General features: G+C 39.1%; 1 protein-coding gene and 1 non-coding gene across 2 annotated transcripts; one reads left to right on the top strand and one right to left on the bottom strand.

Annotated features, from left to right (window-relative positions):
• Window positions 1-3078: 3078 nt before the first annotated feature.
• On the bottom strand, window positions 3079-28097 carry lrrc3b (leucine rich repeat containing 3B). Its single transcript, XM_038725805.1, has 2 exons — window positions 27926-28097; window positions 3079-6494 (listed from the first exon to the last, which is right to left on the bottom strand). The coding sequence occupies exon 2, from the start codon at window positions 6351-6353 to the stop codon at window positions 5571-5573; it is 783 nt and encodes a 260-aa protein (XP_038581733.1). The 5' UTR covers window positions 6354-6494; window positions 27926-28097; the 3' UTR covers window positions 3079-5570.
• A 2787-nt stretch (window positions 28098-30884) lies between these two features.
• Window positions 30885-30957, top strand: trnar-ccu. Its single transcript has one exon. It is a non-coding gene; the product is annotated as a tRNA-Arg (tRNA).
• The last annotated feature ends 32613 nt before the right edge of the window (window positions 30958-63570 follow it).

The raw sequence follows: 63570 nt of genomic DNA, 5'->3' as shown, positions 1-63570 counted from the left end.
CAAATTCTGTGAAACAATTGAAAGGAAAGTTCTCAATATATCAGCAACACCCAGTATCCAACATGTCCCCAGGCATGTGCAGGATTTCCTCAAGTATTAATGCTTTCTCTGGTCCTATGTTTTAGCGGGCTCCAACGGCTGTGGTGGCAGGGAAGCCATTTCAGAAAATGACAACATCATTTTTCTCTTCACCCGCTGCGGGGAACATTACTGTACACAGTGTTATTAATGGTAAATGATGCATGCATTGGCAGTTTGGCTTGAATAGGGATGCTTCCGTTGATTTGTAGTGACTGAGATGATCGTATAGTCTACCATCCCCATCTGTCATCCCCTTGGAATGGAGTGAAGGCAAACGGTAACAATTACCAGTAACAGCATTGACTCTGAAGGACTGGAGTAATCACAGAACACCAACAAGTCCACTGAAACTGACATTTAGTTTTGTGCTTACTTCTGCTTAGTACAGATATATAGTACAAAGGCTGACTCTGTTTGACAACAGCTAACTAAAGACAACAGGGACAAATGTAGACTTCACAAACCTAACGGCAGAATTAGTAGGCTTTTCCTAAGAAACAATGTATAGACTCAAATAATCCCCCTAAATCATTACTTATGACCCATTAGCAGTGTGTGGCCCTGTCCTCTGCTTCTATTTTCTTTTTTTGCAACCTCTGCCCTTCTGCCCTGGCTGATACTGTAATCGAAAATCACTCATTTTCCCACAGGTAGTCCGGTACTTTGCTCTTGAGTCGCTGCTTAATGTAGGTATGTGTTGCAGTACACTGGGATGTATTGTGGCAAACGTGGTCAGGGGGTATGAACCTGTGGTTTGTTGAACCGGGGCAGTAGGGGCCAACTTTGAATGTTGTGCTTACAAACCGCAACGGACAAATCCTAATCATTCTGGCTTTAAAGAAGGTACAATAACTGCAACAGCCTGTCCACGGATATCAAACCATTACCAGAAACCTTAGATTGCAAAACCTCAAATATGAACCACTCTTTCTCACACTTTCTTTGACAAAATAACCTGCTTACTATCTTTTTTCCAGAGCATTCAGCCACAACTCAATCCTCATCTGCATAGGGGGGATTAAATTCTGAGATAGTTCAGTTTTTCATGTGACCTAAAGAACCATACGTGTCATACATACATGGGGGCAATTCTGACAAACCTCGGAATATATTCAGACATTTTTTAACACCCAGTGTTCTTGCTTTCTACAATATCTGTGCATGGCAACTATGGTATGTTTAAGGTTTGGAAAGTGTGTTTACAGCAAATAAACTATGGTGAAGGTATGGTTAGGGTGAGGCAACTAAAACACTTAACAGGTTCAGGAAAAATTGGGATTCCGTTTAATAATAAAGTAAACGTTAATTGCAAGTCTGTAACAGGACACAAACTCCCCTTTGCTGCATTAAAGTCAAACATGATACACACCTCCATCACCCTGACCTCCACACCTTTACTTTTGATTCACTACCTACATACCACTCTACTTCCTGCATTTGTACTGAACGTAGGTGAGGAGGTGCGGAATTGTCCCATGTGGGTATAATTTCTGCCGTTGGATATCCTCCTTGATCTTTCTCCGAACCATCTACTGACTTCTGGTCAAATAGTTTGGTCTTCCTAATCAAAGCTTTAACCAATTCTGGATGTTGTCCATTTCCTGCAGGGTCCTTTCTGTTCTTTGGGATGTCATACACTAAGGGGGTGGGGGTCCCGTATTTAAGATGTACCAGTAGAGATCTTGCGGTGTTGAATGGTTTGTGGTAATATCTCCATGTGTCTTGAAGACTCTAGCAACCCAGGAATCACTGGAAAGCTTCTAGCGGTCCTCATTGATTTAGCAGTGTCCATCCTGGTCTTCCACTCCTGGGAAGTACCATTCCGATCACCTATTGTCACATGATCGGAGTTCCCTACTTTGGTCATGTTATGACAACTCCATGACAACTGAGCAAACTCAAATGGAGCTGATGATGACTAGAGATTAGTCAAAAGCTCTGGAAAAAGCTAGTAATTGGACCACGAGTTAAGATGATTTTGTAGAATTACTATTCTCAAGGTCAGAATTAACTGTCTAGCTCAATTTTAGGGCCCTTTTAAAAAATGTAATTGAACATTTACTGTCCCATTTCCCTTAACATACAGGGTCTTCATCAAGTCCTTTACCATACATATACTGTAGTTACCTGCCATAGTAATTTATTCGCAAAACCAATGGAACTCTTGGCCGTATTTGGAGGAACCTTTGGAATGGGCCAAACCATCAAGCCGGTTTCATCTCTGACCACACTCATTACTGTTGGGTGTGCTTTGTTGCACCTGTAACCACACCCAATAGTGATGTCAGGGTCTGCTGACACGCCCGGGAGTACACTTGTACATCACTGCAGCAAGGTGAGAAGTTCAACCAATGGAGGTCAGCAAAAACAAGATTTTTAGAGGATGTCTTTACTCTTTAAAAGGAACAAACTCAAGTTTGAGCAGTTGAGCTGTGATTTGGAAGGATTTTAGGATTTATTGTGGGACAATAACTGCAGGCTATCAAGTTTTTGGTGTTAGATGTAAGAGAAAAATTGCTATACATAGCACCATAAATTAAAGTCTTTTATACAGATTTTCAAATTCAGGATTTCTGCATTATATGAGCATATTTTGTGGAGTTTAAGTTCTCCAAAATAAGATTAAACACAGACATAGATAAAACATGCAACCCTGTAAGGATGCTTTTGTAGGATTATGTCTATGTGTATTTATATAATATATATTATAAATATATATTATAATTATATATTATATAATTACAATGAAAAATGTAACATTAAGTTTGATAACATTTAACAGGTTAGTTAAAAGGGTTGTCATTGCAAGGCAAATAAATCACTATAAACAAACATTAATCTCTGTATGGTGTAAAATCAAATAATTTTCTTAAATGTAATTTACATATAACCACTAAAACATTTCTGGCTTGCAAATGTCCAACTTTGCTAGATTGTTAGTTGATGGTTTGCATGCCAGGACAACCTTTCAAAAATGTAAGGGCATGTACATCTTTATTGAACTGTTCGCATATAATGACTTTAATGTATTTGTGGATGGTGACAGAGTTGTTAATTGCAATGGCTCACATCTGACGTGTGCTGTCGTTGCCACCATGACAAAAATGATTTGCTCAGTTTCTCATTATAACAAAAGAAATCTCACTACTTCTCTTGTTAGAATTACATATCGCTCTTGTTATTACTACATACCAAATGAGGATTTTTTTGTTGTGACATCACTTTATCAAGAAACTTTCTTGATATTACACAGAAGGGCGTAGGTTTGGTTTCATATTATTATTACTGGTATGTTGTACAAAATTGTTTTTTATTTCCAATGTCAGCAATGAACCTTTAAACTCAATAAATAATGTTTAGTTTATATATCTTTACTACAAAAGCACTGTCTTTATCTTTACTATCAGTTCTAGCGTCTATGTTACCTGTCAAAATTCAATTCAGGGCAAATAAAGTCTATTGCTTTTAGAGCTTGTTGTGAGTGCACAGCAATAACTGAAGGCAACTCAGGAGATCATATTAACATTCTGATCAACTCAGATGTTTTTCCAGCTGGATTTTGGGGGTTGGTCACTAAGTAGACTGGTTTTAGTGGTAGTTCAGTGAATTACTAACCATGACCAAGACATAACGGTTGGTTGTTTAGGTATACATTGTTAATATGCAGCAAGGAACTGATGTCGGCTACTGTCTTCTTCTCAGGCATTGACTGTATCTTTTTCTAGCATAATATGGAAGTTTTAATAAGCTAATTGAATGTTCTTATAACAAAGGTTTCTTGTTTTAATGGAATAAGTTTTATTGTGTAATAACTAAAAGATATGACAAGGTGGTAGGTCTCAACATTGGTACCAGCGTAACAACACAAATAATCCATGCTGTGGGCTATTTGTATCCACATTTGCCTCCACAGAGTGCATTATAGTTCCATAGCTGCATTTTTGAAATTGTGGTGGATTGTCCTGCTTACAACATGGCCACTTGCTACAATTAAAATACATGTTTTTTTACTTAAAAATTTGGGGCAGTACATTAAAAGGAATCTTTGTATTGCACTGTCTTTGTCAACCTTGTAATGAACGTTACTGTTCCTCAAGGAGAAGCTGTAGCCTGGAATAAACTGAAACCAGCAGTGCTCCAGCTATGAGAATGTAAACATAATACCAATGACATCATTGCATTTAAGAAGTGTGGTTATCTGCACACCCTCTAGCCAACCAGGATCCTATGGATACCCATGGAAAAGAAAAAGCCTTGACAATGACAAAAATGGATAAAGTCACAAGTCAAAATTCTAAGATACTAAGTCATTTCTTAGACTATTTAAGGAGTATCTACGCCACAAATTATTATTTTTTTTGTAGTAAATTGATATCAATACTCGTCACACATACAGTAAAGTACTTGTCATTTTGTTTACAGTTAAGCTCATAATGTGCTGTTTCCACCTCAATATCTGTTTTAGTGCACTACACATTGAATTTGAACAGTTTTAACAACTGCTGCTTTCCATTCCTTGTTTATAAGTTTTGGGTGGCTTTTGTGCTATTACCTTGCCAGAACTGCAACTGTTACCCATGGTTAGAAGATGACTCTTAATGGTGACATAGCAGGTCATGTTGACAAGCTAGCTGAAGTTAGCTAGAACAATTTTGACTATATCTTAATTTTGTCTTCAAAAGTAAAGTATCTCGTAACTTTGACACATTTTTATTTAAATCATTCCTAAATTTTTATTCAGTAATTTTCTTGACAGAAATGGGCTTCCATAGTTTCTAGTATTCTATGTATCCGTGATGTGACATGGTTTCCTAAATGTTGAGTGAAATTTTGCCTACTCTTCTCAAATTTGTCTTAACTGTGATCTGTCTCTGGTCACCACAGCTCAACTACTAATTTATACCTCAGATCTCCAATATCCAAGGCTGTAAGATCTAAAATATGACACAATAAATAGATCAAATAGTCTCTATATGCAGGCCATGGAGAAATATTGAAATTTCTGTGCAGAATTTTTATTTAATTTTAAGGGGTATGAAAGATGCACTTGGTTTAGCAAGTGTTTGCAAAGCTCAATGTAAATTTTATCGTGGGAAAATAAGATCAGGGTGTCATGTATTACAAATATATTTCTTTTATCAGATAATCAATTAAAATTTTCATCTAAAAAAAGCCTTTATCATGTCAGTATTTAAACCTGAGATTAAAATTTTCAAAACTCCATATGCAATTTTTTTTTAGAAAAGACAATGTTGGTGTTATACTATTGGATTCTGTGGCCTCCCTTCTCATCTTATCTCAGCTCAGTCATGTACAAACCCTGGTAAGGACGTATGATAAAATTTCCAAAATACAAAGATTTCTCAGCAGATTTGATGCTCACATCACTAAAAGTTTGAAAGAGTAAACACTATACATGTGAGGCCTGTTACATAAACATTTTGGTGTTCATTAGGTTTGTGTGGGACACAGTCACTTTGACACTGCTGTCAGACAACAGTGCTTATATCGTCAGCCTCGTCAGGTTTCTTGGGCTTGCTGGGGAGAGACTTGAGGTACTCCAGGTGGCGTCTGGCGTCCTCCTGGTTCTGACGGACATAATACACCACATATGAAATGACCATGGCAAACCAACCGAACATGGTTACCAGCATAGCGTAGTCTGTGGTCCTTTTGGCCAAGAGACAGAGGTCAATGTCCACCGCCAAGAAAGGTCGTCCCGCCTGGTCACGAAGCTCCGAGCTCCTGCAGAGAACCCTGGCGGCTGCTTCATGGTTGTGGGCCATTCCGCCAATGGCCTGCTGGAGGGCACAGTCACAATGCCAGGGGTTATCATCTACAATGACGCGGGCCTTGAGCCGAGCGAAGGCATCCTTGTGTACGCTAGTGATGCGGTTGTGGGAGAGGTCCAGCACCTGTAATGTCGCCTCTATGCCACTGAAAGCGCTTTCCCCTAAAGTCTCCACCGCGTTGTATGAAAGGTTAAGCTCCCTCAAAAGCCTGAGTCCATGGAAGGCTTGATCAGGCACGACGCCTATCTGATTGTGGTCTAGCCTCAGAAGGACAGTGTCGACCGGGAGGCTGGGGGGGATCTCTTTGAGGCGGGACTGACTGCAGGTGACGTTGAGGCCATGGAGGTGGAGGTCGCGTTGGCAGATGCAGCCCTTTGGACACATGCTGGCCGAAGGGAAGCACAGGGCCATGAGGACAAGGCTCTGAAGGAGCAGGCACATGGGGATGGAACGCGACAGCCACAAGTCCAGCAGAGTCATACTGACCGGCCGTTAGCAGCATCCCGCCTGGGGCCACAACACCGCCACTGGAAAGTTACATGCATCGCATAGTGGCGACTGGTCCTCACTGTCCGCCCAATGGAGATACTGGAGTGTAAACAGATGTTGCTGCTGTGAGGCCTGAAACAAGCAGAAAGACAGGGTGAACAATTAAGGTTCCTGCATTTTACCCAGTGTTCTCAGTTTGTCATTATCACCATCATGGGCCCTTCAAATGTGGATACTTGTGTTACTTTGATGTCATTATTGACAATTTGACGAGAGCCCGTATTTTTCTTGGAATGTCCTGTTCAAGTCTTTTTTGTTCCCGATCCAAGTCGTTTAATATTGGGTGTCTGCTGATACCAAGTCCAATCCATACTTATATTTACTCAAATACTGATTACATATTGGACACATTTGTCATTTATAACTGGCTAAAAGGTGAAAAGGCGTTGGAGAGATGAAAAATCACATCCCTGAACAACCTGTTTTCACTCCCTGTGAAGTCATCACATATCATCAAGAGCTCTTGGCATCACTTTTTAACGCACCGGCTAGCCCTTTAGCGTAAGTTTTCAACGCTACAAGCATTATGTCAGGTGAAGTAATAAAGAGCGTCGAAGTCCACACAGGCTTATAGAGAAGCAACATATTGTACAAATAATAGAACCCTTTTGTTTAATTAAGTTTAAGTTTCCTTAAGTTTAAGAGGCAACAGCACCAGAATGTACTCAAACATTGAGAACTTTGTGTGTGTGCGTGTGTGCTAACAATAGAAAAATGATTTTACTATGTAGTATATATAGTAGTCTGCATGTCAAAGTATCCATGGGCAACATACTGAACCCCAAATTGCTGATGGCATAGCCATCAGTGTATAAATGTCTGCTTCTGATAGCAGAGCCCCTTAGCCTCAGCCATCAGTATGTAATGCTTAAAAGTGCTTTGAGTGGCTGGAAAGACTAATAAGGCGCTATACGAGAACAGACCATTTACCATCTCATCAAAAATTACTAGCAGCTTCCTGCGTTGTTCCTGTGTATAATCTTGCTCTGAGTGCTTGTCATAATAAAAGAATGTGTGCAGCTTTAATGTGAGGAAACGGGGAACAGATAATCACGTTTGCCTTCTCAAACTTTGTGTGTACGCAGTGCCAATTAGAACTTTCATTTTGACTGTTCCCACGAGTTACATACATTTTGTTTGTCACTCATTATAAAAATGGAATTCCTGTCTCAGGCAGACACTGCTAAATTTGCAGTGTGATTTTAATGTAAGATTCCTCTCTCTGTGTGCACAAAAACCTACCCTTTTATTAAATACCTACAACAGGACTTCATTAAAATGAATAAAGCAACTTTGATATGTTTTACAGGTGAATAGCTCTGCATTTGGAAAATATAACTTGACTAATAAAGTATCTTTCACTGAATGGTTTCCTACAATATTAAATAGTGTTTTATCAGCACACAAGTGGGCGTTTTGACAGATGTCACTGCCGGGGCAAACATCTGCCTTCATAGCCGGTACCTAGGCTAAAAATGGCTGGATTTGCCTGGATCACGAGTCTGTAGATCAGCTCATGACATCCTAATTTTCACTTTAATCATAGAGTGTAGATCATTTTTATCATCATTATTTATTTTCTTTAACTTATTAACTACATGATTTGAGATGACTTACTCACTACAAGACAGGAGATGAGGTTGTAATCTGCACACATATGCACAATGGTTGTGATCCTGGTATGTTTCATACAGTATGTGGGATATACTGTTTGCATGGTTATGCAGTTGTAATTAATTAAAATCTCGTTATCCATGTCTCTGATTCGGATGCAGCAGTGTGAGAAATTAATTGAAATCAACTGTGTGGATCACAAAATAAGAGCAGGCAGCAGTTTAAGTTAATAGAATGAATTCTAACGTCACAGTCTGTCTGCAGATTCCTCTCAATGTCAGATGTGTACTGCAGTGTGAACATTTGCTTTATATAACCATGTAATGTACACATAGGCATCGGTGGGATGCACCTTTAAAAATAGATTAGGTGTCTGAAATCAATTACAAAAAATTGGTGGCCACCCCACCCCCACCATAGGTAAGCTAGGTTAAAGTCTAGCTTACCTATGCCTAAAAACCTGTCCATGTAATCGTATATATTGCATCTTAAATAAACAAGATTGTAACCACACATCTATCAAATGTATTGGGGGAAAAAATGAAATAAGGTTCTTATTATAACACCTGCAGATTCAACAACATTCATGCACTTGTAAGGAAGGGCACAATATGATTTATGAGCTGTTAACAAAGGTGACTAATTCCACATCAACCACCACACAGTAATCTCAGACACATTTTATTTTTAGAGTGTGTCACAGTCTTATGGCAGATCACAAGACAGCACAGAGACAGCAGCTCTACAACCTGTGGTGCTCACATTCACCACAAACACTGCTTTGTTTTTCATACCACCATCTACAGAAATTAGCACATACTGTATGTGTTCAACTATTCTTTCTCTATTCATTGCAATGTTTCCATTTCCATATGTGCATTTTGAAAGCTTTAACAATTACTGTTCTGCGAACCTGGTAGCTCTTTACCAGGAAAAATATAATGGTGCACAGATGGTCCATACATTTTACAGTCTGAGTTTGTTTGGAATACATAGGGTCTGAACTGAAAAGTAACCTTTACATTATGATTACATCTTTGTAAACTGGAAGGTATAAACAGATTTATCTTGAAATCTTTCTTTTATTCTTGAAGAGAATGAAATGATATATAACGGCTGCTCTTTCGTTTACCACATCGTAGGAAACAGACACTGACAGACTGTGAAAGGCTGTTTACCACACATACAGGCATCTTCCATTTCTCTGTCCTGGCACAGGACAATAAAATAATGTCTAACAACAGCCTATGAGGAAGTGAAGAGGCGAGGGATCGCCTGTTTTCTGCAGCTCCCAGGCCCACATCAAGCTGTTCATCCAGCAGCTGCTCTGCCACACGAGGCCAAACCTGTTGTTGTATGGAAACAGACTTTGTGCTGGACCTATGAGACCTGCATCGCACTTACGGGAGATCTGATCTTATGACATGTGGTCTCATTATTACTGTTCATTAAAACTGCCTCATAAATTACCTCAATGCTAATGATTTGTTAATCAGGAAGAGTCAAGGCACAATGGGAATAACAAATGCTGTAAATGGAACCACAGGAAGTGGACAAAATTGAAGAATTATATTTAAAAATATCTTACATACAATTCAGATTTAATGATGAAGCTTGGTTTTTGTAAAGACTTATAGGTTTTTATAGGACCAGACTTTCTACTATTACCATTAAGGCCCCATCCATTAAAACACTAGTTTTAAAAAGAAACCCACGACCCTATATGCAGGATAAGCGGTTGACGATGGATGGATGGTTTTAAAATGAAAATGATCTCTGTCCACACCAGCGTTTTAGCTGCGTATCAGAGTTGATCTCCGTCTACATTAAAACGACTAAAAATCGAGTGGCCGTTCACGTACACTGGGCATGTGCATGCCAGTGTGGTCTGTTCCGTAGTTACAGAAGATTTGACGAAAGAATAAAAAAGTTCAGAAGAAGAACCAAATCTGATTTTTTATTTTTTTTTTGCATGGACCAATAACGAGCTGGGGCTGTTACTGAATGTAACACGGGAGTTAAAAGCAGCTGTGGTGGCGGAAAATAGACTGGAAGTCGTTGCAAAGTAAACGGCGACTTACACTGTACAAGTGTAGGCAGGTAAGTGTTATTTGCGCAGTAAACTGTGTTTTTGCTTTGCATGACTTATAAAAACCAATCAGAGAGCCAAACGTGAGAATCTGCGTCATCGTTTCTAAAGTCCTCCGTTTTTGCCCGTCCCCACTAAAACACTATCCCGCACCAGCAGTGCTTTCATACTTCTCCGTTTTAGGTCTTTGTTTTCGCCTTTTTAGTCTGGGCGGGAGGTGCAAAGGTAGCAAAAAAAGGTCTCTTTTTTAAAACGAAAATGATCCTGATGGATCATTATGATCTGATGGTCATAATGATTTTGTGACTTCAGCTGCAGTGTTTTGAAACAGCATGGATTAAGACTCTAGAGCCACTGAGCCAATTTTACTAAACCTGTATTTGTTATGGTTGGAACTGTTTCAGCAATAGATATTCAATGTATTTACTTTATATATTATAGCCTCAATGTACAATAGTCTGCATTGGTAGTGGCAGAGCCTGCCATTCTAGATTCAGATTGCTTTCACACACACGGTTTTAAAGATGAAATAATTTACGGCTAATGCAAATCCAGCATGTCCTACTGCTGCTAGTTCACATTAACAGTGTTCAACTGGTAAAACATTTGGTGGCTTTTATTGTGAAGCAGTTAAAGTAAACACTATGTATTTGTCACACAAGTTAGCAGTGACCACAATCATTCTTCAAAACAATAGTCATTTAGGTCATTTTTTCCACCAGTGTTAATATTGCAGGTAGTAATGGAACTATAATCAGCCACAGTGAACTGTTAGACGAAGAGCTGCAGGTGCCAGACTGCACACCTCCAACCCCTCAGCAAGGTAAACAACTAACAACTTTACTGTGTCCTGCTGTCGTGTGGAAAACAACTGGTACTGTGTGCAGCACAAAATCAGATCACTGTGGCAATTATTGACTGACATTATATATATATATATGTGTGTGTGTGTGTGTGTGTGTGTGTATATATATATGTGTGTGTGTGTACTTTGCTTCCCCCACAGTAATTAGGGGTGTCACCAAATCAACCAGGACTAAAATTGCTAAATGCTAATGCTAGCATACTAGCAAACTCACAATACTGATGCTGATGCAAATACTGATGTTTTAACAAGTAACATAGACCATGTTCACCATCTTAGTTAACTTGCTAGCATGCTAACATTAGCTCATTATACAGCTTACAAACACAGCTAAACTCAGCTGAGGCTGATGGGAATGTCATCAGTTTTGCAGGAATTTGGTCGTAAACCAAAGCATTGGACAAACAGAAATATTGACCCGATGAAGGTGCTTGATAAAACCATAAGGACCAAAAATAATATGATATATCATGACGTGTACATGGATGTCTGTTCCTAATTATTTGACAATTCATCTGATAACTGTCGAGACATTTCTCTCAAAAGCACAGATGTCAACCTTAGCGGTACTGGAGGAAAAATCCCCAGTCATTAGAACTGAATATCTGTACAAGAATTGATCGTGCTAAATCATCTAGTAGATGATGAGATATTTCATAGAATACCGCTGGTGTCGCTAGAGAAAAGGTCAGGAGATGAATGATCAAAGTAATTAGGATTAATCATCAGGGCACAATGTTTTAGATGTTTGTATAAAATGTCAGGGAAATCCATCTGATAGTTGTTGAGGTATTTCAGTCTGGGCCACAGTGACGGATCCATCAAAACATTTTCATCTCTAGAGCCTCACAGCTTGTGTGACTAAAAAAAACTCAACTGTCAAATGGAATTTGGAGACTTAAGCTTGAGGGGCCTTTCAGATGTCATGCATATGCTACTGTGTGAAGTTTTATTTCTGTCTGTTTAACCAACAGCCCTGTTCTAGAATAAGGTCCAAAACAGCTCAAGACTTGTAGATGGACCTTGTGCCAACATCTAGTTTTAAACCCTTTATTATTTTAGTTTTTATTGTGCTCACCTGTAGCATGTTGCCAAAAATATGTGTTTAAAGGAAAAGGAACAAATCTCATGAAAAGACCCAAATCAACAAAGTATTATGTGTATATCCAAAGCCTAAAATATTTTATTCCTTTGTGCCATTAAGCTCCATTGTTGTCCAAATGCTATTAAAAATACATCAGTGAGCCACACTGTTGCATTGGGTGACATGTTCATCACCATGAACACACACAATGTAGTTTATTTTGACTCAATCACATATACATCGTCCTGCTACTCACTGATGGGGATAGAAATAGTACTTGAATATTGAAAAATGTAAAGGTATATACTTGTGGAACAAAATCACGCCACTGAGTCCTTATGTCCAAATAACAATAAATTCCATTTCTATAGACTATGCATATTACAGATGATCAATTACAGCCTTCTGGACTTGCTTAAATTTAACAGAAAAGACGACAAAACTCAGACAATTAAACAACAATGGCCAACAATAAATAAAGCCTATGGACACACACAGCAGGTGCAACAAGCAATATTAAGCCTGATAATGTTAACAGCATGGCACTTTTTATAGAAGCAGCAGTAGACACACTTTTAACAGAGACTGCAGTTTTTTAATCTCTTTCATTTGACGGTTAGTAAATGCAAATTCCGAGGTCTTTGTCAATTTAGTTGTATAAAATAAGAATACCATCTAAATATTTGCCTATTGGGAGACCAATCCTATGTTAATAAAAAAAATCATGGATAGGCTGCGTTATGTTGAAAAATGAAAGAAAAAGGGGTTGATGAATATCCTTTCAGTCTGCCTCCATCAAAGTGGACAAACCTGACATATACAACTACTTTTGAATCTCCGGGGAATGTATTTCTGACATCTGTGACTTTTTATGTCATTAAGACGACTCATTTTACTGTTTTGGTAGTCTGTCGTTACTGTAAACCCATTACATCGGTGTGGCGAAGGGGAACTGCTGTCTCTACTTTAATAGCGGTTAGAAATGTGTTTTTTTGTTCAGGTTTTTCCTGTTTGGGGTTCTGTGTTTCTTCTGCCCTGCCTTGTTTATTCTCATGTTCAGTTTAGTTCACTTTACTTTCACTTTAGTTCTTAGTCCTGCGTTTTAGTCCTGGGCCCTGTTTCAGAAAGCAGGTTCAACAAACTCTGAATGGACCTGTGATTGTAAAGTGACAGTCCGACTCAATAGGTATATTAATGATTTTTTTTGTAATGTAAAATGTGTCTAGGTTCAAACTGACTGTTAAATTTTAGACGTCTGTTACATTAATACAATCTTGCTCATTTTGTATTTTATGAAATGCTGTCAAAACACATTCAGACTATCAGCAGATAATGAAAAACTCACTTTTAAACTTGAATTTGTTTCAGCTGCACCACAGTCATCCTCACTCAGAAATATTCACATCATATCCAGCTGATAACCACAATAGGAATGTTCAATCTGTGCGACTACAATATGAAAGGTTACTGTTCATTGGTCAGTTTTGTACAGATTACTTTAAACAGTGATTACTGCAGCGCTGTAGCGCACAGTAATTTTTTTGCCTCAATGTCCACAGAGTCACTGTGTTATAAAGAAGGACAGTGTAGCTTATAGATTTTATTCTGTATTGAAGAGAAATTTACGATGTCCAACTCTCTGTCCATACGTCAATGACAGATTGATCATAAAAGCGGTCATGTTCAAGATCATGTTTGGGTAAACAAAAAAAACGAAGAGCCTATTTAACCGTGATTTCGATGTTTCTAAAGACGTAATTGCGTTCCAATATGTGCTTTAATATCAACAGTATAATAGAGGAAATGAAACGGTGTGTGAGACAGCCGCTTCAAGCTCCGCAAGATGGGAGGAATCCGAAAGAAACTCAGCGTTAGTTGAAGTAAACCTCCTCTCGAGCAGGTTAGGTTCACAGCGTAAGTTGCCGGGGTTACAGACCTGGAGTTTATCTGATCTTGCTCTCTGAAACCGAAAACCCAGTTTCTCCCTCATCTCGGGCTCAACTTACTCAGAGTTTTCCCTAAACCTGCTTTCTGAAACAGGGCCCTGTCCCTAAGTTTATGTTTTAGTGTTTACTCCTGGTCTGTGTACTCTTTTATTATTTTGGTGTTGTCTGCTTTGTGTTCCGTTTTATCCTAGTCTTAGTCTGTTCCTTGTTAGGTTGTAGTTTATTTGTGTTATTTAGTTTTCTGCTAAATGGTGGTTTGTGTTCTCTGTCTGGTGATTGTTTATTTGACAGTGTTTAGTCTTGCGTGCTTGTTTCCTGTTGTGTTTAGTTTGTAGTTTTCAGTCTGCTTGTTTCATGTCCTGTTAAGTTTTCATTTATTGAGTGTTCAGTTTGTGTTTCTGCATTTTGGTCTGGTCCTGTCTGTTCTCCTTAATTGGTTTCACCTGCTTGCCCGTGTCTGTGTTCTGTCTAATGAATCATCTCCTCCACCTGGTCTTGGTCCCGCCCTGCTCGTTACCTGGTGCTTAAATGTTTGCTTGTTCTGTTCAGTCTCTGTTACATCCTCATCGTATGGTTTTTTGGATTACCCTGCTCGTTTGGATTGTACATTTGTACATTGTCCTGTTTGTGGATTGGAAATGCAATGGATAAAAAAAAAAATCTTCAGGCTGCAGTCTCTGCCTGCTCTCTGTCAGCTCCTACACACACACAGCGGCAGCAGAGCGAGAGGCTGCGCCGTCATGGTGGAACACGGTGAGGGTTAAGTTAGCTCCAAACTACTGTAACGTTAGTTGATGACAGCTATGCTCGTTACTGTAAGTACGTGCAATAAAACCTTCGCAAGTAAAAAGGCAATAGTTTATCAATTCACCTGACTGTAAGGTAACGTTAAACATGTAGAAATGGTTAATTTAATCATCTGTCCTCAATACATCCTGTATGTTTTATACAAACACAGCTACTGCTAGCTTGGCATTAGCCAAATGTTAAAAACAAGCTAGATAGAAAGCTGTCTGTCTGGAGCATAGACTGGTCTGTAGTCTTAAAAACTCAGCTGCTGGCTGAGACAAACCAGCCGCACCTCCTTCTACCTGGTAACGTTACCTGCAGCCAGGAGAGAGGAGGAGGGACTGATACAGACTGATGTTGTTCTTTCTAAACGTCATTCACTACTTGTGATGTCAGATAAAGTTATTGAGTTACTTTGCTTTGATGTTGCTGCTCTAGAAACAACATTTATCAGTATTTAAAATATTAAATTAAAAACAACCAGGCAGTTAAGTACACTTCAATATGTTTATTTATTTATGTTTAAGTGATATGTCCTCAATATATAACGTTATCGCACATTTAATATTTTCCTCATACTGTGCAGGCCTACCTCATGCCTGTTGGGTCTGGTCTTACCAAATAACCATCACTATCAGAAGATTCGGAATCAGAAGGAGCTTTATTGCCAAGTAGTGTTTTACACATGAGGAATTTGTTTTGGTGATAAGGTGCCACACGCAGACAAACATACAGTTGACATAAATAAATGTAGAAATATATAAATATGGAATAGACAATGCAAGTTATATAAGAATATTAGAGAATAGAGGGGAAAAAAAAACACTATTTGCAGAACATGTGCATTATTCTGTGTTTGTGTATTGCAGACGTATTGCAACGAAATATATAAATTGACAATATAAAAATATACAACAAGGATTTAACAGTTAACAACAAATGTGTGCAATATGCCAGGTTAGTGCATGATATGAAATGAAAGTGTTTACATGTGCAGAGACATATGTATTATTCGCAATGGCGGAGTTTCATTGGGGGTCCCGGGCCTTGTTGACGAGGCTAGCTGCAGATGGGAAGAAGCTGTTTTTGTGGCGAGAGGTTTTGGTCCTGATGGACCGCAGCCTCCTGAACTGGTTCAGCTCATTTGCCAGGTGAGTCGTTAATGGAGTGGAGGACTTTGGGTTTATAGTTTGTGATCTGTCTGAACCCCCTCCAGACAGAAGTGGCGTCGTTTGCAGAGAACTGGTTCTTTAGTCTCTCTGAGTGCAGTCGTTTAACTTCTCGCACCTCCCTGCTAAACCTGTACTCACTTTTGTGAGATACTGTAGGTTAATGACCTCAGATCTTGAACACAGCTGCTGCTTCTGTTCCTGTGGTTTAACTTGTAGTTACATGTTTTGAGTGTGTAGGTCAGGTGAAATACAGTCCATATAAGGCTTTATCCAGGCCTATCAATCATGGCATTGACCGATCTTGCTTCAAAAGGTTGGCTGTAAACCGGAGCCCCCTCCTTATTATTGGCATTCTATATTGTTCTTAAATGATCTAAAAGTACTTGTATCATCCATTTTAGCAATACCATATTGGTAAGGTCGTGTGTGCTTTGAAAGTGCAACCTGTATTCAAACACAGTGTTGACTGATCTTGTAGTGAGTGTTGCGTGTATGTAGCTTACAGAGCCCTTGCCCACGGAGTGAATAGATTGTAACAAGCTCTGCTGGCGAGATGATGCCAACCTTTGCTCACAACACACCATCCAACTAAGTAGACACTTAAAGGATAGACCAGACACTTTCAGCTCCTGATTATACAGTTTTATAGCGCCAGTGTTTTAAATGACTTTTTTAATATAAAATATATATAACAGTTCCAGCATGTTAATTCCCTTTGAAACCAGAAATAATTGTTTTACATTGCTGTTTGCTTACAGGTTAAACAAAACAGTCACTGTTGGTTTCTTTTAACCATGATCGTTGTCATAATCTGACCAAAGAATCTTTAGTTGCCTAAACTTTATTATGTAAAATCCTCGTGAATCATATTACCAGTCATACTGGTTGTACAAGAAGGCAAAACGACTTTGTTGATGATGAGATAAGGTCTTTTGTCCTTCAAAATTAATTTCATGGTATGCATGAAAGTACATGAAATATTTAACCAACCTGCTGTGGAACAGGAAGAATGCAGCTGGGGAAACCCAGCCCATTGTGAGACAGTATGACCTCTGTTCTATCACTCTGCATTTAATATTAGACATTAAAAATACTGGGCTGTGCTGGCTGAGAAAGGTCCTTTGAGACAGAACTGTCAAATATTTTCTTTTCCTCTCCGTGAGGCATGATTTCATATAACCTTCTCAACTACAGTGTAATCCCACCTCATCTCATCTACAGAATGCCCGGGCTATAACTTTAGCTGTATTTAAAACTAATTCATATTTCAGTATCTGAAATCCTCCATCTAGCATTTGGTTAAGCCTCAAATTGAATATAGGAGGGGTACCAGTGGAGTCCTTATACATGGGGATTTGTATAATACTCTGATATTTAAAGTTTTTGGAAGGTAGGAAGAAATTGGTGTTCCTATACAGAATTACAAGCAGTGTGTGCAAATGATATATATCCTGTATCAGGTCAGAGGCTCTTGAACGCCTACTCAAGAATTCAATGTTGAAAACTATATATTGTCTGATATGTACTTCAGACCCATACCAATGACTGTTAACCTCTACCAATAGAGGTTAACAGAATTCAATGAATGGGACAAAATGTTATCAAGGTAAACCCCCCAGGGTTTGTCTCAAATATGCAAAACTAATATAAAAGACTATAAGCTAAAGAAAGATACTGACTCAGATTTCATACCGAATAATGTGGATACTAGATTAGACAGCAAATAACAATTCTGTGCAACTTAATAAAGGAGGCAGCACCGCTCAGTTTCAACATGCTTAAAGAAAAATTGTTATTAGAAAACACTATGTGCAGTTATGGCATCATGTTAATATGAAGATGAAAAATGTAACCAAGGCAAAAACGCATATAATTCAGACACTGGTGGTAGAATCATTCCATGCACATATAAAGGGTATGTTAAATCATTCAATTTCATGTATTAAAACAAAATGGGAGAAGGATCGAGGGATAAATATATCTGAAGAAGTATGGAGAACAATATGGAGATATGATATTAATGGAAGTGTACCAGTTCACAGAAATGGAGGGCCTCACAGGGTACTGCAGCTGATATTGAAGATACTGCAGCCAGTATCTTCAACTATCATAGTTTTCGTGCATTTGGTAAATTTACTTTTTTTGGCCCACAACACAAGGAACAGCTTGAGCAGAGGGGGAGGGAGTTGAGATAGATTGGGCCAGCCCAATGTCAGTATAGGCTTATGCTTTATGAGCCGATCGTTGGCCCATTTTTAAAGATTTTGCTAGGGACAATTCAGAAGTCGCGGACAAGCCCTGAAGCGGTGAGCAATGCTCTCTCTCTCTCTCTCTTTAACGCAGGAAGGCTGAGTAACGGTGGGGGGTCACTTTATGCCAACTTCAAACTAAATGTAGCAATATTATAGCGAGTAGCCTCCGTTCTTTGAAGAACTGCGAGACAGGCTGCATCATGAAGATTATTGCATATTAACATGGAAAATATTTTTGTTGCTGTTGTTGAGTTGCATTCGGGGCTACAGTCAAAACATGACCTGGCGACGCCGATGGTAACAGAATTTCCACAGAATGCATCTCTGACACTGCGTACGCACATGACACATTAATGTCCATCACATCTCAAAACGGTACCCTTGAGACAAAAAAAACATACAAAATAAAAATGAGAATAAACCCATGTACAATCTTTACACCTTAGTCATTGACTTGTAAAAATAAAATCCCGCCTATGGGGTTACATAGTTAACCCAGTTTTCCCATGATAAAGCAAATTGTTACTATTAAAGTGTGATTTGATAGTAATAAGTAAGTAATAATTCTGGTTGTAGAAGCTTGATAACTGATATTTTATTACCCCCTACTCCTGAAGGAGTAAAGGAGAGCCGTGGCCACTGCCAGGCAGAGGAGGAGGTGTGTGACAGCGAAACAGAGGGACAAAGTGACAGGGCCGAGGGACAGAGAGCAGGAGGAGAGTGGAGGTGAAGTGGTTGGTAAGCATGGAGTAGCTCAATCTGTAGGGAGTGAGCAGAGAAGGAGGGTCATTTACACTGGGGACATGTACCCACCACTTTTTGAAAGCATTTGTTAAAAATGTTCTGAAAAATAGTTTGCACTAATGTTCATTAACAAATATAAATGCGATGAGAAAGGTTTATTTGCACAATAAGCCTGCAATGCAATGTAAATATAGAATAAATGTCTATGTCTAATATTTAAAAAAGTAACTTAAGTTAAGAAAAATAATAAGCTACTGATAACTGCATTACATTCTATTATTTTTATATACTAAATTGTCACCTGCCACCTAAATTTTGTCCTTCCCTTTATAAAAATAAAGACATTTCCACCATAAATTGGTGCAGAAAATGTCTCCAGAATTTAGGAAAATGACTGTTTAATGCTCAAAATCTTCTGGGTGAGGACGCCCAGTCCCCCCAATCGAACATTTCATCAATAATTATTGTCTAAGTGAATTCAAAATGAATTAAGCTAATTTATCATTAAGGTGAAAAGGTGCCATATGCACTTTAAAAAAGACTTTAGGCTACTTCAGGCATGCCTGCATGTAGACTCAGCTGGGATTAAATTAAATGAGAACAGTTGATCTACAGGAGAAACATATCTGACAGCCTTACTGCAATATATTACACTATATATATATATTTTGAATTGTCACCTCAGGCATTTCCTCAATAGATTGGTGCAAATAAATTGCAGGAATTGCAGGAAATTAAGTGTTTAAAGCCCAAATTTTTCAAGGGAGGGACCCCTACGCTATATATATCATTTACTGTTGCTTTATAGACGTACTTTGGGTAGGCAGCAACGAGGGTGGGTGGTGACAACAGGAAAGATTTCTGGGCTGGGCTAAGCCCCCTATGTTTCAAGAGCCTGGAAACACCCCTGTTAGATACAGACTGTCACTAAAAAAAATTTCTTTCCAGTATTTTAAGGTTTCTTGGCCTGGGTAATGAAACCTCTTACTATTATCCATTGTTTATGTATAGTAGTAGTCCATAAATGTGCTTAATGTCCCGTTCACAGAAACAGAACAACACTGCTGAGAGTAATTAAAAAAGCTACCAAGGGATTTTTAAGATTTTAATAGTTTTTATGAGTGCTTAATGGATCCCTGACTTAAAGATGATACAGGCTGTTAGGGGAGAGTCATCTGCTGGGACTCCTATATGACTCCCAAGAATGAACATCCTTAATTTATTTTGTGATTTGCAGGTCAAAAGTCATCTCAACATTTTAGGTAAATCTGGGCTAAATTTAGTTGACATTTAGGTTTTTTAGATGTCTAGGTTATCTCTTAAGGTCAGTATGCTTCTAACAAAATAGTCCTTGTGAATTATTGTCAAGCCGTGTCTAAAGGCAAAGTGAACAGTAGAGACCGATATGGGACTGTTAAGATCGAAAACGATTTTGATATTTGAGAATTTTTAAACCATATATCAGCTGATATCCCCCCTCCTTCTTTTCAGAAACATAACATAAACTAAATTATACCTAGCATCTGTTATATGTAGTTATAAATGATCACAAAGATAACATGACATAATGCAGTTTAAAAGAGCTGATTATGTCAGCTGATTTGCTGTGTGTTGTGATGGATTTGTTCCAAACAGCGTGTTGCCAACAGGGGAGCTGCAGAGTGCCCTCTGGTGGACAAACTATGCAACAACAACACTCATAACATGATTGAAGGATCCATTTCTTTTTTGTCATTTATTAACTGTTATAAACACAGATACCTATTGATCTGCAATTAGCTCATATTGGCGGATAATATCGCCACTGCTAGTCGGCCTCTTGTGAACAGGACAGAGCAAACTGAGAAGAGTTACATTTTTGGTGTAAGTGAAATTTGAGTAAATGAAGAGTTAATTCTACTCTGATAGAGTCAGATCCATTATATTTGACTCTCAGTCAATCAGAGTGTAAAAGTGTCACTAAATCAAATCTGTAAGTAACTGTATAAATATTAACTCTGAACTACAGGCCTACACGGGCCTCAAATCTAGGCCCGTGTCCGACAGCTTATCAGAATTCTCAGCACACTCATTAAGCACTGCGTGTTGCTTGACGCAGCATCAAACCGACATGGTGGGGCGCAAGCCATAGGATATAAAGGGTTTCATTTTGCAGTGGTGCTGTTGTCACGACCTCTGAAAGGCCCAATACACCTTGACTTAGCAAACTTAATTTTCCATGTATTTTTATTAGGAATATGGAAGAGCTGTGTTCACACCTTTAAAATGTTAAATGGCTAACACTAGTTAAAAAATGATCCTCCGAGAGTTAAAGTAACACTCTGTGGTGTGGAACCATATAGACACTTTAAAAGTGTTAAAATCATCTCTGACAGAAGTGATTTGGGTGTGCTGATTTTACTGTGTACCCTTTCTGAATGGGCACACTCAAATGAAGGGTGAAAAGCCTGCTGCTACTGCTTCCTTCTGACTGCATCACGCTGATTCACCAACTCTCTCCAAGCACTCTGTCTTTTTGCATGTCTTTTTAGTATTGTTGTTTAATCAACCCTTTGTCCTAGATATTACATTTTGTATATTACTTAGTTTGCAGCAAAAATGTTGTAACATATTTCTGCTTCAGGTACCTTGAACAAATTGTTCATACTGAATATATTTTCAAAATGTTAAATGAGAACGTATTTCATTTGTTTTCCTTACAATATCCACTCAGATTAACTATACAGTATGATTAACATTTTATGGTTATGTGCGTGTGAGATATGGAAAAAGTCAGCACAGACTTGAAGCATGACCAGACCCAGTTCTATCAGGAAGCAAAAGTATGCATTGCACAGTCAGTTTAATATTTGTCACCTTCAGTTGCGCTCTGAATAATAAATATAATAAACAACAAAGAATAATTAAAAATAATTACTGAATTAATTTATTAAATAACACACAGTTTGTGCATTAGTTGTATGTGCATCACGGTCATATTAGCCCTATATCATGGCATTCCTCTGGGAACTGGAGTTTGAGGGTACAGGTGCCCTTCTGACTCATAATGCACACTGTACTACTGTTAACAGCTTTTTACAGGTTAGTGGGGATACATAGCCTCTTAAAACCAACATGAAATAGAATGTAGCAATCTTCCCCCAGAGCATAATGTTGCTTTGTTGTCACAGTTGTGTTATTAAATTATGTTAACAATGAGTAAATCAGATCACCTGTTTGATATGTACTGGGTGGCTAAGCATGGTTAGCTAGCAAATAAACTCACTGACTTGATAATATTTTTGCACAATGTTTAGTATATGTGAACTGACCTAGTCATATTTTTTTGTAAATACAGTGAGTGATCAAGTGGCTTGTGAAGCTAAGGTTTTAATGTTATCCTAATCCCCTTCAGAGGCCGAAAAAAGTTAATGCCCCGCCCACCACACATAAACAAACTTAACTGTTATCAGTAATAAACAACACTGGAGGAGCAACAAATAAAAAAGGAGCCCAGTTGAATTTGGTTGACATAAAATAAATGATTCAGGTGAGCACACAGCCTGACGGCCGCCGAGCTCTCCGGCCGGCAAATCGGGCTAAAATCGTGTAGTTTGAACTAGGCTTTACAGCAAAATCATGTTTAGACTAAGGACAGGTGATTCAGTAGAAACAGAAAGAAAGAGGGCACAAAGTTCTGTCAGTCATTTTGTTGTTGAACTGGGCCTGAGCCCGACACAGGATGCTTGTACTTATGTACGTGTCAATATTTAACCAAACTTAAAATTAACTTAGAGCTGGGCAATAAAACAATAATGATAATTATCGCATTATAATTTCCCTCAAGAACAATATAATAAATGTGCAATAAATGTTAATTCACCACAAACAAATTAGCACTTTTGATATTAGAATATTTATTTTGTTGAGGAAAAGGTACAAAAAAAATATTTTACTCATGCATATTTGTTGATTTTATCATGATTGTTTGGTATGTTGTACCTCAGATTTGTGAAGTGATCCACTATTTGGCAAGGGATTGGGATGTTGACTATAAAGAATAGTTTAACACCACAATTAACCATTTGGTTTGTTCAGCTTTCACTCAGGAGCAAAAATCAGCCTTTAAACTTGAAAGAAATAATTGACATTTATCCTGATAATTATCGATAGATATGAAATTTATAATCATGATATCATTTTTGGCTGTTTCGCCCAGCCCTAACTTAACCAATCTTTCCCCCAAGCAGTATTCAACATGAGAACCCTGGTGTCTATAGTCAAAGTCCTTAGCTTTGTACACTCACCATCCATCCTGACCACCTCCCTTCTTCTCCCATGTGATACCAGGACAGACAGCGTCCTTTACTTGAAAAACTGTTGCCAGTAAACATTCCAGGCAGCAAGCACACTGAGGCCTTGGCCATTGTTTCAACAGTATTTTCATGACTATGTTTCAGTGTGAAGCAACCAGTACGTATGTGTTAACTTAACATCTAAAAATCTTTGGCCTGTCTTAACCTAAACATCTAGATAACCAATAAATCAATGCTTACTAAGGGCTGATGCTGAAGTTGTAGTTCAACCCGATTATCTGACTGGATGAAGTTCAAATCGCCGGCATGACCATCAAGGTGGCATTATTTATTTGTACTCTTCTTCGTGTGGAGAAAATTGAGTCAGTGCAAATTTCCAGAGAGAAGTGTGTGGGGGGGGGTCTTATTCACGTCAATGCGGTCAGCTTCTACTTGGAGGGTAGCATCTAGTGGCCATCAGAGGAACTGCAGCCATGACAACCTGAAGAAAGAAGCTCTAAGAATTTTTAGACTAGAAAGTCAATATTTCCCCCTACCAACTACTTTTTCAATATTCCTATTCTACAATACATTATTAGACAACCTAATATTTAATCTGCGCTAATCAACATTTTTATTTTATCAATGGTACATTGATAAATGAAAAGTATTGCTTGTAGTGACAAACAAACAGAGAATTATCACATCATTCTATAGTTACCCGCAGAGCTACGAGTGGTTTCTACCTGCATCAGAATTGCCTGCAATCAGATTGTTTGTGCTTTTCCTGGCAAGGAAGGCGCAATCAAAGAACCATTAGCCTGCTGGGGAGAAGCCTTTACTGTCGCTCTGCTCTGATTTTTTTAGCAGGATGAATTACAAGGCAAGACTGGGAGGGCTGACATCCTACCTCCAAAGCCTCACAGCAAAGCTCCTATTACAGGTTAGACCGTGAAAGGTCAGATCACCTCACCTGTGACAATGAGGGACTACATGCTGTGTTTCAACTAAAAGGCTAAATATCAGGTGACTGTCTGTGACTCCACTGTTTCTGTGTTTACTGGGTGGGGGGTGCATAAAGACACTGGGTTACAGCATTTAAGGAAGACAACTGATACGTTTTGTGTTATATTAAGGTTCAAAAATGTTGGAAAAAAGGGACAAATTAACTACTTTAAAGCTGCACTAATCAATCATTTTAAATTAACAACGGGCCAAATTGCTGTGTAATTTGACTCATTACTCTCTCACGGTGACAAACCCACAAGAATTATCAGGCAGCTCTGCAGTTTCCGTCAGCTCTATGGAGCTTTTTAGCATGTTCGGACTCACTGTTTTGATTTAACCAATCGCTTTTTTTTCCTTCAGTCTCACCAGCAGCTCACTGTTTTTGTGTGAAAAAGCTCCTATAAAACCACTGGTTTCAGCATAACCAGGCCCATCCCAAAACAGCAGAGGCACAAACTTAGCGACAAGCTGGTAAGCACAGCAAAAGAGCATAATATTTTTCTCAAGAGAGCAAACAGCTAAAAGTGGAGTTACTACTGACCAATATACCAATCCCAATATATTATATGAATAAGACTCCAAATGAAGGCTTATGTTACTCCATCTGTGCCAGATGCTTATTGTGACTGTTAGCACATTTGCCATGACAACTTTATATGATCATACTGTCACTTTTGTGTTTGCAGTTTGTTCTGCTGCCCTCAAGTTGCCAAAAACATTTTTAAAAAGCAACAGGAAACCCCAGCAGATAGTTTCTATATATACAGTCAACCTAACGTTATTGAAAATCATCTGGAGAGCTTCTGAATTAAATAAAAATCCAAATTCCTTGGGGGGAAAAGCTATGGCTCTGTTAATATGTAAGATTTACCATGTAAGTAGTTGATAAACAACCCTAACCAGAAAAGCAGCTGGTGGTGGCCGCATTTGACATAATCAATGTATTCAGTGGTCAGAGACCACGATGTCTCCAATTAGACCATTGCTGGCCTCATTAAAATACCTCCAGGTGCATTGTTTAACCTATTATCTTTTCTTGTTAAGTGCAGACAACCTCATGCAGCTTGCTGTGGAAACATCAACACTACTATGATTTTTATTAACGTAAGTGAAATGGGTTTTTTTCAGACTACTGATTCATTTTAATCCAAAGCTCCTAATAACTCATGATTTGAGCCAAACTCTTCACTATGACCATTTTCATGTAAAAATGAAAAACAACAAGGAATAAATAAATAATATTGAATAAATGAGACTATGTTGATTCAAACAAAGATTATGCTTGGGTATCAATATTTGTGCCTACCTTCTGGGAAGATAAACATTTCTGGACCCTGTTTTTTATTTAGCAAACGGCTAAATGCATCCGTTTTACATAAAAATACTCTGTTTAAATAGAATACAGCCTAGAGTTATAAACGCTTTCAGAATTCAGATATCTGATCAAAAAATAAGTAAAGAAACCTATGAATCTGACCGAGCATTTGACCTTCACCTGCAAACCAGCAATCAGTCAATTCTAAAGCGGCATCATAAAGGGGCCCTGAATTCTGGCAAATATCCTTTATCTTATATTCTACTTCATTCTGCCTATTGACATAAAATACACCTGCAACTATTTTGATAATTGATTTATCATAAGCAAAAATGACAAATTCTCTAGTTCCAGTTCAGTTGGGAGGATTAGCTGCTTTTCCTGGTTATGTATATGTTGCAAATCAAATCTCTCTGGGTTTCGGGCAGTTTGTCAGACAAAATAAAACGTCTGATAGATATTTTCTAGACCATACAACTAACTCATTTCCAAGCAACTTCCTTGTATATGTAAACCTACTTGGCAATAAAGGGGATTCTGGTTATGATTCATCAAAAGTAATTGTTAGTTGCAGTCTTCAGTTATCAATTCCAACAATTCTACTATGAACATGCTTTTGTACAAACTGTATCATACAGGTGCTTGCTTTTGTCAAGATTTAACCTCTTCAGATCAGCTAAAGACCATCTAGAGACGCACATTACAGTTTCTTCTAAGGATCAGCACTGACTAAATATTTAGTAAACAAGCTTAGTAATATAGCATTCAAATTCAAACCTGATTTCTTTTTAGTTTAGAGAGGTTTAGAGTATTATTTAAATACTATTTCAGATTTATTATGCACCCAAGATCTTCCTCTTTGTGTTGGTTCATTTTGTAAAAGTAAAAAGAGTTTAATGAAATCTTACATAAAGAGGTTAAAAAAGAGAAACACCAAAGCATAGTTTACATTTTGTATGACCTTGTCCTTTGCAAATGCCTTCATCATTTCAAATGTTTAAGCTTTTAGTATTGGTCCCTCAGCTATTCCAGCAATGTTCTCCTATCAGAGTAAAACGCTTGAGTACATAAGAAAAATGAGGTAGTCTATTTCTAAAAGTTATTATGGCCTTTGTCGGTCGGTATATTGACACTCTGTCTATCCACTAACACATCAAAGTGTCAAGGGGCTAGAGTTTGTCTGAAGGCTTTCTCTAGCATATACAAATGAGACAGGACTCCATAACTGTTGTGGGGTTTACCTCGTCCTTCAGGAGTCTGGTTGCCGCCTCGAGGATGTGACAGGCTGAGACCATATGAATCAACTAACACCTTCTGACCGGGGTGCACCTGAGGGCTGCAGGGACAGCAGGGATACACCGAGAATCCCTGGAGGATCCAGATGTTGCCTCAAATGTGGGAAAACCTCCCTGCCTTAACACAACTATTTAATCGCCGCATGCATTTGATTTATTTAAAGCCCTGCCATCAAATGACAGACATGGATTTGCAAATACAGCCGTCATTTTTTCAGACCTGGGCAAACAACAGCAAGTAGCCTAACCTAACAATTGCCTTCCCAAACAGACGTAATGTTATCAGCGTTTCCAGTTCAATAAACTGTGGCCCCCGATACGCCTCATAAATGGAAAGAACGTCACGCAAAACTCAATGTCATCCTTCAGCTATTTAATATATCCAGCTTCACTGGGAAGCAATAGTTACACTTGTTGTAAAATAACACGCAGTTTCTGAATCTATGGGAGCAAAATAATTTTTCGGCACCCACCAAACACACCCAGCGGCAATTTTTTAAATAGCATTTTAACTTTAATAAATGATTCGCACTGGTTGCTACCGCCCTCCGCGGTGCATTCCAATGGGAAAAGACGGCAAGAAACTGCAGGCGAGGCTGAAATAAAGTTGTCATTTCCCAAAAAATAAACAACCTATTGTGGGTTCTTTGTAGGCCGAATTAATGCCCGGCTTTAAACACTTTCAATACTAATTTGGTAATATTTTATATGTTGTGTCGCGCCGGTAATAACCAAAGAAACATTACATTTATGTTTTTGAAATGGCGTCTGGCAGGTCGTTCCCTGTGAAAACATCACGCATCAGCCTACCTGAGCTGCCGACAGCAAATACAATCACATTGTTGTCTAATTGTGAAGAAAAAACAGACCGCAAAATGACAAGCACAAGCACACATTTATAATCACTATCAATATCTAAATTACAGAGCAGCTTTATAAAAAATCAACTGCTCCATGCAGCAACTAATAAAGGCAGCGACCACAGCAGAGGACAGACAGCACACACATAATCCAGCAGACAGGCACAGGAGCAACAGGCGACACAAGTCTCCTCACCTGCAGACACAGTCATCAGCTGCTGAAGTGAAAGCGTTCATATCACATGAAGCAGTTCAGACAGGCTGTGAGGGCAGCCTGCCTGCTGTAGTATCCGCTCACTGCTGTCGGCTGCGAGTCGCAGTGTGAATTCGCATCTTTACCTTTCAGTATAAACCACCGCACAGGAGTGAATGGGGAGAAAGGGAGGGGTTCTCTGCGTGAAGTCACCCGGTAGAGAAGACAACACCACTTCCGGTTTCAACTTTCAGTATAAAACCTCGTGCAAGTTAGTATTTCTCATATGTAGATATAGGGCCTCTATACATAGCCTATATAACTCCTGTATAATGTAAAAGACGGACTTCTTATGAAGGGAGAATTAACTGAAGACAAATACAAATGTATTTAGGTTTTGTTCTCTGGATGATTGAAACTGAACTGGATCTGGGTCATGTTTGTCAAAATTCCCAAACTGAATAGTTTTAATTTATCCCCATATGCTGCGCTGGATTAACCTGCTCACCCTGGAGGCCCCGGAGTAAAAATAATGGCGAGTCGATATTCTCCCACCTCTGTGCATCTGCGCATTGTGTAGGCCTACTGTACGTAGCCTGTTGCCTTCAAGCCCATATTAGCCCACTATAAGTACAGGGCATACAGCCCAAGTCAAACAAAAAATACCAGTGCTTTCCACAATCATTACAAATCTGTTTAATCTTAGTCACATAACCGATTTAGGTTAGGTTTAGGGCAACATCATGGTTTGGGGTAAACTGACTTCTTTGTTAAGGTTATGGAACGTGCATGCTCATGGTTAAAAGACACCAAGCCTGACTATTAGTTGGAAACAGGAATGTCCAACCTTTTGTTGACTAATCCATCCACGCTGACCTCCTCTCTATTCAGATTTGGTTGGTCTATAGCAACATCACATGATTTCCTCCTTTGCTCCCGTCATAATTACTGTGGCTACTAGAGGGCTTTGTCCTATGACCATAAACACAATGTTGTTTTGGGGCACTTACTGAAACAACTGATGCTGTAATTTTTCTTTGAAGGACAGTCTCACATGGCACTAGACGTTACAGCTTCAACTTATGGGACCCAAAACACAATATGACCTGGTGTAATACTGTAAAACATTTCTGAAACTGTTAATTGACAAATATCTCCTTTAATTATGGATATTTGGAAAATAAAAACATTGAATAAATGTTATTTTAATCAGTATATAGTGTTTACAAGTATTGTTAAACTGTCAACACAGTTTTGATCATTGAAAACCGCCATAATTATTGTAATGTCACAGCTTTTGACTTTTATAATTCTTAGATTACAAGTTAGATTAACATAGTATATAATTGCCCCAAAGTGGTAAAATTACAGAAAGGTAATATTTAATTTATTGTTAAATGACAGGCGTTCACACCTTTTAATGGGCTTAAAAAAGAAAACTTCCTTTAAAATTGTGATGAAAAATTTATTGCATTTTACAGATACTTGATTGAAGAGTCTTAGCTATAGGTGTATTATTAAAACCTAAAGTAAACATATTTAAATCCTGTTTTTTCATAATTAAAAATTACCACATGTTCACATTTTACATTATTTTACATATATCCATTTATCCTATAATAGAGACCAGAAGCCCATTTTGAGTTATTTTGTACTAGGGTTATTTATGACAGTTTCAGACTTCCTTAAATTTACTTAATTTGAGCAAACTTAGACATTTACATTTATTTATTTAGCTTATGCTTTTATCCAAAGTGACTTACACTTGAGGTTGCACATGGATGGGTCACAGTGGGGGATTGAACCCAGGTCTCTCACACCAAAAGCGCTTATCTTATCCATTGCGCCATCATCACCACACAGCCCTTTTAAAGTTCCACCACAATACAAATTCCCACATCCGATACTATTTCTAGACCATTTATTCAGTTCCATGCTCACAACAAATAAGCCACACAAGTCAAACATTTCAGTGTGAAGAATTGTTCTCCTGAAACAAAAGTAGTTTAGTTTTTATTTACCTTATTGACGACATTTTCAGATCTATTCATTAGAAACCTAATTGGGTCAACATAAAGAATTTTGGATACTGTTAGACACAGCTCCAAGATTAAAGTGCAATCTGAATATAAAGTAATTGGAAAGTATTTCTTAATGCTGGTATTTGGCTTTGATAGGACTGTACAGAGACATGAAAGGCAAAGGAGAGGGGGAAATGGTGGTTTTATATACAGTGAACTTAATGCACAATCCAAAGACTTCTTCCCTGGTTTCAATATGATATTTTATGACTTTCTAAAGCCAGTTTTTGTATCTGGTAAATGTTGTTATGGCTGTATGTGTTTCTCTGCGCTGTGCATCCTTGTTCCTTTTCTGTCCTCTAGTTCTGCCCCAGGAGTGCTACAGCTGATTGCTGAATTACGTCCACCTGGCCTTGCAGTGCACAACTGTGTGCAGGGGAGTTGGGGAAGTCCAAAATTTCTAAATTAAGTTGGTATACAAAATGTGAATGAAGTTTTTCTTGGCAGTCCAAATGAATCCATTTGTTTGCAAGTTTTTGGTATGTAAGCCAAAAGTACATTTTCAGATTTGACTGACTTTGCACAACAACACCTCTGGATGACCTAAAGAATCCACTTGGGTTCTTAGCTCAATTGGAAAACATAAACAACGGCAAACAAAATCAACAGTATATCTATCCAAGGTCTGCAAGACATTAAGTAAGTTTCCCTTAATAATCGCCCTCTCCACAGAACTGGGGAAGAATTCAAGTCTGGTGGCTACATGGCTGCAAAAATGACAGAGCAGATAACCACTCCCCCTCCACCACCAGCTCTTCCATTAAGTGTGAGCAATAAGCAAAAGCCAGATGATCTACACTAACTTGCCGTTCCTTACATCCAAAAAGCTTGACAGCGTTTGATTTACAATATAACTGCATTGATAGACAGAAATCATTGAAGCCCCAGTGGCCTAATGGATAAGGCACTGGCCTCCTAAGCCAGGGATTGTGGGTTCGAGTCCCATCTGGGGTGGATGTTTTGGGGTGGTGATCGCGCATAGAGAAGATGCTTGTCTTTGGTGTGGGAGACCTGAGTTAGATTCCCACTGTGAGCCATCTACCATTGTGTCCCTGAGCAAGACACTTAACCCCTAGTTGCTCCAGAGTCGTGCGACGTGTATAGCAATTGTAAGTCACTTTGGATAAAAGCGTAAGCTAAATGAATAAATGTAATTCAGATGTTCCAATCACTTCCATGGCAACATTTGTGTAAAATGGACTGCTTCTCCAAACATTTGTGTCTCTCTCAGGAGCTCAGTGAATTCAAGCTTGGTACCTGTGCAATAAGTCCATTTGTGAAATTTCCAACGCAAACTCAGCCTTCATGGAATGGGTTTCCATGGCCGAGCAGCTGCATCCAAGCCTTACATCACCAAGTGCAATGCAAAGCGTCGGATACATGGTGAAAAGCACTCCGCCACTAAACACTAGTGCAGTGGAGACGTGTTCTCTGGAGTGATGAATCACGCTTCTCTGTCTGGCAATCTGATGGATAAGTCTGGGTTTGGCGGTTGCCAAGAGAATGGTACTGGCCTGACTGCATTGTGCCAAGCGTGTGAAGTTTGGTGTGGGGGTGTTTTTCAGGGGTTGGGCTTGGCCCCTTAGTTCCAGTGAAAGGAACCAAAACATTTTGCAAGTTCATGCTCCCAGCTTTGGGGAAACAGTTTGGGAATGGCCCCTTCCTGTTCCAACATGACTGCACACTAGTGCACAAAGCAAGGTCCATAAAGAGATGGATAAGCGAGTTTGGTGTGGAGAACTTGACTGGTCTGCACAGTCCTGACCTGAACCCGATAGAACACCTTTGGGATGAATTAGAGCGGAGACTGTGAGCCAGGCCTTCTCATCCAACATCTGTCCCTGACCTCACAAATGCGCATCTAGAAGAATGGTCCAAAAGTCCAATGAACACACACAAACAGCGGACTACCAGTTTTAAAACAGCATTTGACATTTGTATTAAAGGAAAATCTAGTATTTGCGGGTGTTGTATCATTTTTTTTTTTTTACAATTTATATTGATTACATTAACAAGATTTTTATGTGAAATTATACAATAAAATTCAATTAAAAGCAGCACTCTACTATAAATTTTAAGCCTCATTATTTGTATTATAGCAGTGTTCAACTATATTTAAAAGGTAATTTAATTGTTTTTACAGGTGTATATGTTCTTAATTAAACAATAAAAGCCCCACAAATTGCACAAGATTTTATGTAAAATTAAAGTTACAGACTTGTCATTTTGGAATATTACGGTATTTTTACAAGGGTTATTTTACAGTATTTTTCTGGCGCCCCAGCTGCCAGAATATTTCCGTTTTTTCACTTTTTGTTTTTAACAGTGTATGTGAATCATGAGTTTAGACTGTTTTATAAAGAAATAGAGTCTTAAAACAACATTTTGTCAATGTAAGGCTGGACTGACTGAAAGACAACATGATTCGATAATAATGGTGGACCTACCTTAATTGATCCATGTCTATTTGTATTTTTTTTTTCGTCTTACTTTATTTATGTCATTTTATTTATGTCAGAGAATGAAGGCTATTAGATGCAAATAAGGTTCCCAGCTGGAATCAAACTAGGGATGCTGCAGTTTTATGGTATAAGTTGCAAGTACCGGGCCAAAGGGCAGCCCCCATATTTCCCTTTTCAGTGCGTTTTAAATTTATGTTTTTATGCATTTCTTTACTTTATGTGAAACACTTCAAATTATCTCTGTGATTTAAAGATGCTGTAAAGGGGTTACACATTAGTCATGGTTAGAAACCTGTATGCACTGCATCTACTTTGTATAGTTTAAGAAGCAACGTCTCATGCATTTGTCCTTGTCAAATAAACAAGTAAATAAATAAAAATAAAATAAAACAACATGTGCCCAAACACATTAGCATTGAGATTCTGTCATGAGATTCTGTCATGACGATGCTCTTATCTTCTTCAATCATTCTGGACTAAATGATAGTTTGACACATAATTTTCACCTCTGGCCACACACTTCTAAGTTTTCTGACACCATTTTAAGCAGTGAAGTTGATGTTGTGGAGGATATTTACAGGACTGAAAGGACCCTCTTGTTCTGACCAATGAAAAGTTACTCTTGCTTCTGTGTAAGGAGTGGCATCTTTAAATCAAAGTGTGCATGTGGAAGCTTTGGAAACTGTAAACGCTGAAACTAGACAGAACGGAGGATGAAAGACAGACATTACATTTCATTCATTTTTGTATTAATGAGTTTGCACCAGCTTAATGAGCTATCCAATCCTTAATAGGAAATATCTTATAAGATGGCTAACCTGTGTATCTGATAAATAGTGGTAGAACGACTCAAATTGGCAAACGGGCTGTTTTTATTTTGAAAGCACAATCACCTAGTTTCCTGGTATTGCTGTGGTTAACTGCAGCAACTTGATACAGCTGTGGTGTTCACTATGTAGAGAACAGATAAAATGAATGGAATCTTACATATTCTTGTGTTAATGACAATGCATTTCCAAAGGACATTCATTCAGTCATTCATGTTATTATTATTGTTGTTATTATGTTGGTGCCATTGGGATGGGGTGATAATTCGAGGGACCAGCAGCTGCTCGAGTCCTGTAACATGCCAGGGATTACAGACACATGTTCTATATCTATCTGTATCTATATTCTGTTTCTGTTTTCTCTGTATTCTAGTTTCGAGTTCTCTTTGATGAATAGAATGTAACATCTCAGCTTTATTTCTGTAGCTGAATGTGAAACTGTGTTGTGGAATATTAAAGTTGCTGTATCATGGTAAGAATGGTATTTACGCCTGAAATTGTTCCAGTGTTTTACCAGGTCACGCCGTCACAAAGTGAACAAGGTCACAGCTACGCACATTCCTACCTATGCAGGCCACGGCTGTCTGCCTGGCAGCAAATCAGACTGTCACCCAAGTGCTGTCCATCTCTGATACAATAACCGCAATCATACAGTACAGTGAGTTTGATGACATTTTTACCTCAGGCAAGCAGCAGAGGTTATGCGTCTGTCTCCATCTGTCCATCCGTCTGTCTGACCGACACTTCTTGAAAACGGCTATGAAGGCTGCACTGACGTGAAGATTTCTGTGGTTGTTCACACTTTGGCACATCGACCTTTTCTCCTAATGTCACTACAAGGCTTTCCATGAGTGCATCTTCTCACTCCTTTGTTGAACATTCAATATCCCAACACAAAGAACACTGTTGATTCTGGTGGTCCCATGGCCTTACTCCTAGTTCCATCACGAGGCCAATTTTTGGTTACCCACAAAACAATTCAATAATCTACCAAGCACTATATTTAATGCTCAGTAATGTTTACTTGGGAATATTTGTAGGTATTGGTGGGGGTCTACTCTCAGTAAAGTGCTTTTGTGTTATTGTCACCAGCAGATTAATCCACATTTGGTGCTCTAGCGAGTATTTCCAGCAGTGGGGTGGGGTATGTGGGATTGAGTCAAATAAACTACAGTGTGTGTGTTCATGGTAATGAAAGAACATGTCACCCAGTGTTTTAGTAGTAGTTTATTTATAGTAGTTTATTGTAGAATTGTCTAATCAAATGCAACATTTTGATCAGATGGTACAACAGTATAATGGTATATACATATGACAAAAACCTGTCTGTAGTTTATTTTGTCAAAGCCATTTACAGATTCAGAAAGTAAACATTAATAATTTAAATAGCACAATAGCCGTGGCTGGATTAGATGTTGGGCTCCCATTAACCCCCCATACCGTCAGCATTGTAAATTGCATATGGTATTCCTATGCTAGAATACTGAATAGCCCCACGTTCTCTGTTGAAATTTTATTACACGCAACTAATGACAATTACAGTTTTAATCTAAATGACCTGCGTAGATCTGCAGAATTATATAATGTGTGACTGTATCCTGATTACATCCTCTGTTGCTCAGAAATCTCATCTTGAGAAGCTGATTTAGCTGCTTGATCTGTTGCACTAGTAAGCGATCAGCAATCTTGTATTTCAGTAATGTCTTGTGTCTGTCAGTATTCTTAGCTAATGTTACTGGTCTTCAGAAGGAAAACACAACATTATCACATGGACAGTAACATAACAAGTTGCTTTCAGTTAGTCTAAAGCTGAACCCAGACAGTGAACACTATTGTAGTGAACAAGTGAGTGAATACAACATCTGAATGATCTCACTGCAGTGCACAGATAGCTGCAATGCCAAGCGAGCAGGAATGTAAGTAAGTGAGCCTCCAAACTATAAACAGTTGGCAACCTTGCTAGCTTGGAACGTGTTAACAAGTTCATGCTGTTTATTTAAAATGTGTTTGTTTCATTGACTCTCAACTGTTTGCAAAGTGTCCATCTTCTGTGGATCAGCTACTCACACACAGGAGTTTAAATAAAAGTGGATGGTGCAATAAAGCTTAGGCTATAAGCTGCGATAGCTTTCCATATTTTCGGCTCTCCGTTCCCCCAAAGGTCAGGGCTGTAGCCAGGGCATTTTCTCTGTCGCTTGATCTCCTCCCCTAACTCTCTGACTCACAGACAAAATGCTTTTTCTTTGGTTGCACTCCCTCAGCTGCAATAAACCAAATAACAAAGCCAAATTCTCCCTTTATTAAAAGGGGGTGACCCAGCTATTTAAAATAATTACTGGCCAATATCTAATTTATCAGTACTAGCTAAAATTCTTGAAGATCTTGTGAGTGATCAATTAAAGGACTTTTTATACTCAAATGCCATTTTATCTACATACCAATCAGACTCCAGAAAAAGACATAGCACCATCACAGCTGCAGTGAAGGTGGTAAATTACTTTTTGGTTGCACTTGACAAGAAGCAACATTCGGCATTACTCTTTATTGATCTGAGCAAAGCTTTCGATACTGTTGATCGTGAAGTTTTAAAAATTAGACTTATTAAATCAGGACTCTCAGAGCAAGCAGTTGCTTGGTTCTCAAACTACCTTAGTAATAGGTCTCAGTCACTTTTATTCACTATTTAAATAAACAATATGGGTCAAAATGTGTCAAATGCTAATCTTCATTTTTATGCTGATGATACAGTCATATTGCTGTGCGTCAACTCTTGTACAAGCAATAGAATATTTGCAAAATGCATTTATTGAAGTCTAAAATACCCTTATGCAGCTGAAATTAGTTCTAAATGCAAGACCAAATTTATGTTGTTTACCAAATCCTCAGGTTGTCACTCTGGGGGGGAAGTGAAATAGAGGTTGTTAACTCCTATAAATACCTGGGTCTTTTGATTGACTCCCTGATTTTTAAGCCACATGTGCTGTACCTGGTGAAAAAGCTGAGGCTAAAACTGGGTTTTTATTTTCGAAATAAGTTGTTTTTCTTTTAATGTAAAAAGCAACTTGTGGCCACCACTTTTTTATCTTTTCAGGACTATGGTAATCTTTTATATATGCATACCTCTGCACAGAATCTTCATATGATTGACACAGCTTACCATGCTTCCTTGAGATTCATTACAAATTGCAAAGTGCTGACTCACCACTGTGAGCTATACTCTCAGGTTGAATGGCCTCCTCTAGCTACCCGAAGGCTATCTCATTGGTACACTTTCATATATAGGGCAATTCTTGGTCTACTGCCAAGCTACCTATGTGTTTATCTCATGCAGAAAAGTAATGGGCAACACTCTTTGCGTTCTTAGGACTTCTTTATGCTCTCTGTGCCAAATACCCGTATGGAAATGGGAAAGAAGACATTTCTGTATTCTGCACCTTCAGCATGGAATATGTTGCAAAATGACTTGAAACTCACTGAATTAATCTTGCTAAACGCATTTCAATCCAAAATGAAAGACTTAAAGGCAGATGCCTTAATATGTAAATGCTCTTAGGCTGTAAAAATGATTTTAAATGACTTTATGAAATGTTAGCTTACTAAGTCTTCTGTGTTATTTGTCTGTACCTATGTGTTTGCTAAGTACTTGGGAGTGCACATGGATAATAAACTGGACTGGGCCAAGAACACTCAAGCCCTCTACGGGAAGGGCCAGAGCTGCCTCTATTTTCTGAGGAGGCTGAGGTCCTTCAACATCTGCAGGACAATGCTGAGGATGTTTTATGTCTGTGGTGGCCAGTGCTATCCTGCTTGCTGTTGCATGCTGGGCAATGTTGTGGTGGCAGCCCGGCTGACTGTGAGTGTCCTGGTTATTTCTCCTTTTTTTTGTCTGTGATTCTGTTTTCCTGTTCTCTGCCTGCCTCCCTGTGTCTCCTCCCCTGTGTGTGCTCTCTCTCTCTCCCTCCGCCAACGACCTGCACCTGCATCTCGTCATCCACCTCCTCTGCCTGCCACACCTGTCAGCAGTCAACGCCACCTCTGCCAGTACTTCAACCCCGGTTCTCCACACTACGTCTGCTTGATCGTCGTTACTCCTAAACTGGTGCCGCAAGTTCACTCAAGCTCCTGAAATCTCAGTAAAATTCTATCATTTCTCCAGCTCTTGGTTCTTCCCTGTGTCACTAACCCTGTCCTTCTGTTTGTCTCCCCCCAGGTTCACTCACCCTCGTCCTCTGCCAAGTCGGCTGGGCTCGCTCACCTGCCCTCTCCCTTCAGGCTTCCCCCCATGGCGTCCTCCCAGTTCTCCCGTGTCTCCTTTCTTCCTCGCCCCTAGGATCCCCCGGCTCTCTGTTCTCTGTCCCCTCGGTTCCCCGTGCCTGCGTTTCCCCAGCATTCGCCTCTCCCTCAACCCCTTTTTTCCACAATAAAACTTTCTTGAGCACTGCAATTGGGTCCTCTCTGTCCATGCCAAGCAGGTTCAGGAAAGCGGATGCTAATAGGCTCAACAAACTGCTCCAAAGGCCCCATCCACACTACTAGTTTTGAAACGATCTACGTCCACACCAGTATTTTAGCTGTGTTTTAGAGGTGATCTACATTAAAACGACTGAAAGTGCACATCTAGTGGCCGTTCACTTACAGTGGGCATGCATGAGCTGGTGTAACCATGAAGCAGATGGTCTGTTCCGTAGTTACAGAAGATTTGGCGAAAGAATAAAGAAGTACAGACGAAGAACCACACCAGGTTTTTGCATGGCTCAATAACAAGCTGGGACTGTTACTGAATGTAATGCAGGAGTTATGGCGACATACAGAGTAGTTGCCTACAAGTGTAGGCTATAGCCAAAAGCTGATGATGCATGGAGCAACTTTTAGAGCAATAGTGCTGGGCAATTTTCCAGTCAAAGGTACTGAGTAAAGATTCCTACCATAATCCCCTTCCCCCAGCACTCCGCCATTTGCCCCGACCCGCCGCTATCTGTTCACAACATAGTCGGACTTGCCACCAGCAAGATTGCCCAGAAACATTGCTCAAAAAGTTGCCCCGTGTATCATCAGCTTAAGTGTTGTTTGCACTGTACAAAATATTTTAATAAAAATACCAAATCAAAAACTCTCACTAGCATTGTGTTTCTGCTTTGGAAAAAATTCCATGCGATGTGTTCACACTGTAAGAATCAAATCAGATCTAAGTCTAGGCTGCGTTCATGCTGCAGGCCTTAGTGCTTGATTGTTATTTATTGCCCAGATCCTTTTTTTTTTTTTGATTGGTAGCATGCAGGTGACTCAGCAGAGAACTGGCGACCCGGTGGATTTCAGGTGGAAGAAAGGGAATCTGAGCAGATGATAGCGAGGAGAAGGAGAAAGAGGGCCACATGTTTAATTATGGCTTTTTGTGGAGCTCTTTTGTTCACCGCATTAACAAAAATTCTACCTGCATCGGATTTGGACCACATATGAAAGTGACTGAAATCCAAAAGAGTCCATGTGACCTGGGTTGTTCACACTGTTAGAAACACATCAGATCTGAGTCACATATGAGCAAAATCAGATTTACAGTCTGAACTTGGCCAAAGAAACCAGTGTCCTCTGCCAGAACTGCGTGGCGAATGGTCAAACAGCTTGGGAAACCTCTTCCCCCCCACAACTTTTTGTTGTCAAAATGAGGGAGCTGTGTTTGGTAACTATTTCTGTCACTTCTCACGTTGAACAGCAGAGTGAAACGGCTGAAACAGGAAGGATAATCGATCACGTTCAAAGCACGTTAGAAATGGCAGACTGATTAACAATGCAGACGTTCATTACACCAGAGAAATCAGCAGAAGCATCGCTTATATGTATTCCATCTTTGCTCTAAGTCAACTGATTAGTATGTTGATTTCATGATGTAAAAACAAAGTTATAAGGCTAAAGGGATGGAAAAGACCATGGATGCTACAGTTAGCACAAGGGAATGTTAGCATTACCAGACAGTTATTTTACATGCGTGATTGTATAGTCCTCCGTTTTTGCCCGTCACTTTTTAACTAATGTGTCAGACACATGGTCTATTAGTCAGTAACTGCACCTTGTAGTGCAATAGTTGACATGATGTGCAATAATCAATACTTACTACTCTGTTTCAGTACTCTAGTTTACTTTATACGAATACTGCATTGTCCACCTCAACACTACCAGCACTCATTATTATTACTACTAATTACTCAGTGCCATTATTTATAAATTACGCCATATACTGTGAAAATACTGTCCACATTTCCACACTCCTATTTATCTTTTTGGATTTTGTCTTTATATTTTCTACTTACCAACTTTCTATTATCATTTCTATTCCTTTATTGTCTTGATGTGCAAGTGAGCAACTGTAACACAAGAATTTCCCCTCGGGGATTAATAAAGTATTTCTGATTCTAAAATACACATCCAGTAGCTCCAGAGCAACATTATCATTCAGTTGAAGTTGTATTTTATGTCCACCTGATGAATGGAAGTCCACTTTTCTCTATTTTAGCACGGATTTTGGTTTTACCAACTCTTGGGAAGAATATCTGGCTCTTTGGGTGCTAAATGCTGCACTATGTTCACCTGCCAGTCGCTAAGTATGTCTGCTGCAGCCAGTGTACAGTGGGTTTTTAGAGCTTTGAAAACTGCCTGCTGTGGCTGAAACTGAGAGAGAACCAAAATAAAACAAGCTGTGGGCCGGACAGCAAAACAATAACCAGAGGTCTTGGGATGTTATCACTAGAATGCTTGAGACATCAGATTAGCTTTTCTTTTCTTAGATTATTGTTTCTATTATTATGTAACTAACAAGCAGTTTACTAATGCTAAACTGTGTTAAACAATCTGAGAAAAGGAAGTGTGATCCATCTTGCCTTGTTTAGTATAAAAATTGGCAAAATATTCTTAAACCATGGCATTGACAGGAGTCTCAGTTGGTGGTGCTGGTTGCTTTGGAAACCAAGTGTGACTGGTTAAGTGTAGTGTAAGATTTCAATTAAAAGCCACTTTTACTGGCCTTGTTCTGGTTACAGGTTTTGACAAATAAACACAGGTCTCAATTAGAAGCCTGGTCTGTTTTTTATAGTTCTTTGGATGTATGTTATGCAAGTAATATTCATACTGAAATGAACAATTTTATAGTATCCTATTTCCCATCTTTGCTTAGCAAGACTTTTGTGTGAAAGGAATTAAAGGCCTCTCCATAATATAGGCAGGGGGAGTTCAGTGATTGAAGTAAATTCAGTGATTGATGTAAGTTAAAGCCTAGGCTACTATGTAATGTGAACCTCTGGTGAAAGTGCAGTTATATAAGCTATATAGCTAACATATTCGTGTTCATACACTATGCACAGCTACACGAACACTGTATTTATCATTAACACAAACTAATGCCTCAGAGTTACTCGCTCATACTGATGATAACCTTCCTGTGAGACTGATGGCATCCCAGACAGGTGTGCATCACTGTGAGATCTAGATAGATTTTGACACTATAGTGCAGCCCTTGATTTGCTGACTTTTATTAACAATTTTTTTTTGCAGTTGTCCTAAACCTTGATATCTACAGACATAATTAAAATATTGTTTACAAAAATTGTCTATTTTATAAAAACACCTAAAAAAACATAGCCTGTTGTAAAAATTACTGAGGTCCAGATTTTTGGAACCTCAGTCATACTTTTATAATGCCGTTAAGACAGTTTCCCATTGGTCAACATCGCAAATTTGCAAAAATTCCTTTAAGCTAAATTCTTGTTCTTGTTGTTGTGATTACAGCTGAAATATTGAAATATTATCATGATAACTCTGGTTCAGACTTTATTAGGAACAAGACAGATTGGTTATCATGAAGCTTTGAATTGTCTTTCAAAGTCCTTGGCAACTCTGTTGTCACGAGGAACCAACTGCTCAGCTGAACTGCTCATTTATTATGACAAGTACATCTCCAAAAGGTTTATTAGCACAAAATGACTCATTATCCAAGAGTGTGAGGGCCAGCACCAATTTCTACTGTGCTCCCAAGACTCCTTCAGAGCGTTTCCACTGACGTTTAGAGGGTCAATACATTGATTCATTCATTCATGTAACTTACAGGAAACAAGGTCATGATTTGTTCCTGTCTTTACTAAGTGGTCAATCATTCTGTAAACTGGAGCTAATTATATGCTATATATGGAGCCAGAGGAAAGAGAAGCATAATGAATGCTTATTTTGATCTGCTCAATAAACAGCTCATTATGCCATTCACCTGGTGTGAAGCATAAGTAATACTTCCTGTTTAAATGTCACGGGATGACTCATGTGTTTTCATTTACAATTTTCAGCCATGTAATGTTACAAGTATTTCCACACAGGGGAGCCTGACAGAAGAAACACTTTGGCTGTGATACACAGTCCAAGAACCTAACATTTTTTCCGTCCATGAAGGAATATCAACTACTCATAAATCATTCATGAATCATTATTGTATTGAATTTGGACAATACAATGGCCCCTCACTGTTTCTTTGAACATCAACATACCCATCAAATAATGTTTTATCGATCTGCGGTGCTCTCATGGAAATGTCAGCTCCGAGGCAGCGGGTTAGTAGACTCTCAGTGGTCGATACATGCAGAGGGATGGTGGAATGTTAGCACAGATGGAGGGATTTCTTTAACTGGCGCTGATCAGAGACAGTATGCTCTTGTTGTTTCTGTGATCTGTTTAAAGAAGATAAAAATAGTTAAAATTCATTTATGAGTCCATGTTTATTTATAGATGCATTTTGTTTGTTGAGCTAGAATAGGCCTAAGCCCCAATTACCATATTTCTCTCTATCTATTGATCCATTGGTCAGACTTTTCATCCATCTGTCTGTTGAATGCTTTGGGCCAGAGGAAGTTATTTCCCCAATGACTTGCTAGATATCTACATTTACTATGGATATTCAAGGTCCCCAGATCATTCCTGATTGCTTTGATGACCATTGCCATTGGTTGAAAAAGTTCCTCATTTTGAAATCTAATGGAATGCTTTTCTTAAAATTTGTAGGAGGAAGAAGGATAATCATGGTCTCCAGAGATCAAACCCACATGTTTTGGTGACCTCCTACTTTTTGTCTAGCACCACCATCAAGGCAAAAATGTCCATTTGCACTCAAAAATTAAAATCTGCATGCAAGATATTTACATCACAGAGGAACTCACAGCTTTAGGTTAGGAGAAGGGATCGTGGTCTTGGTTTAATGCAGAAAAGGTTTGCAGGGACTTAAAACATGAGCCACAACTAGAGTGTCAGGAGTGGATTTTCACTGCTGTCCTATCCCACTCAAACAAAAGTGCTCCTGTTCTGTCCCAATGACTCCTGTCCCTTTCCCCAGTACATAAAATCAGAAAATAGTGGGTTTTTTTCATAACTGCTTATTTATAAAAACAGACCTATGATTCCAAACCCGCCCACACATGTTGACTTTTTTCATGTCCTGTACCAGTCCCATGATGTGTAGTGAAACTGATTCCCATCCTACAAAAATATGTCAGCCTCTAGACACAGTGTGTGTACTGTACTGCATTTATCCATTTATTTGCCTTTGTGTTGACGTAATGCACTTTGTGTGCACGGTTGGCAGGTACCTATTCTGAGACTGTGTCTCAATTCGCGCACTTCCATACTTACATTTACAATTTTGAGGGCATAAGTGAGTCCACACTGAGAAGTATGGAAAAATACAGGGCACTGAGAGTACCCGGATGGTGCACTCATAACGTCTAAAAAGTTGAGTGTGGAACGGTGGACACTTCTCACCCTCAACGACCCCCACTTTAGCTACGTAGCGGAAGGGGCGGGACCAACGACACGGGAGAAGTGGGAAGCAGCAGAGGGAGAGGCCAACAACAGAACGGCTTTTACAAGTTTTGTACACTATTTCATCACTAAATCTACTTCTGAGAAGTTTTGAGGCCAGAAATCAAATGTGTAGATGTCGAATATTGACAGTTTTATGAAAAGTGATGGCGGTTTAAAAACGTTTTTGGAGTTGAGAAACTCCACAAGTGGCGGTGGGGGCAAAACACAGCTGTTTAAATGTTAATACTGTTGTTATTATATACATTTGAGTAGTTTAAATTAAATGAAGAGACCTCTCGCTCGTGATGTACAGAAAATTCTTGGCTTGTGAAACAAAAAAATTAAACGACAGAAATAGCATCAAAAGGGGACTGTCATATCTTTATCTTTTTTTATTATTATTATGGCTGTTATTTTGGTGCTCTGCACGCGGCCTCTGTGCTGGGGGATTGCGCAATATTGCAATAGTCAATTCCGGTTAGTGCACAACAGCAGTGTTTGATTTGAGAGAACACTACCCTGCCAAAATTAAGGCACTAAGCAAGTAAGTACATAGTGTATGCAGTGTACTTGTTACATGTTAGTATACTCAAGGAAGTACCCAAATTGAGACACAGCACGAGATTGTATTTAAACAGGAAGGGTAATGCAGTCAGGTGTGTTGCATGCTGGGTAAGGCATTCAGCTTTTTTGATTGTGGCCTTTGCATCTGCAGGTAACAGACCATACCATTTAGTAACTGTATGATTGATGTTCGGCCTGGGTTCAAGAGCCCCTTGTCAAATATCTGTAAGCAATTAATTAGGGAGCAAAAGCAAAGGTAAACATCAAAACATTGTAATTGGACTCTGTTACGCAGCTGATGCCTGCGGCACACGTCAGCTCAGGACGCTGACATTGCAGCACCTCACAGACTAATTGGAAAGCCATTGATATATTAACCCAGGTGTTTTTGTTGCCTAACCCTTCCCTCAGACTGGACTACCCTGGTCAATGTGCTTTGTACCATGACCACCTCTCTGCGATTCTGGTGTGTAATGTAGCACATAATCATTAATTTGAAAAAGGTGCCTCTTAACATAGGCAGCAATGATATTGCGTGTCACCACAACGTAACTGGGAAAATAATTTTGTAATATTTAAACGTAATTTGTAGGAGAAAGGGTCGAAATACGATCCACGTTGTAATGAACCTTGTGCTGTATTGAGGCAATGTCTGCAAATGGGAAGATCAGGGAAAGCTCTCATTATTCCAACATGGGAGTGTTTGTGTGTTATACAGTAAAATGGGGCTAACTTTGAAGGCACACCCAATAAATTGTTGCTTTTGGTTGTGTTGTGAATTCGTGGCAGTTGTTCACAAGGAAAACCAGATACAAAGCAGCCATTTTCCCACTGGTTTGTTGATAGGCCTACTTGAAAATTCACATTATCTCCCACTAGGTATTACAACCAGGAGGCTGACATGAAAGTTTTTTCTCACTCAGCTGCTAATTACAACAATACAATATGAAGTAGTCATGGCTTTAATTATCCTTTAATAGGTCTAGTTTAGCACCACTCACTCAGGACAAACTTTGCATTTTTAGATCAATTATAAGTAAGGCTGTGTAAAATTCAATTTTTTCAATTCAATTCAATTCAATTTTATTTATATAGCGCCAAATCACAACAACAGTTATCTCACAGCGCTTTTCATAAAAGAGCAGGTCTAGACCGTACTCTGTGATGAGTACGGTCAGACACAAAGACACAAAATCATCTGTAGGCTATGTTGTACATTCTTTACCACACTTTGTATAATTGCAGCAGCTAAGGGTTGCAAGTGGGGCTTTAGACTTTAAATATATATTCTTTTGCAGAATTTAGGCTGGTATGTTTCTCTCAAGCATATACAAAAACACTAAAGATAGGTAGGTTTCATGAGGTACATTCATCTTGCCATTTGACTCCACATAATGTGATGGTTAGAAAGGGACAACAAAAGCCAGAGGCAACAACACTGAAGCAGATGCAATCTAATGATTTGCTGATAAGTAACTGATGTTACTGATACTGCTACATCGTAACTGATGTATTACAAAGACGAGACTTATTAAATGATGGTATCTCGTACCATGCAACACTGACACCCACATACAGCGCAGGCACACATGCACTACATTACCCTGCTGATAAAGGGGCTGAAATGGCCACCCTTCGTACAGCAATTAAATATGAAGAGAACATGATTATCCAACTGTTTCACACATCAAAGAATGATGAACACCTCTCAGAATCTCTGGGTCACGTTTTGATCTGCAAGAAAAACTAAAATAGACTTCTAGGTGGGAACTCTTCCTTTTATTTTTTAGAGGCAAGCCTTAACACTGTTTGAGGTCTTTATGCACATTATGGATGTAGATTCCTTAAAACTGTGCATTAGAGAAGACAAAGTTTGCATTGAATGAAACAATCAGTTTTCCCTGTGTTATATGCAAAATTAAAATTATAATACATTTGATTTTAGAAGAAGAAGATATACTTTATTAAAGTATACAGGTCTGAAATACACATGCACAAACAGGACTTATAGCAACACCACATGGAGAGAGGTCAGAGCAAGGGGATTGCCACTTGGTACGGCGCCCCATTTTGGGGTTCAGGGGTTCCACCTTCGACAGTGCACAGGAGGAGAACTAGCACCAACTACCAATCCAAACTCCATATTTGTGGTCCGAGCTGGACTTGAACTGGCAATCCTCCAGTTTCCAGCCAAGTCCTTACAGACTGAGCTACTACCGGCCCGTTTAGTATAAAGCTTTGAGAATGTAATGAAAAATAAATCAAAGAACTGTAGAACTTTATCCATGTATTCTGTATTGACTTTAATGGGGCTATATGTAGTTATAGTTATATTTGAAATTAATCACTTTTTGTTATGACCTGGCTCAGAAGGCCACAACAAAATGTATGGTAAATGGTTAAGAACATATGTTTATTTAACAAAAATAAGCCAAATTAAGAGGTATTTCAGACTAACATAATTAAAGTATGAGGTATGTGGTCTGTGGTTTCAGCAGTGTCTGTGCAGGATGACGGTTGCATGAATATATATGTGTGAAGGTGTTGTAGTAGGCAAAAACAAGGTAAATACCACAAAGCAGCAGTCCAAAACCAAAGAAAGCCAAACTGAAGGGGAAACTAGGGAGCTGGCCTGCAGGGAGACCTGGTCTCAACAGCAGCCTCCTGCAGAACAAGAAGACAGAGTACAAATACTCTTCAGGGCAATTAGCGCAGATGCCCAGAGTTACTGCAATCAGTCTCAGCTCTTCACCTGCAAGTGATAGAGACTGGCCACATCCAGTATTTTCACTCACTTTGGTTGCCAGCGGTTTAGACATTAACCCCTTGACGCCGATTGTCGTGAATTCGCATCATACCTCTTCCTTGCAGATTGCAAGCCAAGGTAGCACATGGATTCCCCCAATGCCTGTTGGTGCATATTTGATACAAACCTAGGAACCTTTTGCAAGCCCTGGTTTCTCATTTATGCCTGTTGTCGCTGATTTGCATCATACCTACACATACCTGAATTCATATCTTTCTATGTTCTAAAGACAAATTAACAATCTTCACTTAATTTAACATCAGCTTGAAAGCAAATGAAAAAACAAATAATAAATCTTTTTTTTTTATCATAAAAAAATTCAGGCGTTAAGGGGTTAATGGTTGTTTCTTCAGTGTTGAAAATATATTATCAAATATTTACACAAATGTGAGGGGTGTATCACTTTTATGAGTTACTGTATAACTGAGCCAGAATTGGCTTTAATCTTATTGGACAGGTAAACTAACAGTGCAAAGCATGTAGAATAAATTGTGATTTTGTGTTTATTTGGCTCAAGTTAGATAATGTTAGCTTACTGGCTAGGCTGACCAGAAGCTAAAGTTATATGTTGCAAAATACTACTAACTGCTTGCCAAATTACTTCACCAGCTAACACTGGCTAGATTAGCATGGATCTGGCATTGTTTGCTTCATAATGTTCAATTTAGATTTATTGTCAATAAAACAATAAATTCCCCATGCACAGCAACAACAGTCAGGTGCTGGTGGTAAGCAATGAATAATGTGATAATATTATTGATTTTAGATTTATTGTCGCTTTACTGATACTCCTGAAAGCTGCACACTGAACCCGGCTGTTTGCCCATAAATATTTCTATGTAACTCTTTCTGAAACCACAGATTGACATTTTTACACTTATACAGATTGAACAGATGAACAAAATACATGTGAATTGGTCAGCTTTAGAAGTGTTAGTAAAGAGGAGTTAGAGTTGTTTTTTTTACTGTAACTTTGGACAGAGCCAGATCAGCTGCCTCCACTCTTTATGCTAAGCGAGGCTAACTACGTCCTGACTCCAGCTCTGTACTTTACACACAGACATGAAATTGATCTTGATCCTCTCATCTCACTCTTGGAAAGCACGCAAATAACCATATTTCCCAAATGTAGAACCATTCCTGAAAGTGTAACTTAACTCCAGATTGAAAAGCAGCAATTCAATGTTAAGGCTCTGGTTTAAAGTTTCAGGTGTGTTCCACACCCAGGGACTGCAGATGGAAATTAGCTAGCAGCTAGATCACATCTTCTCTTTGAATCAATCAATGTTTCTTGTACATGGTCCCTGGCAAAGAAATGTACTTAACTAAACCCAACAATCATGTCACAGTGTACTGACACACCCTTGAGTAGCTTCTGTAGCAAGATGAGAATATAAACCTCTGTAGTATCCACTGGCACAAAGGTAGGGTAGGCAACGATGGAGAAGCTAGCAAGAGACAGCTAGATTTTTAAAGTATCCAATGGAAGAACAAAACACGCCCTCCATCCAGGCCTCTCTCTATAGCCACTCCCTATAACATGTTCACGCGCAGTGAGTGCACGAGCATAGTGCAGGCAGGTATCAGGTAGGTGGTTCAGACAATCATTTCATTTGGACCAATCTTATTACAGTCCTGCAACTGCCACAGATACTGGATTCTTTTAATTTTTGACTTATTGATTGCTGTCGGGATGTAAAGACAATTTCAATAAATTGAAGAAATATTGCTTCTGAAATAAATTGCCCACACCAGCTTTAAGTCTCTTTAAAGGAAGTAAAACTCATTTGTTTTACTATGTTACTGTACTGCATCAATGAAAGAATAATTACACAGAGGTAGCCAAAGTTTGACCTGCAGGAGGTCATCACCAAGATCAAACAGATCAAACATTAGTTTCTTCTGGGAGCATGAATGTGTAAGGCAAATTTCAAGCTGAAGTTAAAACTGTGTTGGATCAAAACAGAATGTATTTAATTAGTCATAGCTACTCCCAGAATCCTTTAGTATACAGGGTTGAGTATAGCCACTACAGCAGGCGTGAGGATCCTCTTGGATGGGTCAGGACTGACAGATTCTCATGGCGAGTAGGGCAGGCTGTTTCCCCAGATATTTGTTGTAATAACCTCTGCATTGCCTGCACTGACAGTCGCAGCTGTGGTCTTCCCTAGTCCGACATTAATAACACTTGACATGCTCGCACACCATGAGCAGCTCACTGTGGCTTTGCCTGAAAAACCCCACAGTGAGGTCGGTACTCTGTCAAATGAGAAGTATTGCAAGAATTTAACTTGATGAAATAGTGAACTCAGTGTTACTGCTTTTGGCCTTGAAAATATTTGACTAAATGTAATGAGAACCAGTTCCATCAAGCACTAAAATACACTCACTGGCAACTTTATTAAGTACACCTCGCTAGGACTGGGTGGACCCCCTTTTGCTTTCAGAACTGCCTTAGTTCTTCGTGGCATACTTTCAACAAGGTGTTGTAAACATTCCTCAGAGACTTTGGTCCATAGTGACATTATAGCATCACGCATTGCTGCAGATTTGTCGGCTGCACATCCATGATGAGAATCTCCCGTTCCACCACATCCCAAAGATGCTCTATTGGATTGAGATCTGGTGACTGTGGAGGCCAGTGGAGTACAGTGAACTCATTCTCATGTTCAAGAAACCAGTTTGAGATGATCTGAGCTTTGTGACATGGTGCATTATCCTGCTGGAAGGAGCCATCAGTAGATGGTACACTGTGGTCATAAAGGGATGGACATGGTCAGCAACAATACTCAGGGAGGCTGTTGTGTTTAAACGATGCTGGTACTAAGGGGCCCAAACTGTACCAAGAAAATAACCCCCACGCCATTACACCACCACCACCAGCCTGAACCACTGACACAAGGCAGGATGGAGCCAATCTTTCATGTTGTTTATGCCACATTCTGACCCTTCTGAATGTTGCAGCTGAAATCGAGACTCATCAGACCAGGCAACATTTTTCCAATCTTCTATTGTTCAATTTAGGTGAGTCTGTGTGAATTGTAGTCTCAGTTTCCTGAGCTGGCTGGAGTGGCACCCGATGTGGTCTTCTGCTGCTGTAGGCCCATCTGCTTCAAGGTTTGACGTGGTGTGCGTTCAGAATCAGAATCAGACGTAGCTTTATTGCCAAGTAGTGTTTTACACATACGAGGAATTTACTGTGGTGATAAGGTGCTACACGTAGACAAACATATAGTCAACATAAATAAATGTAGAAATATAATAAATATGGAATGGAAGAACAACGTTGCAGATATGTGCATTATTCTGGGTCTGTGTCGTGCAGCAGTAACGTAATGGAAGAGAATAGAGAGATAGAGATGGTATTCTGCATACCTTGGTTGTAGGGCTGCAGCTAACGATGATTTTAGTAATCAAGTAATCGCCCCACCGGTACCAGTATCAGCAGTGTAAGTTAACTCATGACTGTGACGTTAGCTGCTAAATGCTCCACTAACTACTGCTCACCAGCTGGTCGCTAGCAGTGTCCGTCTGCTGTTTGCTGCTGAACACAGCTGCCTTCTGTTACTGGAAACTGAACTAAAACAGTAAAGCTGTGGACTCCAAATCCAAACCTGAAAGATGCTCAAACTCTCCATGGAGCTGAGGGGAACTGCAGCATTGTGCGTGTACTTGATGTTTCATATAAGCCTCTGTTTGCTAACATGTTTGCCATGTCAACTTCACGTATTATCAATGTTAAGTATGTAGAAAATGGCTCAATTCAGGTACATTAAGCATGCTGTCCACAGAAGACGCTCCACTTTATTCTAGTTTGTTTCGTCTTTCTGCTTTATGTGCTGGGAGGGTTTTCTTGCTGGAAAACCGCCTCCTGCTGCTGGGATGAAACTGATGAGAGTAGAGTTTGTGGGCCAGAACCAAAATGATGAGTTAAATGAGGCTACAAAGCTAAGCAGAGCTGTGCGAAATTGGAAATTTGGGTTATTATTCTCCCTTGGTCCATCACTCCAGGTCTTTTACTCCTTTCCTTTATTTTTTTTTACTTGCTGCCAATAGTTGCAGGGCAATTTGGGATGTTAATTATTATCTTTATCTATAATTTTCAGTATTCAATTCAAAAGCTTCAGAAACATCAGTTAGACAACAGAATAAAAGAAGTTTCCACTGAGAGCCAGCATTATAGTGAGTGTAAAGTATGAACTGTCAAAATGTGTCGTAAGAGTCAGTAATCATAAAGTTCTTCATATTAGCTCAGGGGCGTAGCGAGGAAATGTGGACCTAATTACAACTTTCTTGCCCCCCCCCCCCCCCCCCCACGTTATAAATACAGTATGAAAAACATCTGTCTTCCGTCCACATCTCAATCCCACCTCCTCACACACATTTTCTGATCAATCATTAGACACTAATTGGAATTACGGGATCTTGATTGCACGAATCAGCTGTCATAATTACATTTTCACCAGCAGTCTACAAACTCTGTCTAGGGAGGACAATTTCCAAGTCCTGAGGAGCATGAATGAACATTAAGTACAGTATGAAACTCACTTAAGAGACAAATTAAGACTTTTGTTATAAGTTCTGATTGATCAGGGACCCTCCCTCAATACATCCCTCAATATCCCTCAATGGATCAATGGATCTCTTCCCTATATCACAGTTTTCTGTTTAAACTACTGCTTATTTGTTAAGGAACCAAAATAGTATGTCAGACAGTCATTATACTTATTTCCAACTATACTCTGTATGAATTCATGTTCTACTTTAACCTTTGTTACCTCCTTAGCTGGCATAGCAACACACAGTGCAGGAGTATGATATTAAATGTGAAACCATCTGATAAGATTAAATGCAAGTATAATGTAACAGAAATGTGAATGTACACATTATTTTTCCCTCTACCTTCATACCCTGAATTCTGAGTTGATTACACTAATTCTGATGTAGTCTATGACACTGTCTGTGTGTGTGTGTGTGTGTGCGCACGGTGGCAGTGACTAACATGCTGGCAGTGACTAACTTATTACATTATTGATGGCAGCATCTCATTTTCGTTATGAAGTTCTACTAAGTCGTTTTTTGGACTCACTCTGTGGAAAATGATGTAAGATGAAGGGACGGGACACACACCTCTGGCTCAAACAACTGAGCTGCGTGTGACAAAATATCCTTAACTCACGGCCCATAAACTAGCTTTTCCCCTACCTTTACCAAGTAATAATTTATTTGTAATGGAGAAAGAATGTATTTGTAATAGAGTACATTGTTGTGTGGGAACATTTGTCCCCATTGAATTAATGTTCTTTTAACTGTTTGTTTCCGTCACTTGGATGTGTTGAGGTTCACTGTGTAGAATGATGTCTGTACAGAGTTTGAAAGAGGGATCTTTTCACATCCGTCCGTTAAGTTTGTCACTTTGATGCCTGAATTTATTTACAATAAAAACATTTAAAAAAATATTTGTGTTTTCATTTGCTTTCAGGTTAATGTTAAATTAAGTGGAAATGGTTAATTTGTCTATAGAACATAGAAAAGATATAAATTCAGGCAAGATGTAGATATGATGCACATTAGCGACAACAGGCATAAATGAAAAGCCAGTACTTGCAAAAGGCTCCTAGGTATATATCGAATATGCATAAACAGGCATTTGGGGAACGCTTTTACGAACATTTAAAAAATATTCCATCCCTGTTTTTTACGTTTATTAAGTCTTATTTAATGTTTGTTTATTTTATGTGAAGCACTTGTGTCCCTCAACTGGTTAGAATTATAACCATGACAATCCTTAACCTTAACAAAGTATTTATTTTAACCCCAAACCATGTTCCTTTCCCTAAACCAAGTGTTTTTCTGTGCCTAAACCTAACCAAGCCTACTTTTCAATAAACAGGGATTTGTGATTATATTGGAAGACACAAACAAAAGTTACAAACAATGTACTTTGTTGTTCAATTTTGCAGACTTCTTTAACTCTTCATGTTAGGTGAGAACATGAAAATCCTGAGCACTGGAAATAGAAAGTTTTCACCTGACAGCAATGGCATTTATTGTAAGTGATATACATCTTCAACTGTTATGTTCATTTACAATTATAAACTGCCATAATATTGATTGTCTTTCAGTGAACCCACATTTTATTTTATTGTTTCTGGCTTTGGAAGAGACAGGAGAGATAATGTAGCACAACCGTAACAATGAATCCCTTACTGATGTACTTGCAGGATGTATCAAGGATTAGGATGACGAGGACAGACTGCAGTGTCATCAGCATGTGAGAGCTGAACGCCCTGAATTTCCAGTGAAAATGGCAACATAGTCCCTATACAATGTAATCAGGCCTATGGTATTACAAAATGTGAGCATACATGAGTAAATGTAGAGTTCAGTTTCTATAATGAGCTAGAAAAATGTATCACATAATTGTCATCCATTTGAATTTTTGGCCCAAAAACAGTGTACATGTGAAAATGCAGATTCACAGTGGTTGTCCCCAGGTTTTACATATATTGATGCTGATGTAATGGTGTCAGTTTTCAAGCTAAATATTAAGAGTCATTTGAGTCATGTTAAAGTTTAAACAGCAGTTTTACATAATTAAACATTGAATATTGAACTCTTTCCCCAAAATAGCTCTTTTTACAATGCAAGTATGTGCTGAAAAACAAATATGTTGTTTTGCCCTCTAGGCTAGGGAAAAAGAAAAACTAAAAAACATTAATTAAGGAGGATTTCTTTACTTTCTATTATATATTTAGCATATAATTATTTCTGTGAAAAATCTAAACCTATTAGACAATATATTGTAGACAATATATATTGTCTAATAGGTTTAGGTTTGTGTAATTTGTCACTTCTTTGTACTGTGCCACATTGAGAAATAAAAAAGGGAAAAAGAAGAAATAAGACCTTTTTATTTTGGCTATTTAAAATGCTGGAGTGAGCATGCTTTAACAGGGCTTTATTTGTCATGTCATGATTAACAACCTGAGTATAATAGGGGTATAGAAAATGGCCTTGCTTAAGGGACTAAAAAAATGACCAAACTGTCTATCCTGGATATTTGCACATAAGCACAGTTACACAAGCAAATGGAGGAAAATAATTAAAAATGACTAAGAAGGAACGATGTTTCTGACTCATTTGTACAATAAGAAAAAATATTAAAAGTGGGTGGCCACTGATTCAGATGAATTCCAGCATGACTGAGATCAAGAAGAGAGTCCAGAAATAGGGCCGGTCCCCTCTGCAGGATTTCTTCACTTCTTCACCATGCCATAACAAGTCAGGTCTTGTTGAGCCATGTATTCAGGACACAATGTCAAGTGCACAGTGTGGAAGTTTCTCAAGTGCAGATGAGAATTGGATGACAGAGAGACATTCGTTACCTGGGTAACACATTAAATGGATGGATAGATAGATTCTCCTGTACGTGTTCAACATTCTTATACTGAACATGCAGTAGTAATATCTTCAGTGAAGCTCGAATAACTGAGACTGCCCTCCTTTATTTGCTTGAATAAAATTACAAATCTATTCAAACTGAACGTACAGAAATAGCACAGTGGCCTAAAAATGGCAGTGCTGCCATTCTGCCAGTCTGTTCAACACTGAGATCCAGAGCAAGATATGTTGACCACTACGGTCTGAATTGTCATTAAACTGGCTTAATGATCTGCAGAGAATGAAAACTAATGATTGTGGTGAACTCCCTTGACATCACCATCATAATTAGCTATATCAAGATGAGCATTGTGAAGTGGCAGATGCACCGATTTCTTAGGTGATTTCCATTTTTGAAAAGTCTGTGTATATATTTGTACATATATATTTTACCCTATCAATATTTCTTTCTTCTTATTTCTACACCTTCACCTCCATCTCTAACGGTGTCTGCTCTGTTGACTTTCTTTGTCAGCAGTGTGTTTTATAGCCGGCCAAAAAAAAACGAGCAAAATGAGTGATACCAACATGGTAGCAAATGACAGGTGTCTTGACAGTTGCTTTACCTGGCCTTTACCGCATATCCACTGTGTCTGCATCTTATATTGTAATACAAGATAATCTCTCTCTCTCTCTCTCCCTTAGTTTTTTTGCTAAAAAAAACTAAGGGAGAGTGCTAAAATTTGTTGCCAAATATAATATAATAATACACCTTGCTGGCCCTCCCAATTAAAGTTTGTGAGGGGAAACATGGCCTATTTTTGCCTTACAGGTGTTACAAATTGCGAGCTTTATGTCTTCTGTCTTCTTCACTCACGGTAAAGGACTCCCTCTCTGATTACACGTTTTAGCGTGTGTGTGTGGCTGTGGCTGTGACAATAGTTGCTTACTGTCTGTGCTGCTGTGCACATGGCATAAACCATCCTACAGTGCAGCATGCGTGTAAATTTGACCAGTACAGGATCAGATATGTGACACCGGTCACCCTGGAGAAGCCCTGATCACCAGTCATGGCCTGTCAAACAAAAAACCGGCCAATCAAGCAGTACATCTCTTCTTCTGGCCAAGTAAGTCTAAAGGACATTGCAATGAAATTCACCAAGCCCATTCATAGTCCCCAGATGATGAACCCATTTCATTTCGGATGCATTTTCCTCTAGCACCAACCTCGAGTAAAGTTGCCAGCATGACCGATCAGCTGCTCCTTAATAATGGCAGAAATGGCGTGTTGCACCATGGTACAGAATACTTCAATTAAAGTGCACATGAAGCCCCCTCCCTTTCCAGTGTTAGAATTGGATGGGCTACAGTTGCAATTGGCACGGCGTGCACGGGGCAGGTGATGTGTGCAGTTGACTATATTGATCATTTTCTTTACCATATTTACATATCAGACATTTTGTTAATTAGTTTGGGCTTTCATACTGCCATGCTTGCAGAATTAAGATCTGAATCTTGTAAATTCAAGTGACATTTTCCTGACACTAATGCACCAATCCTTTTTTCTCTGCTTTGTTTTTAAGGCACTGGAGATATGAGACTTAACGCCTCGGCTGTTCTTTGCAGGTCATCAGTTAAATATAGGATAAAATAAATAGTGATCGGTATTGTGATCAATGGCTACAGTTACAATGTACAATTTTAATAAAAAAGCAAAAGGCCTTGCAGTGTATTGAGTGAAGAGTGAGACACGGTTTGTGTTGGTGATATTGGCTTGTGGCACAGTGTTTTGAGAAACGTTTCCATCTGTGCTTTGTGAGAAGCGTCTGTTGAATTCCTTACAGCTCGTGGAGGCTGTCTAAACATTCACACTACAATGGTGCTGCTCCAACTATTTCAGAACAGCATCTTATGAATATCAACACACTGTCAAAGGGCCATTGTGATTCTCACTAGTACATTTTAAGAGAAAGGGGACGGCATACCTCATCCCGCTTTTGTGATACAAAGTCGATTCAGACATGCTGAAAAGACACAGAGGACAACGTTTTTTTGGAATACAATGAATGAGACAGGCGCTGCAGCCAGACGGCTGACATTTTACAATGCAGCATCATCTCATGAGACCTTCCATATGTGAAGAAGAGCAGATGGTAGAGGTCTCTCATCCTTCCTTCTACTCACTGCAATCCAATGATAAACAGAGACGATGATGAAGTTGCTTCTTGGTGATATCCCAGAAAGAGCGTGCCGTGTAAAATCTATTCGCCATACAGGTTGTCACGGACAGCAGGGGAGAGGATTATTTGCGGGAATTAGGCAGTGTGTACAGAGCTATGCTGTTCATAAGGAAAGTTTATTCTCTGGCCTGTTGGTAGTGTTTTATCAGTGTTGTATAATGACAAGCAACATAATTAGACCCCAAGTAAAAGATGAACATATGAGAGTCAGAGAATCCATGACAACAGCTGTTTTCAGACGAACAGATGGTAATCTTTACCTTTATTATTTGGTACAAACATTAATCTGACTAAAGACATAAAAATCAAACGACAAACGACACAAACATCAGCAAATTAAAAAGGATGTCTTCGCTGGACATAATCCATCCTTCAAATAAGATAGTTAAGAACCAAAGTGTAAGAAACAGCATCGGTTAAACTGTAATAAAAACAAACAACTGTGATCTGTGAGATGTGTAGCAGTGATGTCAGCATCCCTCTCCTTTCACACAAAGTGGATTGTGAATTATTATTGTATGGGTCATCTTACCTTTAGCCATTATCAAGCAGCAACCTCCGGCTCTGGAGTGAAGCCATCCAGGAAGTCCCTTGAACCTGCATTCTTTCTAACGGCCAGCAGAGGGCGACTCCTCTGGTTGCACTAGAAATAATGGTAAAATGACCTACTTCTCCCCTGATTTATTACCTCAATAAACACTTTCTAATGAGTTTATTGTCTACTTATGGTCCCATTTAGGGGAAAATAGACGATAAAGACACTTTGACACGCCCAGAAGGATAGTCCCTACATCCTCTCATCAAAATTGTAAACATTAATACTAGCTTTCACCTCTGACATAAGAGTGAGGCGGGACCCTGCTTAATATGACAATAGACAATGTGCGTAGTGAGCGTATTGGATGGTCCAGCTCTCGTGTGGGGTTTCTTTCACACGCTCTAAAACAATGTTTAACTGATAATGTTGTCTCGGCTCGAATCAACTTCGGCCAGCTGATTCAACACTGGGGTACTCTGTGACAGTTATGAAGTGTACTCATGCACCGTTTTTGACAGAGTGGTAACGTAAGTTTTGCAGTATAAACATTTTAAAACTGAAGCGCAACCTTGCTCTGTTTGGGACTGTGAGCTGTGAGGACTGTGAGAAGTTAACATGTTTGAATTTGTGGTGAGATTTCTAAGATTAAGATTCTAAGGTTGGACAGGTTTGTGCAGCGGTGTTCACAAGAGAGAGAGAGAAAGAGGGAGCATGCCAGGAGGTGCTGCACGAATATATGCTCCTCAATACAGCTCCTTAATCAAAAATGATTTTAAATAGCCTTGTAAAAATTTGGAAAATCAATATGTGTGATCCGCGTTGATAATTATCCAAATTATAGGCTAATTATGGGAAACACTCCTTTCAATAATGGCAGCAGCTACTTACAGCTGTGTTAAGAACGCCTTTCTCCCTCGTTCTACTATTTTCTACTTTTTTCCTTTAGTGTTTGGCTATCAGCGGACATTAACAACAAAGCCCGGTCCCGCTGAGCTGCCGTACAGTCGTGGATTTACGTCAAGGATGGTGCGTTCAGTAACGAGTACCGTATTTTTCGGAATATAAGGCACACTTAAAAGCCTTTATTTTTTTCAAAAAACGAAAGTGCGCCTTATAATCCGGAGCACCCTATATATGGACTAGTTGATGCGATTTTGTGTGGTACACGGCGCTCGTAGTCATGAGCGTCGCGGAGTAATACATACAGTAGGCCTACTGTGCGTTACCATAATATTACAGTGTGACCCCAAAATGGCACCTGTCAAGAGACATGCTTACAACGCAGACTTTAAACTCAAGGCTATCACTCATGCAGTAGAACACGGAAATAGAGCAGCAGTGAGAGAATTCAACATTAATGAATCAATGGTACAAAAGTGGAGGAAGCAAGAAGATGACCTGCGGCAAGTAAAGAAGACCACACAGAGTTTCCGCGGGAACAACGCAAGATGGCCACAGTTAGAGGACAAAATTGAACAGTGGGTTATTGAACAGAGAGCAGCAGGTAGAAGCGTCTCTACAGTCTTGATTCGAATGAAGGCAACAGCATTAGCACGAGACATTAATATCAATGACTTTCGAGGTGGGCCTTCTTGGTGCTTTCGTTTTATGAAAAGACGTAATCTGTCTGGCGGTATCAGACTGTTGTATTTTACGTGTTATAACTGAACAATTTTGAGAGTTATTGTGATACGCTAACGTTTGATTTAACATGTGTGTGTGCGTGTGTTGAACACATCCCTGTATCTGCATGAATTGGTGACAGTAAATTGTCCGTACATGTGAATGGTTGTTCGTCTCTATGTGCTCTGTGATGAACTGGTGACTTGTTCACGGTGTACCTGCACCTGTTTTTTAATAAAGTTTGACTGACTTATCTGACTGTTTTGTTTCGCTTAATGCGCCTTATAGTCCGGTGCGCTTTATATATGAAAAAAGTTCAAAAATAGACCATTCTTTGACAGTGCGCCTTATAATCCAGTGCGCCCTATAGTCCGAAAAATACGGTAATGCAGCGTTACTTGCCTTAGTAACTAGTAATAATATTACTGTTTTAGAAAAGTAATTAGTTACACTACTAGTTACTGGGGAAAGTAATATTATTACTGCCCAACACTGGTCACTAGCCACTAGACTCACTCGAAGAAGAGACAACTCACAGGCTACAGAGATGCTACAGAGATGGAATGTGGGAAATGTAGTCCAATAGCAATCAAAGGTATTAGGATGAAGAAATCCATTTACATAATTTCCCAAATTCCTGTGTAGTTCAGTATATGCAACGGCTCAGAGCAATGCACAGGATACACAGATTCTATTAAATAAACTGTACATATTTTATTACATCATTTATTTAGAAAATATTTATTCTAGAGGCCAACTTTATGTTTTTCAGAAGTTGGAGGGGCTCCATGATGAAGCAAATTTTATTTGCTGCAACAAATTCTCTAGTTGTGCACATTGGTCGTCCTGCAAAATTGTACCTACCGAACTTAAAACCAAACCTGTACCTCTAAAGTTCCCAAAACTATTCCTTTAAGTACAGATTAAACATTACTATCATCAATGGTATTTGTATTGGTTATATATTTTTGCTGTATATATTTAAATATTATATATTTAAATTTGTGTTAGTGTGACCCACCTTCCGCAGGAGAAAAGATTTGGTGAATAATAATCTTTGAAGTAATGAGGATAACACAATGAACTTTTGAATACTGTGTATTACCTGTATGAGAGCAACTCTCAGCCCTTTTCTGGTGATGTGATTTTTTTCTAACCCGACTTGAGAGACTCATCACATTATGCAAAGAGATTGCTGCAGTCCTTGACTATAATTACAAGGACTAAAGCAGAATGCAGTACAGTACTAAATAATTTTTAGTTGGCTAATTACACTACATATGGTGCTTTATATGACACACAAATATACTTGCCCGTCAGATCCACAGACCCTGGAATGCTGAGTTCACTTAACAACTGCCTTTGTGAAGTTAAAAAATGGATGTCAAATAATTTCCTCCAGCTGAACTCAGACAAAACAGAAATCCTGGTCATCGGGTCCCAGCAGATGGCAAATCAAATACTGCCATCAGCTGGTTCGCTAGTAAATCACATTAAGCCTGTGGCAAAGAACCTTGGTGTTTGGTTTAATAGTAATTTAAATTTCGAGCAGCACACCACAAAGCTTGTTCAATCATGTTTTTATCAACTTAGAAATATAGCAAAAATTCGATCTATGTTAACTTTTAAGGACACCGAGACCATTTTACACGCCTTCATCTCATCACGCCTGGATTATTGCAACAGCCTTTTCACCTGTTTAACCCAAAAATCTACTGATCGACTCCAGACTGTCCAGAACTCAGCTGCCAGGCTTTTAACCAGAACAAAGAAATATGACCACATTACTCCTATTTTAGCTTCATTACACTGGCTCCCAGTATGTTTTAGAATTGACTTTAAAATTCTATTGATCACTTTTGAAGCTCTTCATGGCCTCTCGCCTTGTTATATTTCTGACCTTTTAGTCCCACCAGCACGTACCTTGAGATCCTCGGGCAGAGGTCTGCTGTCTGTTCCAGAGTCTCGACTGAAAACTAAAGGGGACAGAGCGTTTGCTGTCAGGGCCCCGAGGCTCTGGAACAGCCTGCCCGAGGAAATCAGGTCAGCTGAGTCAGTGAACTCTTTTAAGCCCCTTCTTAAAACATACTTTTACAGGAGAGCCTTTCCCGATCTTATTTGACTTTGTATTTTAGTCTTTTCAATGTTTTCTTGCTTTTATCTTGTATTGTTTTTTGTATTATTGTCTCTTGGGTATTATTGTCTTTACACTTGTTAAAGCACTTTGTAACTTGTTTTTGAAAAGTGCTCTACAAATAAAGATTATTATTATTATTATTATTATTATTATTATTATTATTATTAATAATAATAATAAAATAATCACCAAATTTGATTACCGCTTGTACTGTAGACAGCTCATGTGCATGCCATTAAGACCGATTTCCCGTGAGCATAAGCTTTGTTAGGAAAGAATGAATGAGGAGTAATTATGTGACTCCTGAAAGCCAAAAGGCTTTTTAGTTTGTAACGTGGTTTGTCAGATTAACTGGGTGCAGAATCTCTTAAAACATCTTTTATGCACATTTGAATAGCACAGCTCTGCTTTCAGAGGAAGAATACAGAGGTGCTGGTTTAGCTATTGGTTCTGTAATTTTGTTCAGTTTCAAAATCATGAACAAAAAAGTCACAGAAAAATCAGTGAATTAACTCCATGTCTTGAACACATCACTGGATTGTGTGTGGTCAGCATGTGTCTGTGGATGGCGGATGTGGTTCTTGAACTTTTTTTCTTTTCTTTTCATGCAACTATTTACTTCTACTGCTGTATATCTCAGAGAAAAATATTTTACTTCACTACCATTACAGTATTGGGGGCGGCTGTGGCTCAGGAGGTAGAGCGGCTTGCGCGTTAATTGGAAGGTCGGCCCTATAGACCCTATAATCAATTACAAAAAAGAGCTATTAGAATAATTAATGAAGCGGGTTTCTATGAAATCTACTAACCAATTATTTATAGACTCATGCACATTGTTGCACAAAGTTTGTAGATACTGTGTATTCAAAAACATTGGAAACACTTTTTCGAGTTAAAAATAGAAGCCTTCCTGTTTCTAGTGCAGTGGTTCTCAAACATTTTCACATCAAGGACCCCTAAACTGACAAATATTAGACCACTGACCCCCATTTGATAAGATTTTGTCCCAATCCCTTGATTGCATTTTTGCTTTTAGATGTTTTATTACAGAAAGTGTATGAAACCTATGACCAAAATAGTCATCCATTCTGTCTTTGTGTTACTTATGGATGGAACCACTGTTCTAGTATATAGGATAGGCAAATATTACTTAAGTTGCGGTCTTTACTCGCACAGTATGCTTGCACTTTAGGGGGCATTTGCGAGTGAAATGGTTGCACTGTACAGCTGCTAATGATCACCTTTCTCTCGCACAAATGAAACCACATGAAATGTCTACTTGCACAATCTTAAAAACGGTTGCATATCCGACCAAAATGGTCGCAGTCTGCAGCTAATATTAGAATATTAGTTTAATGAATGTATTATACAGAAATGTCGACCTTCTGAAAAGCTGAAAAAGCTCTGAAAAAGGTTAACTTATGCACTCAGCACTTGGTCGGGGGTCCTTTTGCATGATTACTGCATCAATGCTGCATGGCATGGAGACAATCAGCCCATAGCACTGCTGATGTTTTTTCGGAGGCCTAGGTTGCTTTGGTAGCGGCCTTCAGCTCTTCTGTATTGTTGGTCTGTTGTCTGTCATTTTCCTCTTGACAAGTGTTACGAGCCGTGGGCCGTTTATGTGTGTATGTTGTGTTGTGTTTGTGTGTTTTCCTCTCTGCCCTAAGCAGGACCTTGACCCGCCCCCCAGTGCGGCAGCCAGGCTGAGGAGCGCGGCTGATTCCACTCTCCTAATCAGTGGAGAGTATAAGGGCTGGAGATGGAAGCTGCTGTGGTGAGAGTATGGTGGTCTACAGGGAAAGATACAGTGTTACTGAGTGTTTGGAGTCTGCGGTGAGTGTGTGGCAGTTGGTAGAGACAGTAACTGGCTGTGGCAACAGTTGGAGTCCTGCGGTTAAGTGTAGTGACTTACTGTTTTTATTTTGCACTGTATGCTTATGTGCTAGTTTGCTATTGCTACTTTTGCGCTTGTGTTAACCATTACCTTAGTTCCCTTTACAAAGGACCCTTGTTGCTCACTTCCCTTTCGGGAGTTGTTTTCTGTTTATTAAGCGTTAAGAGACACTTTTTGTTAATTATTGTAAATAAATTACCCTTTTCTTTACAAACTTACTCCTGTTGCCTCGTTTTCTTCTGCCCTGGAACAACCAATAGATTCTCTGTAGACTTCAGCTCAGGCCAGTTGGCTGGCCAATCAAGCTCAGTAACACCATGGTCCTGTGGTCAGGTGCCATGTCCTGCTGGAAAAGAAAATCTGCATCTCCATAAAACTTGTCAGCAGATGGAAGCATGGTAGACACTGCATTTACTCTGGACTTGACAAAACACAGTGGACCAACACCAGTAGATGACATGGCTCCCCAAACCATCCCTGACAGGAAACTTGACAGTGGACTTCAAGCAGGTTGGGTTCTGTACCTCTCCACTTCTCCTTCAGACTCTGGACCTTGATTCTTCCAAATTCATCCATCCATTGTCAACTGCTTATCCTGTGTACAGGGTCGTGGGGCGAGAGGGGAGCTGGAGCCAATCCCAGCTGGCAATGAGCAAGAGGTGGCGTACACCCTGGACAGGTCTCTGATTTCCAAATGAAATGCAAAATGTACTTTAATCTGAAAAGAAGACTTTGGACCACTGAGCAACGGCCCAGTTCTTTTTCACCTTAGCCCAGGTAAGACGCTTCTGACGTTGTCTCTGGTTCAGGAGTGATTTGACACAAGAGCTCATGAGACACTTCATTTCCTGGACATGTCTGTGCCTGGTGGCTCTTGATGGACTCCTGAGTGGATGGATGTTTCAAGCCTCAGCCAATTTCTTGACAATCGCTCTCAAGCCTGCAGTCATCCCTGTTGCTTGTGCACCTTTTCCTACTACACTTTGACCTTCCAGTCCATATTCCATGAATATGCTTTGATCCAGCACTCTGTGAACAGCCAGCACTTTCAGCAGTGACCTTCAGTGGCTTCAGGAGGGTGTCAATGAGTGTCTTCTGGACAACTGTCAGAAGTATTCCCCATTGTTGTTTACTGAACCAGACTGAGAGATGAAAGACACAGGTGCTCAGGTCGACATTTCTGTATTATACATTCTTTATTCTAATATTCAAATATTTTGAAATATGGAGTTTTGATTTCCATGAGCTGTCAGATTAAAACA

The sequence above is a fragment of the Micropterus salmoides genome, unplaced genomic scaffold (genome assembly GCF_014851395.1).
Source record: "Micropterus salmoides isolate LMB-PRFRI ecotype aquatic unplaced genomic scaffold, ASM1485139v1 Ms_hic_scaffold_17, whole genome shotgun sequence".
NCBI lineage: Eukaryota > Metazoa > Chordata > Actinopteri > Centrarchiformes > Centrarchidae > Micropterus > Micropterus salmoides.
This window is presented reverse-complemented; position numbering and strand designations above follow the sequence as displayed.

Excerpts from the sequence above, each read along its gene's own strand:
- lrrc3b (XM_038725805.1), bottom strand. The coding sequence starts at position 6,353 with ATGACTCTGCTGGACTTGTGGCTGTCGCGTTCCATCCCCATGTGCCTG.